This window comes from Bidens hawaiensis, unplaced genomic scaffold (genome assembly GCF_021521415.1).
Source record: "Bidens hawaiensis isolate Kalapana, Puna unplaced genomic scaffold, B.hawaiensis_p1.1 tig00004748_1, whole genome shotgun sequence".
In the NCBI taxonomy this organism is placed as follows: domain Eukaryota; kingdom Viridiplantae; phylum Streptophyta; class Magnoliopsida; order Asterales; family Asteraceae; genus Bidens; species Bidens hawaiensis.
Window position 1 is genome coordinate 246,744 of NW_027491294.1, and position 72,089 is coordinate 318,832.

Genomic DNA, 72,089 nt, shown 5'->3' on the forward strand with positions numbered 1-72,089 from the left:
GCTTGAATGGTGTTTACTTTTATAAAAGTCATGATTAATTATTCAAACATATCATTTATATATTCCATGCACACATAAATGGAAATGCAGACTCAAATGTTATATTTTAAATACGGAATTTGTTGGTGTATTTATTTGTTCCATCATCTTATTGACTTGGAAATTAAGCTTTTCTTTATACGAGTTTTTAATCTCATCTAATTGTAAAAATTGTATTTCATATCTGCTTAATATATGTTGGATAGTGGATACCCAATACTCATTGGGATTCCTATCACCTGAATGAATATCTCACATGGCCTTTTTTTAATATAAGTGAGTTATAGTCATATTTGGTTGAGCATTTATTTAGTTGTATTTATCATCATCATCGTCGTACTCAGTAAATCCCACAAATTACAAAGCTATAATAGGGTTTACGGAGGGTAAGATATAGACAGTCTTATCTCTACCCCCTAGAAATAGAGATGTTGCTTCTGGTAAGACCGTAAGACCCCGACTCGAATTTAGTTGTATTTATGTTTGTGTTAATTGCCTTCCATCTAAAGTCTAAACATAGCTAACAATACTAAATGTATGGAGTGTTCATTATGATAGTACAAAAATGTACTCAATGATATCTCACTAGTAAGGTCCAGGGAGGATGTCAGGTCAATGAGATTCCGACTCAACAAATCTTCTCGATGTGATAATAAAAACTAAATTACAATATGTTCAACAACAAACTTCATGTATACTTCAGGCGTTAAAAGGACTTCCTTTGGTTCGGTGGCATGTCTCTCGGTCCATACAGTCAAGCACTCGAGCCTCCATATCCACCACCCCCTCCCTTAAGTTGGCAATCATCAATCAAATCCAACGTTTCAGCCAGTTCTTTTTTCCTTTTTTTAGAACAGCCTCATATGTTTTAAATGCAACCAAGAACTGAAGTTGAGTAGCCTAGAAACATTTTCATGTTGTACCGAAAAAAAAACAATAATATTGGAATACTGAAAAACGTTTAACGCAATCCCATAAACTTTTTGATAATGAAAATCATTTATGAATGTAGAACCAAACAACCACAAGATACATGTAATAACACTATCAACTATCATCATTCCACAAATAATCAACCGAAGTCATTACAGAAACAACATTAAGACTCTTTGGTTGAAATGAGTCTGGAAATGTAAAATAAAACAACAAAACTACGTATTTGGCCTAAACTTAAGCGCGAAGATGGACGAAATACACATGATACATACTCGCTCATCATCCCTTTGGTTCTTTCTAGGCCACCCCCTTTCCACCTTCACAAAGAAGACGCATACAAACAAACAACCAGTAAATCGGTGAACCAGAAAATAAAAGCAAATTAGCAGACCACCGTATCAAAATTCACATCAGTAAATTACAAATCAGCAGTCTCTGCTGAATCAATTTCCATGACATTTGCTTCATATATACCCTCAAAAGCACCGGTTTACAATAAGAAACTTTCATAAACCATATAAACATGTTTCATTCAAAGTTTCAAACAACTCATTACTTGATCAAGAATCTACCAAAAATTTCAAAGATATGTTCTAGGAACAGTTTCATACTTGCTCAAGTATAAACCAGTCAAGTGCCTACCTGATCATTAAAGAATAATTCACAAGCATCAGCCTTTATCCTAATGTTAAACAATTCTATTCTATCTATTCTAAATTCTAACAATACAAAAAAGAAATAGCAAGGGGACTATTTTTTTAAGAATAAAGGCAGCAAAAAAAAAATATATATAAGATTAAGACTATATCATCTCAAAGATAGTTTAACAATTAAAACTTAGTAGTTCTTGTAAACTCAACACAAAGTATCAAACTTTAAAAAACAACAAACTTAACACAATGAGAAAGAAAGAAGTAACAGACCATCACTAGAGCCAATCCTGCTGCTGCAACTTCAACGGCAGATAAACCTCAGACAAATACTGAAACCCAAACGTACTCAACGCCTGAATTTCCGCCTTCTGCTTCGACTTCACCATCAAAGTCAACTCCTCAACCCACCCAGGATTCTTCTTCACAAAATCCTCCTCCAACAAATCCTTCCCAGTCTTAATATCCTGCTCCATCATCGGCAACCTACACTGTTCCGGTATCTTATACTTATCCAAATCACTCGGCCGAACTCCCAACCACTTAATATCCGGCGTTGTCAAATTCGCACTATCATACGACATATTCTTCGACCCACAACCGTAAACCAACAATATCTTCAACCCATACGGATAACTATCCACAAGCGCCAGCACCGGCAACTTCAACTCCATCTTCATCTTCCTCAAAACAACCTCGTCGCAACATCCGGCTGCTCTTTCGCCGTCACAATAATACACGGAAACCGATTGTAAAACCGATCCTCGGCCAACCGCATATACGCAGCATCCTTCTCAACCAACAAAATAAACAACGCGTCACTCGACATATCCCCGACTCGATCAATATTCGGCGGAATCGCCTTCCCGCCAATCCCCATTTTCGTGCAATCAATCATATCACCATTATCACTTAACATAAGCCTACCAACCACCACACCTTTCTCAGCAGCAACAACGTTTAACGAAGACCTAGTGCAGCCCAATATACACGACACGTCATCCAAAACGGCGTCGGATTGAGTTTGGTCCTGAAACAGCTTCACATCTGTATAAAACAAGTCACGTTTGGTGACGTGGATGTTTTTTAAAGACAACTGGTGAATAAGAGAGAGTATTCGCGTCGTGATTGTGGTTTTCCGGACGGTTGACACGGACGCGTACGGATGGGCGGTGGACTTGTCCTTGAGGACAATACGGTCGAGTTCTGGGACGTAGAGTTGGTTAGTGGCGGCGCGTGAGGGTACGTTGAATGAGAAGCCGTTGCCGTTGAGGATGGATTTGGTTAAGGAGAGTGCTAGGTGAAGAGGTATGCACCCGCCTTAACATCGAGCGGGGCGGGTCAACCCACAAGATATAGACAAGAGGCTCGAAATCAGGATGTCATGAAGACACAAAGCCAAAACCTATGCGCGTGGCGCATATCACATATGCTCACGCATATCACATATGCTCACGCATCACATATGCTCACGCGTATCACATATGCTCACGCATCATATATGCTCACGCATATCACATCTGCGCGTGGCGCATATCACATATGCTCACGCATATTACATATGCTTGCGCATATCACATCTGCGCATGAAACATCTGCGCGTGAGAATAAAGAGAAGACCTCGCGCATCCCCAGGATAGGCGCATATCACACATGCACATAATCAACCACGTCCTTATCCAAATCAGGATAAGGACAACCATGATTGTGCTCATCAGACCACCTTCCAGAAGGTATCCTTTAAGGAATAAAGAATATGCTGATGTTGACAGCTGCCAATGAAGGGTGGACAACTCAGCAAAACCCACGTGATTGCACATGGGTCAGGTGAAATACCTTGGTCAGAGAATAATCAATGAAAAAGCACCAGGTGTCCTAAGGACACGTGGCGCGAAGCAATAGGAGGAGGCCAAAAAGGCCCTAATTGGGTCTGAGCCCAATCATTGGAAACCCTAATACTATAAATACCACTCCACCTCCACAAGGGGAGGTAAGCAAGAAAATACATTCTAAGTCCTTACTCACTTTCAGATTATTATTATCTTCTCCTACAATATCTTATTCTCACACCGGAGGGTTACCCCAAAGAGGACCCCTCTGTCCCTTTCTGAGGGGTAAGTTCACGGTGCTGCTCGTTTTGTAGGTGGAAGAATTCATATTCCGGAAAACCATCGGTGATATAGCACACTCATACCCGAGGAAAGTTGATCGTATACTAGTAAGTCGATCCACGTTTCTTCATTGGCGCCATCACCTGTTACAACGGCAACAAAACCACTATCTCATCAGTTCTCTCTGAAAATCTTCACCATGGTTTCTGGTGTTCGAAGCAGCGATCAAGTTCTGGAGGATAATGAGCTTGAGGATGTTAATGAGGGACATCAGTTTCTGAGGGCGCCGCGTGATACTGCGCGCACCACCAGTAACCATCCCTTCATCACAACACCTCATAGCCAGACTGAAACTCCTCCAGACGATCTCACGTTCTAAAATCTGACTGGTGCAAAACAAAAGGGACCAATGGGTCTGGAAGTTGAAACCAATGACCCTAAAGAATGGCTCATAAACGAACAACGGCGTTTAATGGACAAATACAATGAGCTGGTCAAACACAAAAAGTTAGCCGACTTAACACAAAGGCTCGCATTTGATAAACAAACAATTAAGGGAACAACAAAAAGGGCTCGCGCGCCGGAAGATGGTCACTCTGTTCACACCGAACACGCTGATGTTAGTGATGAGGAAGAGGTGCACAGCATGAGGAAGACGCGAGATACTCATGCAGGAGGTTCACAGCTTCGCGCGCACATGAACATAGCGCCTGGAGCCAAAGTTGATATGGATCTATACACACCGTACAACCCACAATCGAAAGGGCAAGTGGACGTAATCACACCATATAGGCCAGCCATCTTGGTGAAGCATTCAAAATTCACTGAGCGCATTGCGAAGGCTCCCATTCAACACAAAACCAAGATGCCAAGTGGTCTAGGCAAGTACGATGGTACAACAGATCCAGATGATTTCTTACAAGGTTTTTACAACACTAGAAACCTAGAAAGCTGGACGATGCCAACATGGTGTCACATGTTTGCTCGCTGCCTCACGGGCGCAGCGCGTGTCTGGTTCGAAAGCTTGCCGACAGGACAAATCGATGGGTTCGAAGAGCTATTGGAGAAGTTCCAGGCTCACTTTGTACAGCAGCACAGACACACGCGCGACCCCGATGACATCATGCACTGCGTGCGCAGGAATGATGATACCATTGAAGACTACATAACTCGTTTCAATCAGGAATCTCTTGCAATTGGAGGTATCACTGAAAAACTCTTGCGCGTGGCCTTTATACAAGGTGCGCGCAGTGATCAACTCCGCAGAGCTCTCGTGAGCAGAGATGGCATGCCAACCACTTGGGCTACGCTTATGGAAGCATCGCGAGTCTTCGCGAGAAATGAAAAACAAATTGCCCAAGACAGAGCAAGAGATAGAGGGCATCAAACAGAAGCACCACGCAACAATGAAAGGAGGGGCAAACAAAACTCCGTATGGTCCAGGTTGCAACAAACCAGTTATTCTCCCGCAGAAAAGCAAGCGCAACAAAGTTCACCCCAGCCCCAAAAAGACATTCGTAATCGCGGAGAAGGTGACAAGAGGGAAGGCGGCAGAGAGCCTAACAGACCTCTACCAAGAATATGGACTCCCCTCACCAAAACGCCTTCGCAAGTGTTAAGCACAGAGAATGTCCAGTTTAAAAGCCCCAATCCATTACTCCATAAGGGACCACCAAACAGTGGCAAGTATTGTGAGTTTCACAAGTCCACAGGGCACAACACCGATGCATGCCACCATTTGAAGGATGCGATTGAAAGAGATGTGAAATCAGGCAAGTTGGCTCACCTGGTGAAAAACCCAAGACCAGAGAATGAACAACCAGACGGAGCCTCAGCCAGTAAAAAATTCAAAAGAATCTGTGTAGCTGAAGGAGGAAGGCAAGGGCAAAGATCGAGGAAGAGAAGCACGCAAGTCCAAGGGGATTGGCGCGAGCAACAAGTAATCTTCCCAAAAATCAGAGGAGGCCCGTCTATCAGCAGTCCTCTAGTCATCACTGCACACATCGCTCATTATGAGGTGTCAAAAGTCCTGGTGGACACCGGAAGTGAATCAGACATCATGTATGAGCAATGTTTCAGGAAGTTGGATCCAGCAGACCAAGCAAGGCTCGAAATTGTGAATGCACCAATCTCGGGTGTCTCAAACGAAATTATTCACCCCCTAGGTCAGATACAATTCGAACTAACTATGGGGGATGAGAAACACAAGCGAGCTGAAATTGTCAACTTCTTGGTCTTGCCCACCACTTCATGCCATAATATGATCTTGGGTAGAGGAACGATTGCCCAATTCAACGCCATACCGTCACCAGCGCACGGCGCGTTGGGGTTCCCAACACCAACAGGAGTAACATTTGTATACCGAGATCATTTGTGCGCAGTAACAAGTATACCGCGAGAAGGGAGAATGAAGCTTCCAATGGCAAACAACGCGCCAGAGGAATGGATTCTCAACCCAAAATTCCCAGAACAAACAATCACAATTGGAGCTACGATATCAGATGACACAAGGGTGAGAATGAAAAGATTGCTCACAACGTATATATCGGTCTTCGCGTGGCAACATTCTGATATGACTGGGGTTCCGCGAGACCTAGCGCAGCATTCTCTCAACACATTCAAGTCTGCAGAGCCAATTGCTCAAAAGAAAAGAGTCATGGGGGATGAGAAGGCAAAGGCCATGAATGAGCAGGTAGAAGATCTACTGCGCGCAAATATCATCCGCCCAATACGATACCAAACATGGGTAGCCAATCCTGTGATGGTAAAGAAGAGCAATGGGTCATGGAGAATGTGCATTGATTTCAAGGACCTCAAGAAAGCGTGTCCAAAAGATTGTTACCCCCTCCCAAACATTGACGCGAAGGTGGACTCTGTGGCGCCATTTAAGCTCAAATGTTTCCTGGATGCCTATAAGGGCTATCACCAAATTCAAATGGCACCACAAGATGAGGACAAGACTGCCTTCAGAACTGACAAGGGTGTTTTCTGTTACACAAAAATGCCCTTTGGTTTGAAGAATGCAGGAGCCACTTACCAAAGACTCATGGATGCGGTTTTCAACGAGCAAATTGGAAGAAACTTAGAAGTCTACGTGGATGATTTGGTGATTAAAAGCAGGGAGGAAAAACAAATGCTCAAAGACATCGAAGAAACCCTTTGGCGCCTAAAGGAAGTAAACATGAAGCTCAACCCGAGCAAATGCACATTCGGCGTAGAAGAAGGGAAATTTCTCGGTGTAATGGTCACCAAGGATGGTTTCAAGGTGAACCCAGAGAAGGTGGAGGCTATCCTTGACATGCCCTCACCATCCACCATGAAGGAAGTTCAAAAGTTGAATGGCAGATTGGTATCAATTAACAGGTTCCTAGCAAACCATGCAAGCAAATCTACCCCATTCGTTAACACATTGAGAAATTGCTTAAAGAAAAGCCAATTCAAGTGGACGCCTGAAGCCGAGCAAGCTTTCAATGAGATAAAAGAATGTCTGATAAATCTGCCTGCGCTCACAGCTCCACTTCCTGGTGAAACTTTAACGTTGTACCTGTCAGCAGGAAAGCGCGCCATTGGCGCAGTATTACTGGTGGATCGCAAAGGAATCCAAACACCAATTTATTATGTAAGCCGGGTGCTGACAGATCCTGAGACGCGCTACACCATCATAGAAAAGTTAGTTTTATCACTAACGCATGCGTCGCACAAGCTTCACAGATATTTCAATGGTCATCCTATTGAAGTCCTGACTGGTTACAACATCCAGCAAGTCTTGCGGCGTCCCGCGCTCTCAGGAAGGCTGACAAAATGGGCGCTGGAATTAGGAGAGCACACGATCGCCTATAAGCCTCGTCCAGCAATCAAGGGACAAGTCTTAGCTGATTTCATCGCAGAAATCCCTGAAGGAAAAGTTGAAGAGGCTCAGCACGAATTAGACCCTCCGCAAGCCAATAATGAAGAAAATGTTTGGAGATTATTCACTGATGGAGCTTCAAACAACGAAGGGTCCGGCGCAGGCCTCAAACTGGTGGATCCAGAAAATCATGAGTATACTTACGCAATCAGGTTGGATTTCAAGAGCACCAACAATGAAGCTGAGTATGAAGCCCTGCTGGCTGGTCTGCGCATCGCGCACAAGTTCGGAGTTAAAAAGCTAGAGGCCCATGTCGATTCATACTTGGTTGCAGCACAGGTCAATGGCCTTTATGATGCCAAGGAAAACACTATGCCTCTGTATCTAGAGCAGGCGAAAAAACTCATCGAACAATTTGAATCTTTCAGAATCATACACATTCCGCGCAGTGAAAATAAGTCTGCCGACGCGCTGAGCAAGATGGCATCAACCAGCTTCGATCACTTTGGCAAAGATGTCAGGGTGGAAGTAATGAGCAACCCGTCGGTGGGAGCGAAGCCTGTCCTTGTAATTCATACAACACCTTCATCATGGATAACTCCAATAATGGAATTCTTGAAGGAGGGAAAGGTACCGGATGATCGCGCACAGGCGAGGAAGATAAGACACAAGTCGCAGAACTACGAACTGCTTGATGGTACGTTATATCGACGCTCTTATCTTGGACCGCTCATGAAATGCCTGGATGCTGAGGAAGCAAGCTATGTGATCAGAGAGATACACGAAGGAATCTGTGGAATACATGCTGGCCCGCGCATGGTGGTTGCCAAGGCAATGAACGCAGGTTACTATTGGCCAGGCATGTACTTGGACGCGTTAAAAGAGATCCAAAAATGCAAAGCGTGTCAGAGCTATGCGCCAAACACCATGCGGCCAAAGAACAACTTGATTCCGGTGACCTCTGCATGGCCTTTCCACAAGTGGGCAATCGATATTGTGGGTCCCTTACCACAAGCGCTGGGGCGAGTAAAGTTTTTGGTAGTGGCAGTAGACTATTTCACAAAATGGGTTGAAGCCAAGCCACTAGCAAAAATCACAGCCGAGGTAATGAAGCAATTTATTTGGAGCCACATCATATGCCGTTTTGGCCTGCCAATGGAAATTGTGAGCGACAATGGCAAACAATTCACTGACAGAAAGATATCCAGTTGGCTCAAGGAATTGCGCATCAACCAAGTCTTCACTTCAGTATACCACCCTCAAGGGAATGGCCAAGTGGAGCGCGCGAACCAAAGCTTGCTGAATGGGCTGAAGAAAAGGTTGGAGGGAGAATCCCATGCATGGGTCGAGGAGTTACCTAATGTCCTGTGGGCGCATAGGACATTAAGTAAAACCAGCAATGGCGAGTCCCCGTTAAGCCTAACCTATGGAACGGAGGCTATGATTCCAACAGAGATTGGATGCCCATCCTATAGAGTGCTCATGATGAGTAAAAAAGACAACGAGCAAGAAAGGAGGTTGGATCTCAACTTACTTGAAGGGCGCAGAGAGGCGGCTATCATCAGTGAAGCCAAATACAAGAAAAAACTAGAAAAATATTACAATCAGCGCGTGAAAGAATGCCACTTCAAGAAGAATGATTTTGTCCTTCGGAACAATGAAGCTAGTCGCGCAATACCCCCGGGAAAGATGTCTCCCAACTGGGAGGGACCTTATCAAGTCTCGGAAGAATTGGGAAAAGGCGCATACGCTTTAAAAGATTTGAATGGAAAGAAGATCCCGCGCACATGGAACGCAGCACAGCTTAGAAAATGTTTCATGTAAAAGTTGTCAAGTTTGTAATCAAGGCCCTTTAAGCCATTATGAATAATGATGCGCGCTATTTCTCTTAATGTGTGTTCTATTACCTTTTGCATACATGTTTCACACTTCCCTTTATTAATTTTGAGCAATATGACAACATTGTATTGACATCAAACTAAAAATAAAACGAAGTAAAACATACATGCGCGAGCTTCAAGCTCAAACGCGTTAACGAGTTTTAACTCTAAAACGTCGGGGCCTTAGCCCAATAATATGAGCCTGAGCTCAAATCACTCACAACATCCATCCTACATGATGCGCAGCTAGACCATAAAAGTACCTAAGCACAACTAAGGCAAAGCACATGCCAAAACATAGTTGTTAAGGTCTCAGGTCGAGGTCGCGCATGGGATTATAATGGATATCAGAGTAACACATACTGACACGTAAAGGCTAAAAAACTCATTCATAATTCCCTATAATAAATGCGCGATAACGTCGCGCAAAGGAGGAATAATGAAGTGCCAAGGCACGTGTCAGCATATTCAGAATATTGCAAAATAACTTGAAATGTGACAACTGTTAAGGATTAAATAAAATAATTTCCTTACAGCCTTGTCCAAGTTTCAATGTGTAAGCATACCTTATATTCAACGAGCACAAACATGCAATATAAAGAGATGAATTGGGAATGCGCAAGATGCGAATAAGAGAAAAACAAAATTTCATTCCAAAACATAGAAGTTTACAAATTTACAAAATGATGAGATAAAAACTACAAACAAAAAAAAAAAAAAAAAAAAAACATGAAGGGCTTTTCAAGTCTCTATATCAATATCAGCCTCTTCATCGTCCTCATCATTACCTCCTCGTCATCTCCAAACTTACCATAATCAAGCTGTTCGTCTTGAATGGAGTCGTCTTCTATCACGATAGTGTCAGGAGTAGGTCCTTTGGCCACGCCAGAGCCGCTAGCAGAGGCAGCATTGCCCGCGCCTTCATCGCTGCCACCAGTCCCTTCACATTCGTCAAGTAATTTCTTTAGCGCGCCAAGATCGGGCTGGTCAGCAAGCGCGGCTATCTGCAAGTCACAAGGAAAAGTATAAGTACAAAAGATTAGGAAAATAAGTCAAGGTAAACTCATTAAGGTTAAAATACCTGCTCAAGGATGGGAATTGGAGTATTCAAGTACTTCTCCCCCACCTCGGCCATGTCAGCGCAGACAACGTCGAGCTGATAAGGGTAGTCGGATGGATTCTTCTTCAGCATGCCATATTCATAGCCATCCTTAAACCCTTCAGCTCGACCCACCAAGCGCGACGCAGCATTGCAATCCATCACAAGGGTCTGAAACTCGTCTGAGTATTTCATCGCATAAGCGCAACGAGTCACACCCTGTGAAACTAGCCATTGACGATCCTGCGCGAGGGAAGAAACAGACGTCTCAAGAGCAGGAATCTGAGAGTTTTAACAACTCAACAGTTTCCTTGGTTTGTTTTAGCTCTTCTCTGTCAGACGCTGCTGCCGCCAAGGCTTCATTCTTTTCTGCTCGCGCAGCATCGAGCTCTTCTCTGTCAGACGCCGCCGCCGCCAAGGCTTCATTCTTTTCTGCTCGCGCAGCATCGAGCTCTTTCTTCAGGCGCGCAACCTCACTCTCTAATAAAGATTTGTCAGTGTTAGCCTGCGCAAGAGTTTGATCACGCGCCTCTGCCTCCAACTCCAAGTCACGCGCTCGACGCGCGTACCTGGCCGCATCCGCTTCTGCCGCTTGCAGCTTCTCCCGCGCAGCCTGCAGCTCATGCCCGCGCTTCACAGAGGCAGCGTTGGCACTTGCTCGGTTCTCGCTAAGTTCTGCTTGGAGTTTCTCAGCTCTCTCTCGAGCGTCAGAAAGATTCCAAGCAGAAATCTTAGCCTCTTGCTTGGCCTCCACAAGGGCATCACGCACTTTTATATAATCATTGCGAAGCTCTTGGGAGGCAGCAAAAAACGCAGACCCAGCAAAAAGGTGGTCGTTGAGCAAGTCCACGCGAGCGCGGTCCTCCTGAAACCTCCTTTCAGCCGGAGGAACAGAGTGAACCCAGAAGTCTTCACACACGCCCATGGATTGAAATGAGCTATCTTCAGTAATATTCCAGCTCGGACGGTATATGTGATCGGCTTCCTGCAAACACAAAGCAACGCAAAAGAAACGTTTTAGTTATCTAGACACTAATTTGGAAGTCCGCACAGCGGAGAAAAACAAACTTATACCTGCGGAGAACCGGCAGAAAGGTCAGCGCCAGCTGGTGAGCTCCTGCCTGCCCCACGAGAAGAAGGCTACGCCACGAAATCTCGTGGCGCTATAGGGCTTGTGCGGCCACCATCGGAATCTTCAAAATTGACCTCCTCATTATCCTCTGTAACAGGTCTTTTCTCATGCGACTTGGAAAAATCAAAAACAGTCTCACGAGGCGGGCTGCGCGCAGAAGGAGGTGAGGGAGGTCTTGACGCCGTTAGATCAGCACGTAAAATAGTCTCCTGCTCCTTAGTAATCCCAATGAGAGGAGATTCAGTGCTTGTTGGAGCAGGAGCAGAACTAACGGCGCCGGCGCCGGCGCCAGCAGTGCCACCAGCAGCTTGTGTGCCAGCTATAATTCCTATGAAATAACCAACAAGGAGAAATGATTCATGACTTGATCTAAAGGAAAAAATCAGAAAATCAAAGCGCAATAAATACCTTGGCGCACTGCCGTCCGCGAATTGAGCATCGCCATGAAGTCCATTTTCCCCCTTTTCGAGGGTAAAACAGGGGACTTCAAAGCAACCTTCGGCGCAGCCTCGGTACCTTGCTGCGCCTGAGGTTGAGCCACCAAAGTCGCCGGCTCTACAAACATTTGAGTGAGCAAAGCTTCATTAATAACTCTATCGGAATCACGCTCATAAAACCACAAAATATAAACAAAGTATACCTGTTGGAGAAGATGAAACAGCAGGCGCAGCGCCGCTTCCCTGGTCCGCCGCGTGAAGAGATGAGGTGGCAGCACCATACCTCGTGTGGACGGGAGGATTGCCCACACCTCGAGGCAAAGAAGACGAGGAAAACTTGGAGGTAAATCCCTTGGTTTTCTCAAGTCCCTTCGCTTGGGTAGGAGGAAGATTCTGGGCAACAGGGGCATCATTTTTCTTCTGTTTTTTACTGGCCTCTGCGCCAGTTTTGCCTTTAGCTTTGCGCTTGAGTTGTGGCGCCTCAGCTGCTTCCTCCTCCACCTCCTCTTCCGCAAGCTCCAACTCATAATTCTCGAGCGCATCTACAATACGTGCAACAGAAATGTTAACCAAATTTGGTATTCTAAAGGCCTAAGCATAAGTACAAAGGCTTACCAGGCGCATCGCTGTCAAAGCAAAATTCTAAATCGACAGGGATGAACATATCATCGAAGCGATCGGGGAAAGCAACTTCCCCAGCGCTCAGCGCGACAGAGCCACCCTCCATATGCTCGTCATAGGCGGCGTGGACGTATTCCTTGCTTACTACATAATACAAGACAAATGATATCAGCAAAACGAATTATATTCGCGCAGATATAATGCAATGAGCAAATAACTCACCTAAGCCATCAACATGGATGACAGGCTCAGTCGCGCTGTCGGTCCACCTCTTGCTCATACCAACCCCCACCAGCGCCTCCTCGCAAATATTCTTGGCGGGGGATGGTTCAGCAGATAACTTGTTAACCCATGTGCCCGTTGGGTTCTTAAGAACATTCTCATCCGCGGGCGCTGAAGTGATCGCGCGCATGGTCATGCGGATGGGAATCACACCAGCCTTAATATAAAAAAAATTTTCAGACCAGTCATGAAGGCTTTTGAAGGAAACAGTCCAGCACTTAACCTTCTGATTGCGCAGTGTGAATGAGAACCAAAAATCTTGGATTTTTGGCTTGTAAAAATATTGAAAGCGCCGAGGGGTGGGCTCCTCGCGCTGAGCTTTGCACATGAACTCAAAATGAGTCATGCGCACTAGTCCACAAGGATGGACTTGGGATATGTGAATCCCATAAAACTGAAGGAGCGCACCTATAAACCTTGTCATCGGAAGACGAAGGTTAGAGTGAGTGAAAAAGTGAGAGTATAAAGAGATATAGCCGGTGGGCGGATCTGCCGCCGTTTGCCCGGTCGCCGGGAGCAGACAGCTGTACTCAGGGAGAAAACCCTGAGAGGCGACGAGATTATCGAAGTCAGACTGTTTCAATTTGCAGGGAATCTCATCCCATCTCTTCACCGTTTTGTTCTTCCCCACCTCCTCCGACGAGGCCTCGGCAGCCCGTTTACCCTTGCCGGTCTTCTTCAAAGTGGACATAACTAACGATTTTACACGGCGTTTGCTGGGGGAAATTGTGGTGTCTGGGTTATCAGACATACAATTGGGAATCAAACAGCGGTTACTTTAAGCGCGGAAATCCGGAAGCAAAAGATAAAGGCTCTTAATCGGAATGAAAATTGAAGGAGAAAGAGCTCTGAAAATAACAATGAAGATGAAGAAAAAACCACTCAAAAGGCTTGCTTTTATAGGCCTAGGAGAGAGAAAGAAACAGGTAATGATCAGAGTTACGCTCACGCGCCCCCACTCGTAGGTGCAGGCCAACATGAGAGCGGCACGTGTTCCTGACACTGTATGAGGAGACATGAAAGGTCACTGTAGCACCTCGAGCACACGAAAAGTCTGACACATAACGTCTCCATCTCTGACGCATGTCAGCACCAACCAACCACGTACATGGACGATTCATTTCAACCAAAAGGATAGAATTTCGCGCAACGCACATATGAGAAATAAAAAAGAAAAGACAAACCCTATTAAAAGAGCAAACTATTAAGTCTAATATCTATCTTACCTCGCTCGCGCGAGACAAGACACACATTAGACTGGGGGGGCTTGAAGAGGTATGCACCCGCCTTAACATCGAGCGGGGCGGGTCAACCCACAAGATATAGACAAGAGGCTCGAAATCAGGATGTCATGAAGACACAAAGCCAAAACCTATGCGCGTGGCGCATATCACATATGCTCACGCATATCACATATGTTCACGCATCACATATGCTCACGCGTATCACATATGCTCACGCATCATATATGCTCACGCATATCACATCTGCGCGTGGCGCATATCACATATGCTCACGCATATTACATATGCTTGCGCATATCACATCTGCGCATGAAACATCTGAGCGTGAGAATAAAGAGAAGACCTCGCGCATCCCCAGGATAGGCGCATATCACACATGCACATAATCAACCACGTCCTTATCCAAATCAGGATAAGGACAACCATGATTGTGCTCATCAGACCACCTTCCAGAAGGTATCCTTTAAGGAATAAAGAATATGCTGATGTTGACAGCTGCCAATGAAGGGTGGACAACTCAGCAAAACCCATGTGCTACCACGTGATTGCACATGGGTCAGGTGAAATACCCTGGTCAGAGAATAATCAATGAAAAAGCACCAGGTGTCCTAAGGACACGTGGCGCGAAGCAATAGGAGGAGGCCAAAAAGGCCCTAATTGGGTCTGAGCCCAATCATTGGAAACCCTAATACTATAAATACCACACCACCTCCACAAGGGGAGGTAAGCAAGAAAATACATTCTAAGTCCTTACTCACTTTCAGATTATTATTATCTTCTCCTACAATATCTTATTCTCACACCGGAGGGTTACCCCAAAGAGGACCCCTCTGTCCCTTTCTGAGGGGTAAGTTCACGGTGCTGCTCGTTTTGTAGGTGGAAGAATTCATATTCCGGAAAACCATCGGTGATATAGCACACTCATACCCGGGAAAGTTGATCGTATACTAGTAAGTCGATCCACGTTTCTTCACTAGGGTTAGGATTTTGTTTTGGACGGAGGATAATGGGAGATCGGAGACTTCACGGCAGGTGGAAGCGAGTGAGAGGTCGGCTAGGGTTAGGGTTTTGGAAGTGGAGGCTGAGTATTTGGTAGATTTGGTTAGGGTTTTGAGTGTGGAGAGGATGACGGAGTCTGGTTTCAGGCGGTTTTTGAAGGGGAGGTGGAGGGAGTCGTCGTCGGAGTCGGAATCGGCTCGCCGGCGTTTTCTCTTGTCCGCCATTTGAGAGTTTGGGGCGGGAAAGTGATTGGGGAAAGTGGTCAATAGGAGTTCGTTTCTGTGTCCGGAGTGACTCGGTAAGTGTGAGTCCATAATTTATGTTAATGTGTTGTTTATGATGATTTTTATATTTTTTTTACTGATTTTGTTTAACTAGACGGGTGTCCGCGCGATGCAGCGGATTTTTGGACCTGTTAATCACGTAACAAATATAAGTGTTTATGGTTCAGTTAAAACCTTGAAATCGTTTAAACTGGTAATTGGTTAGACTTCTTTTTTTTCTTTTTCTTCTTTTACTTTCGGTTTGTTGGCCGGTTTCAAAATTTTCAAAACGTAGTGAACGGTTGGTTCGCGGTTTATACTGGCAACCAGCCATAAGAAACCAGACCAGACTGTAAATGTTGAATGCATTTTTAATGTTTTTTGTTATTAATTATTAGATATGTTTTGTAATATATATTAGATATAGTTAAAATTTAATTAAACATAATCTTTTTATTACAAATAACTTGGCTATACATTACAAGAAATTCTTTCTAATATGACGAAATTTTCAAGCCCTACAGTGACGACTAGGCGTTGCCATACCCTTTAGCGACGATAGGTCGTCGCAACGCTGCCTAAGTGATGTCGCTATAGGTCTAGAAGTCGTCGTTATAGCGTCGTTGCTATAGGTTTTTGTCGGCAACATTTTTGAGGAATATAAATAAATATTTAATATAATTTATATTTACGTATTGCAACGACTTGTCGTCGCTATATGGTTTTTGAATTTGTATATTTTTTTATTTTATTAATTTTCCAGGTTTTCAACAAAATAAAAAACATGTTGTGAAATCGTAAGATCTTCAGATTTCTTAGCAAATAAATTCATTGACCGATAAACTACAACACGTTAAACAATCGTCAAATTACAAACATTAACCATCAAATGTTTAGATAGCTTTTATACACAAATCATCAAAAATTATTTATAACTAATCACTACCCACCTTCATCTGTATATTCATTTTCAACATCTTGACTCGACCCACCGTTGTTCTTATTAGAAAGAATCGCCAGTTTATTATGATTGCACCATAAAGTTGATCATTTAGTTAACATAGAGCATATGGATAGCAAAATCTGCCAATCACACACAAACACTACATCAAATCAAGGTTTTAAAGGTTAAAAGCAATGATAATAATAATAATAAAGATGAAAGACGCATCAAACCTTGGAGACTGTTAGTGTTGAATTCCATTGTTCCTTGAGGATGTCTAATCATTTTCTACCATTGTTGATGTTTGGATGAAACATTTTGGTCCTAGCTGCAACCTTAATATTCTCAACATTATAACTCAAATCATGCACAATTATTTGCCTACTGGCGGCTACAGTTCTGCAAACAATCACCAGAGTATGCCCTATTAGAAGGTCCCATGATGGTTGCTTGCCAATGAACATGTCCTCAACAACAGGACCTGTAATTTAAACACACACCTTGTCAGTAATATATCAAAAATTGAACTACTCAAAACAAGGAAAACACACCAACCAGAAGCTAATGGAAAAGGACAATCTTAAGATTCAATATTCAGATTAGGAACACCAAACAAGTCTACATGTGGTAGCAAAACTAAAACATATTTGTTCAACAAACACCACCTACAATCACATAAATATACCAATAAACGCCATCAAAAATCATGTGCAATTGAGCCAACCATATACAAAGAATCTAAATCAAGCATATCCTTATCATCTAGCAAATATTTACTCACTTACAAACCTATAGCATGTAATACCAAACAAAATTAGCTCATTCAACAAATCAAAATCCTAATGAGCATCATAGGGGCTCAAAACATAAACCAGTTACTTACTTACTTCAATGTTCATGCATTTACAAAATCCAGTCTAATCAGAACCTTAATTACTCACCACTATTCAATTTTATGCAAAAAGCACTAACCTGCAGAAACAAGCAAGAAACTTACAGAACTTGAAGTGTTATGATGCTTGCTAACAACACTGTTGTCCAATGTCCATGCACCTAATTAACCAACAAATATAAACTTAAATCTTAGTGATTGCATATGCGAATTTAAGGATGTAACCCTTAAAACGACAAGAATATATAACAAATGCACTAATTAAGCCACAAATTAAGTCAAACAATTAACAAATACATTAACCAGATCTACAAATTCTAAGATCAATTAAAAACAAATCATCATTACAAACATATAAAAAGGCAAATTACTTCCAAAGATATAATAATATACCTTGTAAGCAATCACATTATCAGCCTCCTTCCTAACAACATTATCAACATACAGAACCGAATCAATCAACTCGGTTTCCAATTTTGTACAGATTTCACCTAGGTCACCAATAATCGATATTTGCACGCTCAAAGAAATAGATTATCAAGTTAGGTTAGAATCTTACCGCAATTGGGGTCGAGATCTATAACGAGCGACAACAGTGGGGACAGCAACGATGGCAATCAGAGAAGGCACCTTCAAAATTACATACAAATCTATGATTCAATTCAAATAATATACTTATTCTTCAAATTTCTATAAAAATCACCTACAAAGAAACCTAAATGTCACTAATTTGAGGATAAAGGCTTAAAAAAGAACTTTACCCGGCAGAGGAGGTGGCTACGGTAGCAGACGGCGAAGGCAGCGGTGGAACTAGGCGGTGGCGGAGGAGGAAGGGTTTCAGAGAACGCTGGTGGAAGGGTTTGTGCAGCGATGTGTTTGTGAAAAGTGTTAAAAAGAAAATCAGTATTTACTTGTAACAACGATAATCGTGGCAATAGGGGTGACCAATTATTTCCCTAATTAAAAGAAAAGATAAACTAAAAGGGAAAATACCTATAGCGACGATATATCGTCACTATAAAATTTTCATTTGGCGCACACATTTTGGTTCTCCCTCTCAACTCTATGTTCACGATTTATCGTCGATATAGGATGTACGGCAGAAAATTTGTGTCAAGTCCTGTGGGAACGATAAGTCGTGGCTATATGTGCTCTATAGCAACAACAATTGTCGTCGCTATAGGGTTCGTTATATCAGATAAAAGTTCTTGTGGTGATACAACTTCAAATTAACCTAATTGTAGTATGATTCATTTTGTGATCTTTGTTTTTATTATTTCACGTCCTAGATCTTCCATTAATATTTACCATTTATGTGGCTAAAATTATCATTTTTTATTTATGATTCTCTCAAGTATCATATTATGTTAATGTTTAGTTAAAATTGATGGTCCATTTAAATTAATAATTATTTTAAACTAAATTTATAATTAAAGTTTAAACTATGAAACCAAACTGGAACCAGACCGTTAATAACGATTTGGTTTCAACTTTCAATGGTTGAGTTTGGTTTTGGACGACAAAAAATCAGTATTAACGGCTAGACTCACAAGTTAACTTAAAACCCATCAAAACCGACACTGAACACCCCTACGTAACATATTAATTTATTTCAAATGAAAAAAATTACAACAATATCATATTCAAATTAAAGAGAAAAAAAAATGCTCGTTTTTATGGTGCAATTTGTTTATAAAAATATTAACGGATGAAAAGACTATAGTCGTTTAAAAATCATGGGTGAGAAGTTAATTTACAAGTTAAATTAAAAACATAATATGCTTAAAGATGAGGGACCAAACTTGTAAGTTGAATGGATTGTGTTTAAAAGACTTGTTTACCCTTATTAACACATGTATCTTATGCTTTAAGTGTTGTAAATTACTTAAAAATGAGTGTCTTAATTTGCCCTTGTTTGGTGTATTATATATAGTATAGACTAGTATTTTTACTTGCGCACTTTTCGTGACGTGTGACGTTTTTTTGATCCGACATAGATGTTTTTTTATGTTTAGATCATATGAAATGTCAAGCCAAATCATGCTATTGAATCCCAAGTAAAAAAATGAAATCATAAGCAAAATTTAAATAAAATTCGACATGTCTTGTGAATAAAATACAACCATATTCAAGTTTACAGATAAATATAGTCATGTCTGTGAGGTGGTAATAAAGTTAAGTGTCAAAAGCTAGCTTGATGTTGTTCATGAATAGTATTTTATGTGTGACAATCACTAGGTGATTTTTAACATATATATAATTAGTTATGTGAGTTTAGAAAATTCAAAATTTGTTTGTATTTCAAACGAATACCTTCATTAGATGTAAACCTTATGGGTTTAGTGGTGGGTGTTAATACAAGCATGTGATGGGTATGGGCAAAAAGGTAAGTTGCTCGACAAACAAACATCTACGACTTTATATGTTCAGTCAAAGCTATGTAATTAGTTATTCTTAAAAACATGATAATTGTACGGTATGTTACCAGAAACAAAAATTCGATAAATACAGGTACTAATACTAATCCAGATTTTCTTAAATACTTAATACTGGTATTGAAAAAATTGTTTCGGTACCCGGTAACTGTACCGTTTACTAATCCCAATATTATTTTGTTTATTTAAGAATAAAAAAATGGTAAATAGTTTTATTTTTTATAATCTAATTGAAGAAAAGAAAGGCAAGGCATATATGCCTTCGGAATTGGGGATCTCATCTCCCTCTGTTCATTAATCATTCATTCATATTAATTAGGTCGCTGACTTTTCTCTCATCTCATCTCATCTCATCTCTGCAATTCTTTCCGCCGTAAACCAATGGCGGCCTTCACCCGCCTCCTGAAACCCTCATCGTCAACCTCTTCCTTATTATTCAAACGTTCGCTTTCCGCCACCTCCTCCTCCGCCGTTGCTTCCGACATCCCCAATTTCTCAGATCCCAAACCTTCTAGAAACTTCCAGTGGGTCTTTCTCGGCTGCCCCGGCGTCGGTAAAGGAACCTACGCTAGCCGCCTGTCAAACCTCCTCGGCGTCCCTCACATCGCCACCGGTGATCTCGTCCGTGAAGAGCTAGCTTCTTCCGGTGCTCTTTCTCGTCAGGTACCACATCTTATTTACATTTAATATCATTATTATTATTATTATTAATTGACCTTGTGATATGTGAATTGGGTTCTTGTAATTTGTAAATACTATCTACAAAAAGCTACCATTTTTTTATAAATAATAAATTTGGTTATGTTTTTTGCATATGGGGTACGAAAGTTATTCGCATTGTGATTGTAAACTAAATTATTTGGATGTTTAGAATAGTGGTTATATGTTGATTTAAGAGTTGTTTCATTGAGGCTTCAAAGAAAATTCATCATCATCATCGTACTCAGTATATCCCACCAATAGCAATGCTATGGTAGGGTCTGAGGAGGGTAAGATGTAGATGTTATGTTGTGGTCTCCGATCCATCATGGGTCGGGTCCGGTTTAGACGAATAGACAGAATTAGGAGATTAAGCTGTTTGAGTTTTGGCCAAGCCCAAAAGCTCTAATCAGGCCCAGTTTAGTTAAAGGGTTAAACCCTAATTGTCTAGTCTATATATTCTCTCCTGTACTTGTAAGTTTGTATCACTCAATAATAAGAAAACCCTAGTTATCGACAGTGGACGTAGGTCATACACCGTGACCGAACCACTTAAATCCTTGTGTCTCTTTCGTTTATTCTTTCGGTTTTACTATTGTATTCGTGTTTGTGTGTGACTCCGAACCTAACAATTGGCATCAGAGCCTGGTTCTCGATTATACACACAGTTCCGCCGCCGCTGCTCCGCTGCTACAGTTCCACCGCCGCTGCTACAGTACCGCTGCCGCTGCTACAGTACCGCCGCCGCTACAGTACCGCCGCCGCTGCTACAGTTCCGCCGCCGCTGATTAGGGTTCCGCAGCTGCTGGTTCGTTTTTTCTGATCAGTTTCCAGTCCTTTTATTCCTTGGGTAGTTTGGTTGTTTGCTGTAATCAAAACTCAGTTTGGATAATGGCTGAGGACGGAAAGATCAAGATTGAGAAGTTTGATGGTCAGGATTTTGGATGGTGGAAAATGCAAATTGAGGATTTGCTATGTCAGAAAGACTTAATGGAAGCACTAGAAGAGAGGAAACCGGAAAGTATGAAAGATGATGAGTGGAAGGTACTTGACAGAAAAGCCATAGCTGTTATTAGACTCTCACTAGCTAAGAATGTGGCATTCAATATTGTAAATGAAACTACCACGTATGGTCTTATGAAAGCCTTGTCAAATATGTATGAAAAGCCTTCTGCATCAAACAAGGTATTTCTGATTAGACAGCTAGTTAACACCAGAATGAAGGAAGGGGCATCTGTTACCTCTCATGTTAATGACTTCAACACTATTATTTCTCGTTTGTCTTCTGTTGATAACAAGTTTGATGATGAAGTTCAAGCGTTACTCTTGTTATCCTCGTTACCCGAAAGTTGGTCAGGGACTGTTACTGCAGTTAGTAGTTCTTCTGGGAATACTAAGCTTACTTTTGAAGGAGTCCGGGATTTGATTTTAGGGGAGGACATAAGAAGAAGGAATTCTGGTGAGACATCTAGTTATATATTGAGCACCGAAGGGAGAGGTAGGAGAAGAGAGAAAGGTAATGGCAGGGGTAGGTCAAAGTCTAGAAGAAGAAGTCAGTCAAAGCCCAGAAAAGACATTGAGTGTTGGAATTGCAAAGAAATGGGGCATTTCAGAAACCAATGCCCTAACCTCTCAATTTCAAAAGAAAAGAAAGAATCTAAGAAGGAAGTTAATCTGGCCATCGGTTCAGATGATTCAGAAGGTTCAGAAGAGACTCTTATTTGCTGTGTTGAAGAATCAACAGTTTCATGGATTATGGATTCTGGTGCATCTTTTCATGCCACTTATAGCACGAAGAAGATGAAGAATCTCCGAACAGGTAATTTTGGTAAAGTTCGTTTGGCTAATAATCATGGTGTTGATATCACGGGGATGGGGGATATTGAACTAAAAACTTCATTGGGCACCTCATGGACTCTAAAGGATGTTCGGGTCGTTCCTAGCCTTAGAAGAAAGCTAATTTCTGTTGGGCAGTTAGATGACCAAGTATATGATGTTATGTTTGGTGGGGGTCAATGGAAAGTTGTGAAAGGGAATCTTGTGATCGCCAGAGGTAAAAAGAAGGGCACTTTATACATGGTTGAAATTCCAGCTGATGGGGTAAATGCAGTGACCAGTGGACCGAGTCAGTCTAGTTTGTGGCACCAACGACTCGGCCACATGAGTGAAAAAGGGATGAAAATGCTCGTTGCTAGAGGAAAAATTCCAGAACTGAAGAAGGTTGAATCTGAATTTTGTGAACCATGTGTTTTCGGTAAAAAGAAGAAAGTATCTTTTGTGAAGACCGGAAAACAACCGAAAGCTCAGAAATTGGAGCTTATTCACTCTGATGTCTATGGACCAACTTCAGTCTCTTCTTTGGGAGGATCGCACTATTATGTCACCTTCATTGATGACTCGACACGCAAGGTATGGGTTTACTTTCTTAAAAATAAATCTGATGTTTTTGATACTTTTAAGAAATGGAAAACTGCTGTTGAATTGGAAACTGATTTGAAGGTGAAATGCTTGAAGTCGGATAACGGTGGTGAATACGTTAGCAAAGAATTCCGTGATTATTGTGAAGAGTACGGTATTCGGATGATCTTTACAGTCCCTGGCACTCCTCAACAAAATGGAGTGGCAGAACGAATGAACAGGACGTTAAATGAAAGGGCAAGAAGTATGAGACTTAATGCCGGGCTTCCAAAGACGTTCTGGGCAGATGCAGTTAACACTGCAGCTTATTTAATTAACCGGGGATTGTCAGTACCGTTGGGTTTCAAGACACCAGAAGAAGAGTGGAAAGGTAAAGCTGCAGATTATAAGCATTTGAAAGTCTTTGGGTGTAGCGCTTATGATCTAGTGAAAAATGACAAGCTTGATGATAAAGCTAAAAAATATGTTTTCATTGGATATGGGTCAAACGAAATGGGCTACAGGCTTTGGGATTTAGAAAGCAGAAAAGTAGTCAGAAGCAAGCATGCAACTTTTAATGAGGCTGAGTTATACAAAGATAGAAACACTTCAAAATCAAGGGTTCAGAAAGAGCAGGTTGAATATGAAATTGATGCTCAGAAAAAGACAGTTGAGTCAGCTACCGAACCCGAGACAGAAACTGAAGAAACCACAGTTCCTGAATTTGAAGATGATGATATTGGTGGAAATGAAGAGTCAGAGGGAGTCTCTGACAGTGGGAGTTCAGAGTCTGAGGATGAACAGTCTCCACAAGAACCTGACCCGCCTCAGCACTGGGTTAGGAGGTCCACCAGAGTTTCTAAACAGCCGGTACGTTACAAACCTTCAGTTAATTATCTCCTTTTAACTGAAAATGGTGAGCCAGAGAGTTATTATGAAGCACTTAAGTTGAAAGATTCGCTCCAGTGGGAGCATGCTATGAAGGAGGAGATGAACTCTTTGAGTAAAAACCAGACATGGGTTTTAACCAAGTTTCCACCAGGTAAAAGAGTTCTACAGAATAAATGGGTCTATAGAGTCAAGGAAGAACATGATGGGTCTAAACGATACAAAGCTCGTTTAGTGGTCAAGGGTTTCCAGCAAAAGAAGGGAATTGATTATAATGAAATATTCTCTCCAGTTGTGAAGATGACCACCATCAGATTGATCTTAAGTATTGTTGCTGCAGAAAATTTACATCTAGAGCAATTAGATGTTAAGACAGCATTTTTACATGGTGATCTTGACGAGGAGATCTATATGGCACAACCTGAGGGATTTCAGGTTGCCGGGAAAGAAAAATGGGTCTGCAAATTGAAGAAAAGCTTGTATGGTCTGAAGCAGACACCTAGGCAATGGTACCTAAAGTTTGATAATTTTATGGTGAGAACTGGGTACAAGAAATGCGTGGCCGACCATTGCTGCTACTTAAAGAAGTTTAAAGGCTCATATATCATTCTACTTCTTTATGTAGATGATATGTTAATTGCAGGATCTGATATGAAGGAGATTCGCAAGTTGAAGAAACAGTTGTCTGATGAATTTGAGATGAAAGATCTTGGTCCAGCCAAACAGATTTTGGGGATGAGTATATCCAGAAAGAAAGATGGCTCCATAACACTATCCCAAGAGAAATACATAGGGAAAGTGTTAGAAAGATTCAGGATGAATGATGAGAAGACTAAACCGTGAAACACACCTTTGGGAAGTCATTTCAAACTTACCAAAGACCAGTCTCCCAGAACAGAGGAAGAAAGAACAGAGATGGCTAAAGTTCCGTATGCATCTGCTGTTGGCAGTCTCATGTACGCCATGGTTTGTACACGGCCAGACATTGCTCATGCTGTCGGGGTAGTTAGTCGTTTTATGTCGGATCCGGGAAAGGAACATTGGGAAGCGGTGAAATGGTTACTCAGATACTTAAAGGGTACTTCCAGTTTGGGGTTATGTTTTAAGGGGAAGGATACAATTCTCAGGGGTTATTCAGATGCTGATCTGGGTGGATGTAAGAAGACGTTTAAAAGCACTACTGGTTATGTTTTCACAGTTGGGGGAACAGCAGTATGTTGGATGTCCAGACTTCAGAAAAGTGTTGCTTTATCAACCACTGAGGCAGAATATATGGCAGCAGCCGAAGCAAGTAAAGAATTAGTATGGTTGAGAACTTTTCTTGAAGAGTTGGTAAAGAAACAGGCAGAGTTCTTATTATATTGTGACAATGAGAGTGCAGTGAAACTTGCGAAGAATCCAGTCTATCATTCGAAGACTAAGCACATCGGGAGGAGATATCACTTTGTCAGAGATTTGATCAGTGATGGTGTTTTCAGTTTGAAAAATATCTCAGGTGCTAAGAATCCAGCAGATATGTTCACCAAGCCGGTGATGCTGGATAAGCTGAAACTGTGCAGAGCTTCAGCAGGCCTTCAGGAATAATGTTGAGAAGGCGAAGGGTAACTAGGAGGTGCAAAACCAGATGGGTTTTATTTTACATGTACAAGGCAATGCAGGTGAAGACATTTTACGTCTCCAAATGGGAGCAGGTTGAAATGTTTGACGCATCCAAGTGGTGGTTTAGAGAAGATGTCTCGAAGCCCAAGTGGGAGATTGTTATGTTGTGGTCTCCGATCCATCATGGGTCGGGTCCGGTTTAGACGAATAGACAGAATTAGGAGATTAAGCTGTTTGAGTTTTGGCCAAGCCCAAAAGCTCTAATCAGGCCCAGTTTAGTTAAAGGGTTAAACCCTAATTGTCTAGTCTATATATTCTCTCCTGTACTTGTAAGTTTGTATCACTCAATAATAAGAAAACCCTAGTTATCGACAGTGGACGTAGGTCATACACCGTGACCGAACCACTTAAATCCTTGTGTCTCTTTCGTTTATTCTTTCGGTTTTACTATTGTATTCGTGTTTGTGTGTGACTCCGAACCTAACAGTAGACAGCCTTACCTCTATCCCATAGGGATAGAGAGGCTGCTTCCGGTGAGACCCCCGGCTCGATAGTAGTTTTGAATCAAGCCTTGGACATAAGACACATAACACTCAATCATCGGGACACCGGCTGATTGGTGCATGTGCCCTTGTCTTTCGGCTATCAACGCCACCACATGATGCCTGATTAACCTTCCGCCACTTTTAACGTTATTTTCACGTGATTAGTAAAATAACGTCAAAATTAGTGCAATTTTACTTTTGCCCACCCAAGGGTTCACACATATATACATTATATGTGCGCACCGCAAGCAGGGCGTAGCTTCAAAGAAAATTGATTTATGAATTTTGATTGGGTGCCTAGTTGCCTACCGATTTTATGATGCTAACAACTTATCCATTTTTGGGTGAGAATTCGAGATTCCAATCAAATTATATTAGGCTATGGGGCTTGGCACACCTGGGGTGAGTGTGTTTGTGAGCATCACCATTGGTGTGACTGCAATTGGGTTTTGTAATTATAGACTCTATTTTTTATCACATTACATCATCATCGTACTCATACTCAGTAAATCCCACCAATAGCAAAGTTATGGTAGGGTTTGAGGAGGGTAAGATGTAGACAGCCTTACCTCTACCCCATAGGAATAAAGAGAGGCTGCTTTTGGTGAGACCCCCGACTTGATAGGAGTTTTGCGTCAAGCCTTGGACATAAGGCACATAACACTCAACCATCGGGACATCAGCTGATTGGTGCATGTACGTGTCTTTCAGCTATCAACGCCACCATGTGATGCCTGGTTAACCTTCTGCCACTTTTAACGTTATTTTCATGAGATTAGTAAAATAACGTCAAAAATTAGTGCAATTTCACTTTTGCCCACCCAAGGGTTCAAAAATTGTGCAATTTCACTTTTTTCACAGTACATATTATTTTTAAATAGTTAAATAAAAAAACACTTAAATCACATGAATAAAAGGGTAGCATTAACTTATTTTTTTAAACCCATACCATTACATAGTTGAAATGTATAGAATAACTAAGACAACTAAACAAGATAACTTAAGTCCAAATTTGTCCTTAATTTTCTGCCTCGCCATCTTGGCCGTTCCAGTCTTGTCAAATGGTCAATGTTATTCAGGAGTCTTGTTATATTGTGTTGTCCTTTCTGCTTGAGTGCTATCGCCGACCGTATCGTCTAAGTTAATTCACAATGAGGATTGATCGTCTGATGCACCCTAGCTGCAGTCATTTGTGGATGAAGTTTTGGACACTCTTGACTCATCAGGGGCATCAGGGCCCACTTGGAGAAATTTGTTCAATATTCCAAAACGGTGTCAGTAAACCCGACTATTTGATTCTCCTTGTATACGCGTGTGGCATATTGTTCATGTTGTTCACATCTTTTGTTGTGTTTCTTCGGTTGGTATATAAGTTGTTAAATATCCTGTTAAACTTGGAAACCTTTATCCGTATGTCCTGCCACTTAGATGTGGTACGGTCTCTATCCCATATCGCTGTGAAAAATTTCGGAGTCTCATGTTCACAGATTTCAATTGATCATTGCCTAAAATTAAATAAGAAACCAAAAAATATTTACAGTAAGAAATAAACAATAAACATAACGAAATATAAGATGAAACTGAATATGACAATACAAATTTTACCGACAAAGGGATCCTCGGATAGATCCATGCTGAACCTAGAACGATTTCTTCTTCGGAAGTTCGTTTTTGCTTTTGGTGCATGATTCCTTTGTTTTGTATTACATTCTTCTCGTGTTTTCTTTTACACGTCTATGGTTGTGTTTCGGGGATAAACTTGGGTTGTTCTTGGAAACCTTGTTGTTTGCCCCAACAGGGGAGAATGACTTTGTGATCAATTGACTCAACTTGTGGGATATAACAATTCAACAAAAAGTTGTGGTTCTTGGTGAGAGCGTGTTTTTTGGTATACGAATTGTGTAATTGTATAGTGGTGTATATACAGGATTTTTTGTTTAAAGTTTTAAATTAATTTTTTCTTTTTGTTTGGTATTCAGCTTGCTGAGATAGTGAACCAAGGGAAGTTAGTCTCTGATGAAATTATATTCAACTTATTATCAAAAAGACTCGAAGCTGGAGAATCGAAAGGTGAATCCGGCTTTATCCTGGATGGTTTTCCACGAACCCTAAGACAAGCTGTAAGTATTGTTTTAAACCGATTGAACTATATTAATTCATGGATGTTCCATAACTAACTTTATGTTTTTCTACGTTGTGTTTAAATGTACAGGAAATTCTGGATGAGGTAACAGAAATTGATCTGGTGGTGAATCTGAAGCTCAGGGAAGACGTGTTAGTTGAGAAGTGTTTGGGACGAAGAATATGCAGTCAATGTGGAAAAGGTTTTAACGTTGCATCAATCAATGCAAAGCCCGAAAATGGGAGACCGGGAATGAGCATGGCGCCACTTCTTCCACCTCAACATTGTGCTTCAAAGCTCATTACTCGTGCTGATGACACTGAACTTGTTGTCAAAGAACGACTTCGTGTGTACTATGAGATGGTATTATTATCATTGTTGTTACTCTTATATTTTGCTATATTAAGTGAAACATATTAAATATGATATATGGTTGTGCAGAGTCAACCTGTTGAAGGTTTCTACAAAAGTCAAGGTAAGTTAATGGAGTTTGATTTGCCTGGAGGGATCCCGGAATCATGGCCAAAGTTGTTGGAGGCGCTTAACCTTGATGAGACCGAGGTCAAACAGTCAGCTGTCGCGTAAACAAGCAGCTTTTCTTTATAATTAATATTATTTACACGCGTAATTGGCGCACACCAAATTTTGGAAGAAAAAATAATGGAAAGACACTTGTTTTTTGTTCTGGTTTTCGTTGTTTAATAACCAAAACATAAGGGACTACTGTAAGCTGTCAAGTATGATGGCTGCTCCCTTTTTTGAGTATATTTGTTAGTTGTAACGTTGTCATGAAAACTAACTTTGGGAGAGGCTGCTTTATAAAGAATGAATGATTCTTTTAGTAGGGTGATATTATTGCGGTTCAAGTTTGCATTGGTCAATATTAATGGATTAAACACGAGTTTTCATATTGTGAAAAGTGAAAACCCACAAAAGCATCATGATATCGACTTCACAACTCTTTTTTCCTACATTGTGCCACAACACTTACCTTGAATGAACCTTGAATTCATTACATGTAGTACAATTAACTTAAAGCTAAGTGAATACTTGAGCGGTTTGTGACCCAAAAACTGTGATTAGACTTGGCCAAAACAAACCTGAGTGTCAAACCTTGGTATAAACAGCAAAAGAGCTCGCTAGCCCATTTGAACATATCTCAAAAACTCTTAAAGAAGGCAAACAAGAAGTATCGAAGTTCGAGACTATCAAGTCTTATATAAAAGAAATGAAGAAGAATTAAAGAGGCATTTCTCTACAACAAGTTCCTCAAAAATTATCTATTTCATCTAATAGCCAATGAATCCTCATGTTTAGCAGGAGAAGCCCAAAATACAGAAGATATCATGTCTAGATGTGGATTTGGACAAATATTTAGAGAAACTCTAGGAAGAATTCATAAATAAACCAGGAGAATCTTTCTAAAGCAAACCCGACAAAGAAAAGGGAAACAAACAAAGGTGATAAAGGCCATTCCCTATTCATATAGTGAGAATATCTGACAAAGCTTCATAACACAAGCATAGGATGCCAACATGAAGAATAATAATTGTGGCCGCACTACTCTTTTATAGGGTTTTTCGTATAACCACTAAGTAATGTTTGTATTTTCCGCTTTCTTTTTACTTGTGTATCATTTTTGTGTAAGTAAGAAATTCTGATTCTATTATATTTGAATTGCATATTTATATACATCATGATGGGCTAAGCCAATAAAGTATTGAATCATGGCATAATGACACCCCTTTAAGAAATGGTTATAATATTATTTAAGTAATGTTAAGTAAAGGTTAAAACAATTTATTGGCTAAGTTAAAACTATAAATTGGCGGTTAGCACGTAAGAAAACTTTGTCCATATGTTTATTTTGTTAGAACACCATTTTATTACTTACAAGCTACATTGACTGTTTATTATTTTGTAAAAGAACTATATTCTTATTGACGGACTTTGCTCTGTAAAATTAACAATCTATCCATGTTTTACTCTGTTACTAAATGGTATGCTGGTTGTATAGAAAAAAACTGAATATTTTAGTGGGCAAGAATGAGCAAAGACAAATAGCTTAGATTTGAAATGGTTATTTGATCTTCACATTCTGCATGTAAACATAAGATGCATACTTACAATACCTTAACATTATAAAAACCCATCATTATCACACAACTTCAAAGTTTAAAGTATTTCAAAATGTAAACATGGTTAATAATGTGTTTTTCTAAAACAACCCAATAATAATAAAAGCAAAGTCTACCAACATAAAGTTCTCACCTTTTTAACAACCATCATACAAATCAACGAAGCAAAATCCTATTTATAACATCAACTGGCAATGCATAAGCCGGATCAATCGCCTTTAACCCTGGATATTCAAGAAGCGAAAGACCCGCAACTCCAAAATAAGTATGAAACACATCAACTGCATCATCCGGTCTATCAGAAATCCCACCATTTTCCTTATCTTGACAGTCCAGAATAAACTTAACAAGCTTATCTTTATCAATCCAATGAACCCTATCAATCATTATCAAACTTGATAAAACCCACCACGAGTAACAAACATCGGGAAGCTTCTCGGGTCGCCCGTTTAACCCACCCGATTTCACCTGTCTTTCACATAACCACCATCCCAAAAGATCCTTATCAACATAATGTAAAGAACCCGTTATTGCAAGCGCACCAATGCAACAAAAGATTTGACCCGCGTGCGATTCTGCACCTGGGGTGCACCCGAACCCGCCATCAAGATTCTTGCAACTTATAATGTACCTAACCGCCTTTTCAACGTTTATCTTATCCAACTGCTTTAATAATGCGAGAGAACATATAGCAACATAGGAAAACCTAGTATCGATTTCGCCCCATTTGTCTCCTGAAAATGAACCGTCTTCGTTTTGAAGGGCAGTTATGTAATTTGTCACCTTTTGAATATCGAGTGTGTCGATTTTGTTAAAAAGGGCCAATATTTGGATGGCACTAAGGGTGTAGAGTAAATGCGGGTCATGACCTTCGTTACCACCAAAACCACCAGACTCGTGTTGGCAACTCATGACCCATGAAATAACTGTTTCTTGATCAACGGCTGTGAGTTTACCTAAGATGTCGAGCGTGGTTAAACCCCAATATGCACCGTTGATTCTTAGATGCTCCATCAAGACAGATTCAATATCATCTTTCTTCTTTTCGACTGTTAAGATGTATTTGGCGTGATTTTCAGCTGCTAAATCTCCCATTCTGTGAAATGTTATTCTATATAATATTAGATTCATCAATCAAGATTCAATTATACAATCACAGCAGTTTAGTTGAGATGGGATTTCAGTAATCTAATGGGCTGGCAGCTGATCATTAGATAATTTAAATCAAAAGCAATAATCTTACAGTTTGACTAGTAAAATTTCACAATCTTATATTCTGTTTGGATGATAACTTTATGCAATTATGTGATATGAAAACAATATGAACAAAAGCAATCCATCTAAATAGCACACATATAAGTGGCAAATAAGAGTCATTTAAAGTTTAAATAAGGGCCTCTTAAACGATAAGTGACAATTTACCCCATCGATATGCTTTGGACAACAAATTTGCCTTTTTTAACCTTTAGAAATGTTAAGGGGTTATAATAAAGAAACACAGCAAATGGATCTGCGTCAATATAATCAGTGTATTAAAAGAGAACTCTATAGCTTTATCAATTATATCTGCCAGTAATAATAACAATAATATGTTGTAGCGCCAAAGTAACAAACTACTTATCGCATCTAAAGGTCAGAAATTATGCTATCTGTGTAAGATCCGACCAAACTTGGTTAAGCTTTATTTCCAATGGGTCAAATGTGTAAACTTCAAAAACTTGAAAACGTAATCGGTCAAATGGGTTCGACAGACTGCGTACAAGAAGAACACAATGCAAACAAATACGAAAAATCTCAACTTCTCAACATTCAATCCTAGACATGTTAAAGTAGCGAAAACATATATTTGCAAAAATTTCTCAAACCATACAAACTAATCGCGTTTCTTTCACAAATCCAAGATCCAAAGACATAAATGCAAATCTTATCTTGTGGCTATCGGTCTCGTTTATCAGTAACTGATGGAGGAATAAATTGTAAATCAAGCTAGAAAAATACAAATAGAACCTAAAAGGGCTTCACTATTCTAGAAATCAAGAGCGTAATGTTACTAGGTACCGATAACTCAATCAAACAAAACCTTCAATTAAACAGATTCTATATCATATCTCAATAAAACCAAAAGGGCAAACAAAGTTTGTTTGTGTAAATTGAAGTGAATCTGTTAACAACAATTTGAATCACATAAGAGTTAATAATAATAATAATAATAATAATAATAATAGAGTTAATGTTAACAAGGTGCGAATTGGAAGTGAATCACGATTTGTTGATAACCTAGAAATCTGATAAATCAAAGAGAGTTCAGATATGATGCAACTAACTACTGAAGCAATGAATATAGCAAACTTACGGGATCAAATCGACGAGAAAATCAGGCACGTGGAGTCGCCGGTAGCAGATCGCCGAAACTGGAATCCAGAGAAGAGACTGACAGCAACCAAAATAAGGTTCCCAGTCGAAGAAGATCTTTTTAATAAGAAAATAGTATAACTAAACTAAACTGACCCTGGTTAAGTTTTTATTGGATAAACGGACGGTTTACGAAAATTTGTGTTCGAGTTCGTTGCATCAAGAAATTGAGCTTGTTCATGTTTGTTCGCGTCCATTCGTTAGTATGGTAAACTAATGCAAACGAACACTATCGGACGAACAACCCTAACGGGCAAACGAACATAAATAACATTAACGGACAAACGATTACATAATTTATTAGAGAATTAATGAATAATAATCGTAATTCCACACAAATTCGGAATTACACCCAATATATATATATATATATATATATATATATATATATATATATATATATGTGATGGTTCAAGAGAGAAATGATATTATTGCAAGAAATGAATATGGATCACTAGTTTTGTTTTATGTTTTAAATGTTTAAAGCTAAATAAAGAAAGTATTAATCATTCTCTTCTTCAATTAATATAAATAATAAACCATAATACTTATCTACTTGATTAATATAACTAATTAAATTATTATAATTAGAAAATATTAAGAACACATTTATTTTTATAACATATTTTTTGTGTCTTTATTTTTATCCTACACAAGTATAATTTATTTATACATTAAAATTTCTATCTATCCAAAACTAATTTCTCACAACTCAATATATTAATATCCATCAAAACATACTTACATTATAATTAATAATACCAAAAAACTATTTTACATGTGTTTGCATTAAAAATCAACAAAAAACATACAACCTACACAAAAACGTATAATCTACACTTGTTATAAGAATTAGGCAACATATAACCTACACACGAAAAACATATAACTTACACACAAAATTTATCATCAATGAAATATACACGCACACGAAAACATATAACCTACACACGAAAAACATATAACCTACACACGAAAATTTTATCTTACACAAATACAATTTATTCATACATTAATTTATTTTTATTCAAAACCAATTTCTTCAAACTCAACATATCAATGTCCATCAACACGTAGTTACATTGTGATGAATAATACAAAAAACTATCTTACACATGTTTGCATTAAATGTCAATAAAAAATATACAATATACACAAAAAAATATAACTTACACTTGTTTTAAGAATAAAAAAACATATAACCTACATACGAAAAACATATAACCTACGCATGTGTAGGATATGTGTATCTTTGTGTAGTTTATATAATTGTTGATGTCGAATTACATATGTAAGTTGTATGCTTTTTGTATGTTGTACGTTTTTATCGCTCAAAACAAGTGTATGTTATATAAGTTTGTGTAGGTTGTATATTTATTGTTTACATTTATTGGACACATTTGTATGATATTTTTGTATTATTATTTATGACAATAGTTTTTATAGGCATACCAATTGAAAAAAAATATATATTATGTTTTGATATTTAGTGTTAAAAACATGCTAATATATTGAGTGGAAATTATTATTTTTTAATATAAAGAACAATATTATATAAATAAATTGTATTTATGTTGAATAAAATGAAGAATGTGTAAATAAAAAATAAAACTAAAGTAGTGTCTTTATCTTTTTAATTATTATAGCTAAATTAGTTAGATATATTAATTATTGAGAGATTTATTATGGTTATATTAGTTGTATTAATTGGAGAGAGAGAGAGTGTGTGCATTTATTGTTGCATTTACATCTTTTTTTTATTTTTAAATATTTAAAACCTAAAATAAAACTAGTGGTTCATATTCATTTATCTCATTTCTTGCAATAATTTGATTTCTTTCTTGAACTTAAACATATATATATATATATTACAAAACAAATGAATAAAAACATTAACAGTGAAATATTAATATATGAACCTAACCAGACACACGTAAACGAACATATTATCAACGTTCATGAACACTATTGAACAAACATGACCTTTGATCATTTGTGTGATTTTCTATTTTGAAACTGCAACTTACAACTTTATCGTCGTAAGTTGGCATATACATTCTTTTTGAACGACAAAGTTACAATACTTCTAATATATTTCCAAAACTCCTATATTACTACATTTATTATTGTATTGGTTGTATACCAGAACCTCCCACTAAGAGACAAGAACACCACAAAGTGAGCTAGCCTCGCATTGATAGCTAACAACCAATAGCCACCCACTGGAAACCCAATCCACGGCCAATAACTCACACTTACTCAGCCACCCACCGGAACCCGATACCATCAGCGGAACATCACCCAGAATCCGCTGCTCTCTCTCTCTCTCCCACCACCACAGCGGAACATCTTCGGGTTCTATCAACCCTTAGGGGGGGGGGAGGTACCCGAGCCCACTACCCACAGGCCGCAGTGAAATAAGAGTAGTACAGACTTAGCTTGCCACTACCCTTTGCACTTTTTATGTATTTCATTATTCTCCTTTATATTACAAACTATAAATGTACGAGACTATACATAAGTAAATATCAAATGTTCATATATACAAGATTAAAACCTCAGGTTTCCTTTCTTCGCGATAATAAAAAGTAACATTTTCGATTCTAACTATGGTTAACAACCTCGTACGCACAAGTTAAGATACATGCTCTTAATTTACACACATTCACTCAACAAAAACCGCGTTTTGGGCTACAACTTGTTGGTACGAGGTAATCCTCGGGTTCCTTTTATTGATGAAGCCGGAGCACGAGCAGATGTTCGGTTTGCCAATGTCGGGTCTAAAAACACGACAATTACAGTGATGTCATCATGGAAATGTCTTCTAATCCCTCTATCAATTTTCTTCAAATCCGAATATCTCATTTCTCTTTTCTTGGCTGCTATTTGAAGTGCAGCCTTCACTAGTCTTCTTGCAATTCCCTGCACACACACAAAAAAAACAAACAAGATTTTAATATATATAATACTGCAACTTACGGGACCCACCAATAATACGATCAAGTAAAAAGTAGCTTGCACCGGCATACGACCTAAAAAGAGGTTACTGGTATTTGACACCGGTACAGGATGAAAAGACAACAAAAATACGAATCCCTAATCGAAACAAGCCCAACGGGTGTTTTGGACTTACGTTTTAGAACTTGTCTGATAATCGGTTTTTAATGTTTGAATTATAAGATAAATTATAGGTTTTGGAAAATGGGCAGATTAGGATATTTACCGTTTCTTTCAACCTATTTTGTGCATGAGTCGGTTTTAGGCTCAAACCGAACCAAAAAACGCTAATTCAGTTTTGAAACTGTTGGTTTCTGGTTTAGGTTCTGTTCTGGTTTTTCGGTTTCGCCACTGGGCTTGAAATTTGTGGGTCAAAAAGAATATGGGCCCAAATATTTTTGCTAATTAAGGATGAAACTGATTATTATATGTTTGGACTGAAATACTTGGATTACAGTATTTATTAAATTCTTATTAATCACTTAGCATTCAAAATTACAAATAATGATCCATAAATTTGGTTGTTTTTTTTTTTTTTTTTTTTGGTTTCATGCACAAAATCGAGCAGGAAATATTGAGAATAAAAAAATATTATAACACTTACGTTCCGAGGATAATTATGAACGATATCAACTGCTTCTCCATTGCTAAGATGCTCCCATAGACCATCGGATGCAAATATGAGAAATTGATCCTTTGGTGTTAGTTTGTGTATATATATTGACGGTTCGGGATTAAGAATCGGCTTTGAAAAGGGCCCCGGAAGCCTAAACTTTGCTAATAAAGGTTCTCTGTTGAACTCTGCTTTCTTTAAATATGCATCACCGATGGATCTTGAAACCTGAAAATCAAAATTGTTGTATTAGTTTTAGACTTTTATTAGTTTATCTTGTTTAGTGATAGCTAAAAGGTAAAAGGTTCATGGTTGACTTTTGGGAGTTGAACGAGTTACACTTATGTGAAATTGATGAGAAATGTTATGATTTTAGAGAAAATAATGCATCGTTATTGAACTATTAAGAAAAGTGATGCAACTAAGAAACAATTGGAGAAAAATAAACAAAATATAAAATGTAGATTATTGTTTGAAAAGTAGTAGATTTGACTTTCTAAAATTCAAATAGCTTTTTAAATCAAATGAATATATTTTGTTTTTAAGAATATTAAGTAAGACTTGTACTACATTGTGTAAGAAGGTTAAGTCTGCAACTTTTCATAGAGCAATAGGGCAAAGAAAGAAAAGATAGTTGACTTTAAGGAGCCAAACGAATAACAATTTGAAAGGTAATAAAATAAAGAATTGAAAAAAAATAAAATCATAGAGAATAACAAAATATTTATTTAACTTGCAAACAAAAGTAATAAAATAAAGAATTGAAAAAAAATAAAAAAAAATCATCAACCAGATTTTGATTTGAAAGGTCCCAGGTTTGACTTTCCAAAACTCAAACAACTCCCTCTAAATAATGAAAACCTTAGTTTTCAGGATATAAAAACATTTGACCAGAAGTTTAAGTCTGCAACTTTTCAATATTTCATAATAGAGCAAAGAAATAGCACACGATTGACTTTAGTGAGTCACACAAGTTACAATCATCTTCAAAATCGACACGAACCATTATGATCATACACAAAACAACAGTCTTCATTAAACTTGCAAACAAAGGTAACAAAAATGAACCAAAAAAATACACCAACCAGATTTTAATTTCAAAGGTACCAAATTTGACTTCTTATAATTCAAACTAACCTGTATGATCCCCTTAACGCGCCAAACATTATGTTTCAAAACAACAATCTTAGGATCGTCAGGATGCATCGAGTGAAGCTCGTCTCTAACCGAAGCAAAGCTCGCATTATGCTCGGTTGATAGTTGTACAGCCGAGATGCCTCTAACACCCCTATCTGCCCGCCCCAACACAGCCCTCGAATCGCCAGCATTCGCGACATACAATAACCCGTCACAAATAATACCCACCAAGCAACATGTCCCGACCGTCGCGATTTGTGGGCAAACACGCCATTGTTGTCTTACAAGTGCCAGAAACTCATCTTCTGTCGCTAAAAATGCTTTCTTGATTACATTTGCAGACATTTCTTGATCTTCAGATGCAATTTCTGAACCAAAAAACAGTTTTTCTTTATTATAAAAAAAATAAAAGCATCCAGTATGATTCCAATGTGTCAGTGGGGTGTGCCGTGTGCATGGGTCGGTTTGGCCAGTTTTGGGCTCAAACCAAACCAAAAATTCGGTTTTTGAGTTTTTGAAAACCGTTCAGTATTTTTGGTTGGGGTTTTCGGTTTTTTTCATTTTTCCTTTTGGGCTTAAAATATTTGAACGAAACAACAAAAAATTGATCAAAATAAATTAATAATAAATTTGTATCTAAAAGTTTTTGTTAATTTATAAGTAACTGATTATTTCACATTTTAGCCAAATTCTTATAATACACTTGAGATTCAAAACTGAAAATGAAAATCCATACATTCAGTTAAGTCCGGTTTTTTTTCGGATTTAATCACACGCAAACTGAAACCGAACCAGAAATTCGGTTTTTACATAAAAGTAAAGTCAAATCATCGGCTTTTGTTTGGGTTCGTTTATTTTGGATCGGTTTGGTTATTTCGGTATCACTGCAAGGGTAAAATAACAACAAACCTTTCCTATATTCCAATAAAGACCAAAACTTTCTTGATTCTACAGTTTCATAATCAAATTCAATTCTTGAAATTAACTAAACTTACTTTTAAGATTATCAAACAGATTCTCATTAACAAATCTTGACGTCTCGGGTCCACCGTGTCCATCATAGACGCCGATAAACGTTCCGTACGGCCCTGAATTCGAACAACTTAACGGTCCTGATTCAACCTGGCTCTGATCTTCCAACAAATTGTTTGCTTGGACTGCCGCCATTGAAAACTCACCATTTATATGAAACCCTAAATCTTTATACCATAATAATCCATCTGTTCTTCCAATCTGATCACCACCTTCAATTGATGGCTTCCAACAGGGTTTCACCATGTTCATGTAATTATTCCCAGATACCATATTATTTTCAACAAAACCCTAAACCCCAATTCAACTTTTAGGGTTCTTGAAATTATTATGTAATTAAAGGGATTAAGATCAAGTGGGTATGCGTCAAGATTGCTTAAAAACTGATAATTGTCTTCAGGAGGAAAAAAAGATTGTTTTTTTATGGGTTTGAAAGAATATGGATGTGTGTGTGTGTGTACCTTGAAGTTGAACCCAGCCTCTTAATTTATGTGGACCTTACCCTTGTGTCACCTTCCACGCACAGCCTTAGCTGTAATAGCCCATGTAGAATTTGATTGTGACACAGTTTGTTCATAGATCAATGGAAGATGACAATGGATAATAATAATATTAAGAAAATAATAAGGGGAATATTAAAGGGGAGCTTTGGATTTATTATTATGTTTTTGTTTATGAGATTTTAAGTTTTAATTATACATGGTAAATGTAACGTATAAATGAAATTAACTTGTTAATTGTGTAATTGTATTTTCATACAATATTATTAAAGTAATATAATGTTTCACATAACATTCAACTAGGGTGTCCACATCATTATCAAGTCACGTATTTCCTTTCATGTTATTGTCAAAGCATCTCATACATCTTATTTAAACTTCAAGATTTTCCAACCATAATCGTTTTAATCTCTCTCTCTCTCTCTCTCTCGGCTTATTACCTTCATCTTCTATATTTTGGTAACGTAGATGGGGATTAATCATTTTCCGGTAAGGTTATATTTTATACTATAATGGCCAACAATGTTATATGATTTTCCGGTAAGGTTATATATTTTGGCGGTAAGATTTTATATTTATTTTAATTGTTATATGTTTTGTTATAAGAACTTGAGGTTGCATATCAAATTCTAAGATTGAAATGATACATTGAAGTTATTACGATTTTCCGGTAAGGTTTTTATATTTATTTTCATTGTTATATGATTTTGTTATAATTTCTTTAGGTTGTATATCAAAATCCAATATTGAATTGATATTTTGAAGTTATTACGGTTTTCTGGTAAGGTTTTATTTAATACTCTAATGTCCGATATCATATTATTCCTTATTTCATTTACAGTTGTTTTTGTTTTCCCTTTTTGTTTGTATTAATTATTATATGATTTTCTTATAATATCTTTAGGTTCTATATCAAAATCGAAAACACAATGGAGATTTCCCCTATTTCATTTTTCCGCTAACGCGATTCAAATATTCCGATTATCAATTAAAACATCATTTTTACATTTATTTACATAATTTAAATATTCCATAATTGGTAATTTATTTATTATGATATTAATATTAATATTTAATTTTATCATTTCAGGTTATGCCCTCAACTTGATATAGCTAATTTCATGAATTGATGATATGTTGATAAGATTTCTTAGTTATTGTTTAATATTGATTTATATTTTTGTTATTATTCATGTATTTTTCACAATTCATGTAATTTATTTGATTTTTATATAATCAATTATATATTTTTGTTGGTCAAAGTCCATTTAATATATTTCAATCATTTTGATATATTTGAAATTCAATAACATGGCCAATTAAATCAACAATGTCAATGCAATTTAAAACATTATTATACATTCTAATATTATCGTACTTTACATGTTAAAACAATACACATTTAATATAACATTTAGAAACCGATTTTCACCATTCAAATTCGGATTCTCACCATTTATATGAAGTTTACAAAAATATGTTATATAGTTTGACTTTCATCAGCTATTCAAAAACCGAATTTTAATGAATTTGACAATTTCATAATTTTTCAATATTCGTGCCTTAAATAAAAAAAATATTTCTAATAACTATTTCTAAATATTTTAAGTTATTATGATTTTAATGTCACCTTTAACTAAATTCATTAATATATTTATTCCTAGATGTCAAAAATAATATATATATATGTATATATATATATATAGGTATTTGATCATTTTAGAAGTTTTTTTACAGCGAGAAGTGCGAGAAGCGAATGTGTAACTCCATTAATCTCTAATTTCACTCCCTTTCTTATTGTGTAGGTGCGTATGTACGTGTGTAGGTATGTATTTTTGTATATGTGTATGTATGCTTGTATGTGTGTAGGTATGTAGGTTTGAATGTGGCTTGGTACGTTTGTATGTGTGTAGGTAGGTTTGAATGTGTGTATGTACGCATGTATATGTGTGTAGGTAGGTTTGAATGTGTGTAGCTAAGACATAAATACAACCAACCTACATACATGTAAGTAACATCATAAGAAATGGAGTGAAATTAGGGATTAATAAAGTTACACCTTCACTTCTCACACTTCTCGCTGTAATATCACTTCTCGCAAGATCCATCACACACACACACACATATATATATGTGTGTGTGTATATATATATATATGTGTGTGTGTGTGTGTATATCTAACTGAATATCAAATTCGGATTATCAAAATAACAAAAATTTAAACTTTAAACCATAAAGTTCATAAACTACTAAATATTTCCTTATAAATCATATTTGATTATTTTTTATTTTGTGAAATATTTCCTTACGAAATTATTCAACATGAGCATATTCCAAAACATAATAAAAGGAAAAATATTTTAAAAAAACACAACAATTTCGTCATAAATAAATAATCCTTTTTCTTACCTTCGATTACTTTATCCATATATCAATCATTTATCAAAACAAACTATTATAAGTATATACAGAATAATGCTCCATGGCAATAGGTAAGAAAACATACCTTATCAACCACAAATGATTTATCAATCCTTTTGTTAACTGTGTTAGTAACTGCATACACTTTCATCTCATTTTCTGCATACACAAGAGGTAAGTTAATATTAAAAGTTATTTTTTAGTTGATATATTAAAAATAAGCTGACCATTTAATTATACCATAAAATTATGCTTTCATAAAAAAAGTTGACCGTTCTATTATAGGCAAAACTCCATGTATTTTTACTAATAAGTTGACCATTTATTTATGGCCGAAAATGAAGGTTTTATTTAAAATAAGTTGACAATTCAATTATAAAAAAAATTACGTATTTGATAAATCTGCTTTAAATTTTAAGTCACATATTTTACACAATTCCTAAAATAAAGTTTTATGTAATAATTATATATGAATGATATTGAAAATAACATTTTTAAATTAATAAGAATGCTTAATCAATTGATATTGAAATGTAGTTGACTAATAATTGATTTTTATTTGTTACTACTAATTATAATTATTAATAAATAATAATTAGTATTTACTAATAATAGAATTTACAACTGTGTGCAAATAAAAAATTTATGTAAAAGTATCTTGTTTATATAAATATGACATTTGTATTTTACTTAATTTATAGTATATACATGTTAACATGTTTTAAATTTCATAAATATGGTGTTTTAAATATGTTCTATCCGTGTGTACAATGGACACTATCCTAGTACTGTAATTATGTTTTCTCCACAGGCAAAAGAGTTTAGGCGGGCGGATAACCATATAGCATCAGTTCTTCAAAATTTGCTTCAAGCGTTCATCCCAAATTGGTATAGTTGACATAGTTTTAATGCTAAAGTTTCAATATAATGCCTCGACTGCTTTAGTATTTTGTGAGGCAGAAACCTTCTCAAACTTAACTTATTATAGATTGAAAATAAAAAAAAACTAAAATGCATTCCCATGTTGCCAAAACAACATTATCTTGAAATCAAGTTTCAATGAGCACAAATTTTGTAAAGTTAGATCAAGGTTTACATGGCTCAACAAAAAGTGATGTACTTGTTGGTTGTGAGTTTGTACTTTAGAAAGTCATGAGTTTTTAAGATAAAAGTCTCTGATCTAATTCATAATTGTTCTACTTGTATATATATAAATACCTTATTTGATTCTCAAAATTAACAAGTTAATTTAATTTGTATTTGATCTAAACCTTAATTATATATATTATATAATTACACTAAAAATAATTGTTTTTTTTGTTTAATTAAATAACACTTTTTATACATTTATCATTATTTTTTCTCTCTCCCTTATTCACAACCTCTTTTAGAAAATATTAAAAAATTATATGGTATGAGTAGTGAAACCCTAAATTTAATTTTCTCAAAAAACATTTGTTCTGTTCTCTACCCACACCCACTCATAACCATACAATATAATTTACAAATCTTCCTAACATATTTTTAGGGAACAGGTTGAAAATGTTGTGTTTAGGATTCCTTATTTTTACCTCCTTATAACTTATTTAAGTTATAAGTTATAAGTCATAAGTTACAATATCTATAACTTATCAATTTATCGCTTCACATATCAAACACCTTTTTCAACTTTTCAATAAGTTATAACTTATAAGTCATAAGTTGGCTAAAATAAGCAATTCCAAACACTCCCTTAGTCTATGTGTTATAGTGGTTGTTGCAAGCGAGACCGCGTGAGTGCACTACCATGGAAGATGTGCCCACATGAACATCATTTCCTCGGGTGAGAGATGGGTGTGAGGGTGCGAACGTGCATGGTTGCCATCAGCCAAAAACATTTACACATTAAAATTTTTAACAATCAATCTTTAGGGGTGTTTAGGGTGAGCTTTTAAAAATGCATTTTTGCTTATATGCTTTTTGAAAAGCAAAAGTAACTTTTGAAAAGCTCTAATTGCTTTTGGATGAGCTTTGCCAAACACATTTTGCTTTTCAACAACCAAAGAAGCATATAAGCAAGTTTTAAAAGCTCACCTAAACACTCCCTTAATCTTTCATCACATCACTTCTTTTATTAGAAGAACAAAAGATCACTCAATTATTATGTTCCCTTGATCATAACACATGTCTAGTGAGTATGGAAGCACCACTAATTGACGTGTTATTTTTCAACATTAGAGCATCTACAACAGGGTGCATTGCCCAATGTTTGGATGGGGTGGCAAGAGAGGTAGGTAATGTGTAAGGCCCCGTTACCGGTGCCTCACATCGGACGTTGGATTTACTCATAAACACAGTTCTAAATATCAGAGTTAATTAAAACTTTCGCGGAATAACATAAATATCAACAGTTATTACAACATTCATAACTTGTCTTTAAAACATAGCTTAAAACATGTCTTTTAGTTAAACATAAACAAGTAAATCTTCAGATGCCAGCTTCTTTATTCATCCGCCATGTGTCTCCCTTCAAGCCAGCTGCCTCATCCTACTCACATGCGTGCATACTAAAAGTCAGCTACGCTGAGTGAGTTCTAGTTAATCACATAACTTACTTTTCATACACATATACGTGCCCGAAGGTACGCATTACTTACATATCCTGTTCATCATTCGTCCATACACATTCATAGCTAACAATACATTATAAAGGGCATTTTACCCTACATACCTCGGATATTATTAGGGTCCGGTACCCTCCATCCTCGGATATTATTTGGGTCCGGTCTCCCTTCATCCTCGGATATTATTAGGGTCCGATCTCCCTTCATTCTCGGATATTATTAGGGTCCGGTACCCTCCATCCTCGGATATTATTAGGGTCCGGTCTCCCTTTCTTACATACCTTCCTACCATACATGTTCTTACATACTTTTCTTGACAATACGTGCAATCTCCGAAGAGCGTTCACGTACCATCAACATATCATACATACATTATGCATACATCATATATATTCATACATACATCTTATCTTACATCATACATATCAATCACATCTTTAGCTACCACCTGACGGTACATGCAATATCCGAAGATTGTTCACGCATCGTCAAGCAATCATCATACATAAATCATACAAGGCATACACTTACCACTTAAGGTATGTGTATTAACTATCACATCGAGTATGCACACAGCCCCGAAAACATAACAAGGAAGTGGGGCTAGAAACTCACCTGAACGCGATTACGTTCACCGTTTATAGTTAATTCCTTCCTGAGCTGGGCACGACTAACTGTATAATAATTACATTCATCAATTAACTATCACTACTCATCTCGCGTTTCTAGTCTAATTATAACCCTCAACGAACGGGGGTCCAGGGGCAGCGCCCCTGTTAGCGGGGTCTAGGGGCGGCAGCCCCTAGCAGGGTCTAAGGGGCAGAGCCCCTGGCTGGGGTCGAGCTGCCAGGTCAGCTTGAAAAATTTTTATTTCTATTAACTGTCTTATCACATTTTTTATTAACATTTTGAATCGTTAATTAATTTGCTACTTAAAAGTTCAAGGGCTTCTTTGTCATTAAATCATTCTTTTTCTAAGTCCAGAGACTATTCTGTCATTCTATCAAACTTCTAGTTTGTTATCGGGTACATAACGAATGACCCATTCGTTACTTTTATAACGAATCAAACCGGCCCATGTAGCGAATTGGGCCCCTTAGCGAACTGGTTCTTTGACGAATTGAACCCTATAGCGAATGACCCCCCAGTAATGAATTGAACCGTCTAGTTCGTTATCTGTTACCATGAGCGAAGTTATGATAACATGTAATGCGCAGGCGAAGTTAAGTATATGGCGAAGTTGAATACAACTTCGCCCTAAATTCTAACTTCGTCTGAGAACAGACCAGAACACCTGATTAAAAAAAATGATTTTGAACAGGCGAAGTTAAACCTAAGGCGAAGTTGAGAACAACTTCGCCTAACCTTAACTTCGCCTGTAACTGAAACGGCGTAATACTGTGATCCGATCAAGGTTTTGTTTGACGTATTTGAGCGTCAAAACATGAAAAGATAGTTCTATTGAGATCTAGAAGACTAAATGGGTTACAAACACATTAGAAACAGATAGTTTATCGGGTGTTTAAAGGGTTGCATGAACTAAGTCACGAATCGGACCACAAAGTCTTCTGATTAACACCATTAACATGAATTACAGGTTAAACCGATCCTACACACCTTTAACACGGACAAGAAACAGATAATAATGAGGTTCGATTCAAGGTTTAAGTTCGCCGAGGGTTAGAAGTGGGTATAAGTTCGCCGAGTGTTTGATAGTTTGGAAAGTGTTTGACCAAGTTGACCCCTTATATAGGTTTGAAAATACATGGGCGAAGTTAAGGTTAACTTCGCTTACCATTAACTTCGCCCCTAAACCTTACCAGTAAGTTCGCCTATCTTAATTTACAAAACAGGACCTTATAAATTTGATCAAAATTCAACTGGCTTATAAAATCCTTCGTTAAAGATTTAAACTTTACGATTAAAGAACCAAGTAACCAAGTTTTAAACTATAAAACAAAATATGCAGTGAAAATTTTAGTAATTAAATAAACGGGATAAAATTTCAGTCTTGACGAGGACCTGCATGCTTTAGGAAAGATCCGAATAGGAATCATACTAATTAAGTGGCTGTCACATAGATCCATGTCCAGTGATATTATGACATAAAGAAACAGGTTGTAAGCAGGTATAAAACTTAGTATGGTTTTCATCGTTTATGTGATACGGATTAGGTTCAATTAAGCTCAAACTTTAGATGGACATCACATGAGAGTTTGTGATGCCTCCTATCTATTCTCAAAGCATATTTGGCTTTCCCCAAGTCACCCCGAGTTGACTTCGACCCGTAGTGTCAGATTAAACAGTAAGCACACATCAATCTTTAGAGTCTTCTTCCCGTTCTCTTTCTTGCCTCTTTATTGATATTTGAAACAACCTAAGCTTCCGAAGGCTTAACAACACACACACACATATATATATATATATATATATATATATATATATATATATATATTTTAATAAAGACATTAGTACAGCTTCAAATTATAGACAACTGCAAGTCCTGAATCTGGATCACTGCAGGTACTTGACACTATCTTTTCGGGAATCAGAACACTTACGGGCTCGTGTATGACTGGGTAATCACTTTTCTGCCTATCATTCGGAAAGATGTATATGGAGACATGCACAACTCAGAATGATTCTCCACATTAAATCGAGAAGATTTGGTTTGTATCACTTCTACTTTTACGCACCATAGAAAGCTACCCTAACATACAATGGCTGTTCTAGAGTCTTTTAGGCCTAATAACTTCACCAGTTAGGCACACAGAATTAGTTTTTCTATCACTTTCCATGGTTGGATCAATTTTCTTTTAAACATTGTATTGAAACTTCTTACGAAGTTATAGACTTGAAAAATCATATCATCTCCCTAAAAAAATTTTAAGTTCTATCGCCCCGATCAAGTCAAAGTCTTCAGGTAAACGGCTATCCTGAAGATCTAATGGATCAGCTGGACGACCATATACGAGTATGTGTCCTTCTAACTAAGTATGAACGACTATTTTTCAGCGAAAGAATAAAAACCCATCATAAACCGCCCCGGTCACTTTCAGTCATCTGGTTAATGGCTATCCTCATAATCTACTAGTAGAAGTAAGGACCAAACATATTCGAAGATGTGTCCTTCAAACTGAAGCAACCGACATAATTCTAAGCGATAGTGATGTTTTTTTTTTAAACGAAAAACAAGGTTACTCGGGATTGATCAACCCATTAAGCTCAACAAGATTTTGAAAACGGGATCGGTCAAACGCTTTAGTAAAAAGATCGGCGAAATTATCCAAAGAATCAACCTTTTCAAGCACAATTAATTTCTTCTCAGCACAATCCCGTATAAAATGATGACGAATGTCAATATGTTTAGTTTTGCTGTGTTTGACGGGATTATTAGTTACTGAGATTGCAGCAGTGTTATCAATGCAAATAGGAGTTTGAGTGAAATTTAGACCATAATCGCGTAATTGCTGTTGTATCCATAGAACCTGGGAGCAGCAGTTTGATGCTGCCATGTACTCTGCTTTGCAGGTGGAAATGACTACTGAGGTCTGCTTCTTGCACTGCCACGACACCAATCTACCTCCCAGAAACTGACATCCACCGGTTGTTGACTTCCTGTTCTGATTGCAACCTCCATAGTCAGAATCTGTGTAAGCTACCAAATCCAGTTCTCCCCCTTTCGTGTACCACAATCCCAACTTAGGCTTGCCTTTGAGATAACGCAATATTCTCTTCACTCCCTTCATGTGAGATTCCTTCGGGCATGCCTGAAAACGAGCACAAAGACAAACTACAAACATAATATCAGGTCTAGATGCAGTTAGATACATTAAAGAACCTATGATTGCTCGATATTGGGTGGGATCAACGTCTTCATCACTGTCAGAATCAGCACCCAGTTTGTGGTTGATGCAAACTGGAGTATCAAATGGGGTGCTATCGTCCATCTTGAAGCGTTTGAGTACATCGTGGACATATTTTGTTTGATGAATAAACATCCCATCTTTCTTCTGATCTACCTGCAATCTCAAAAAGAAAGTTAATTCGCCCATGGCGCTCATTTCAAACCTCTTTTTCATGACTGCTTCAAATTCCTGACACATGGCGACTTTTGATGCAGCAAAAATGATGTCGTCCACATAGACTTGAACTAGTAGAAAATCTCCCCCCTTTCTCTTGACAAACAGCGTGCTATCGATCTTTCGTCTTTCGAACCCATTCTCAAGCAAGTAATCGGACAAGGTTGCGCACCAGGCACGAGGTGCCTAATGTAGTCCATATAAAGCTTTACTCAGTTTGTACAAATGATCAGGAAAATCTGGGTCAGGGAATCCCGGAGGTTGTTCAACATACACCACCTCATCGACTTTACCATTAAGAAAGACACTTTTCACATCTAACTGGAACACTTTCATCTCTTTGTGTGCAGCAAATGCCAAAAATAGTCGAATTGCCTCCAATCTTGCCACAGGAGCAAACACTTCGGTGTAGTCGATTCCTTCTTGCTGATTAAACCCTTTTACTACCAGCCTTGCCTTGTTCCGTATGATTATTGCTTTCTCATCTCTCTTACATTTAAAAACCCACTTTGTACCGATAGCAATTACATTCTGTGGTTTTTCAACTAATTTCCATACTTCCATCTTCTCAAACTGTGCTAATTATTCTTGCATGGCTTCGACCCACGAGTTATCCTTTAGAGCCATTTGATAATTCTTCGGTTCAATCTGGCTGATGAAGCAGGTGTACAAGCATTCATTTATGATACCCTTGTCTTTAATGCTTGCGTAAACACATGTGTGTTCATCCAAACTTCTTCTTGTTTGAACACCGTCAGACAGATTACCTATCACGTTCTCCAAAGGGTGATTTTTGTGAATTCCAGTAGTCTGAACCGGACCGACTTCCAGATTGTTTCTAAATTCGAAGAGAGTTCATCAGTGGGTGATTGATGTTGAGAGTGAAATGGATTGTAGAATTCTTCTTCAGTAAAGGCAGCAGGAGTATCAACGGAACTTGACGAGGAAGGTTGACTTTCATCGTATCGCGGAAGTTGCACAATATTTTCCTCCTCGTCATACAGAATCTGTGAAGCAATTTTCTCATCAACTTCTACAAAATCCAAGTAAGGCATATTAAAAGATTTGAATAGTTTATCATAGTCGAAAGCTTCAGCGGGTCCCATGCTAGGCCTTGGTGATTTGTAACTCGTAATGTCAGTGTTACAAACCACCTCAACCTTGTTGTTCGATAAATTATAAACTCTTCTGTTGGGAGTCCCAACAACATATCCGACTAAAATACCTTCGTCGGCTTTCTCTCCAAATTTAGAGTTTGTTTTTAATATCGAACATGGGGACCCGAAAGGTTCGAGACCATTCAAGTTTGGCTTTCTACCATGCATCAGTTCATAACAAGTTTTATTTAATCTTTTAACAGTTAAAACACGATTAAGGATATAACAGGCTGTGGCAACAGCTTCAGCCCAGAACACCACGGGAAGTTTAGCATCTGCCAGCATGGCTCTGGCACCTTCGATTAGCGTTCTATTCTTCCTCTCAGCTACCCCATTTTGTTGCGGAGTATACGGGGCGCTGTACTGATGTTCTATCCCTTTCTGTAAGCAGAACATCTCCATCTGATAGTTCTTGAACTCTGTACCATTATCACTCCTGATGTACTTAACCTTTCTCCCAACAATATTTTCAACCTTGGTAATCAAGTTAATTACCAACTGAACTATCTCATCTTTTGCCTTCAGAAAGTATACCCAAGAGTATCGAGAGTAATCATCGGTTACAACCAAGCAGTATGACGTTCCACCTAGACTCTTTACATTCACGGGACCAAAGAGATCCATGTGAAGTAGGTCTAGGGTACTGACAATTGAGTTAACCTTCTTGGAGTGATGAGGTTTTTTGTGTTGCTTTCCTTTCTTGCACGACAAGCATTGATCTTCAAAGTTAAAATTCTTCAAGGGAACTCCAAGCACCAGCCCATTCTTGACAATGTAATTCATTTTGCGAAGATGTATATGTCCCATTCTTCGATGCCATAGCTCTGACTCCGACTCAGTTGCCTTTGACAGAAGACATGACTCTTCTGTGGTCATCTCAATTGACCTCATATCCATCACATACGTGTTTTTTTCTCTTGGAGCTTTCATCACCACCTAGGCCTCTGGTATCTTGAAACCAGGATAAAGAACGATTGCCTCATTTTTAGTAAAATGCACTGTGTATTCTTTGTCACAAATCTGAGACACACTCAACAAGTTATGCTTCAACTCTTCCACAAAATTCACCTTCTCTAACTTCATTCTTCCATTTGTCACAGTTCCAATACCACTGATTCTACCTCCACTCTCTCCAGCGAAACTAACCCTTCCTCCTTGAACAGATTTCCAGTCACGTAACAAATTCTTGTTACCAGTCATGTGCCGGGAACAGCCATTGTCAACAACCAACAGATTGTTTACAGCCCTGTTTGACTGTTCCTGTACAATTAAAGAAATAGATTAAAATCTGGGGACCCAAGACCTACTGGTCTTGGGTCGATTAAATCTGTTGACCGGCATCCAGTACTTTGGTTGCCCAAAGTCAGTTTGAGGATAATTTCTGTAAGTTCTGTAAGGAAACCTTCTAGAGGATTGGCCATGAGGCCATCCAAACCTTAGTGAATTAACTGAATTATAATTGTTGGTTTGGTAGTTAACTGGGAGAAAATGAGACCGATTTCTTTGAAATCTTGGATTAGTCCAATGTCTGAAATTTGGTGTGTTCGCATTCTTACCAGTATCATAATTAATATTCGTTTTATTCTCAGTTTTCGGAGGCCTCATATCTCTAAATTTTCTCTGGTTTAGAGGACAATCAGCAATAAGGTGTCCTACTTGATTGCATCTGAAACAACTTCTGTTTTCAACTTTCGTCTCAACAGTTGTTGTAGATGTCGAGGTTGCATTACTACCCTTTTGTCTAACATATGGTGGGACAAACGGATTTAGGGAAGAATTCTTTTCATCAGGCTTATATTCCTCCCCACGTTTTAGTAACACTACCTCTTCTTTTACCTCACCCAATTCGGATGACTTGTCTGAATTTGATGAGACAGAGCTAGGGACAGAGATCGCAACGTTAGAACTTGACTTGCTCGTCTCGCTCTTATTAACTTCAGGTTCTTTAGTAGAAATTTTGATTGGATCTGTCTGACTAATCTCAACATTCGCAGATTGCTGATTACTAGGATTATAAGTATAGTTATTGTTATACGGTGGTGGAACTTCAGAAAATCCAATTCCCCCTTTGTCAACCGGGGAACGTTGAACACTTATGATGTGATCTAGCATTGCTGATGAATTTCTAAATTGTTCAATTTTTCTGTTTAGTTCCACCACTTTTACCTGGTAATCAGCTATCTGTTTATCTTTTTCAGCAATTAGTTTGGTTTTTTCTTCTAACACTTCATAACTAAGATCAATTACTTGTATTTTTTCAGCTAGACTGGCTTTAAGACTTCTGATATCCTTTTCACTAGCTTTTATTTTTACCGAGTAACTGTTTTCTCTAGTTTTAGTATAGTGATGATCTTCTTTTAAGGTTTTAAATTGCGTGTCCAAACTAACAAACTGATCAGTTATGGTTTTCAATTGTTCAGACAGATTTTCACATTGTATACAATGAAGTTCAGAACTTACCTCAGAGAGCTGATCGTTCACTTCTGCCATATATGCTTGATTTTCTCCCGTCTCCTTTTCACTTCCTCCAGTTTCGATGTTTACCAAATTAGCCTGTTCGAACACTTCCTCAACTTGTATATTCCAGTTGTATCCACCATTCTGTCTAGATACCATAGCCCTATTCTAATTACCTCCCCCATTCTATTGTGCAGGCCTGTTCTGACTTCGTTCGACTCTCTCATTTGTACATTCCTTAGCAAAGTGACCATTTTGTTGACAGTTGTAACATCGAACCTTTGATTTATCAAACCCTGGTCTTTCTCCAACGAACTTTCTACCCGTTTTCTTCATGAATCTCTTTACCCTTCTTACTATCATAGCCATTTGCCACTGCAGGTCCATCTCTTCTAAATCATCAGCATCGATCTGATCATAGTCTTCATCCAAAGTTGCAGGGTCGACTATTTTACCTTTGATGTAGTTCTCATAAGATGCAATGAAGGATGCATATAGAGCAAACTGCTGTTAGCTGATTTAACACTCATGGGCATCTGTGAGTAGTTGTAGCTTGGAACATTTGACGAGAAATTTCCAGTTGTGGCTTGAGGTTTTGAAGGATTACTACCTTCAGCTACGAAACATACGTCGCCATCCATATTGAGAATCACATGACCATCTCGAGTTGAGTTTGAGTTTGATTCTCCCTTTGAGTAGTAGGCAGAGGATTCTGATTTTGAACTTGAGCTTGGAGAGACTTTCGCACCATACATTCCCGGATCCTGAACCTGATCAGTTGGTGTCTCCTCCGAACCATGTTAAGTTCAAAATTTCGTAACTTATTGACCGCTGTTTCCAAATCAATCTTGGCAAAGTCTTTATTCTCTCTCATCAGAACTGTGTACATTTCCCATTTCGGTGGAAGAGCATCAAGAAGTTTCTCTACTATCTCTTCTTCCTTGTATTCAATGGAGTAATTACTAAGTTCGGTCATCAAGTGATAATATCTTGTGATGATATCGTCAAGTGATTCATTTTTCAAATACTTGAATACAGAGAATTGGGTTTTTAGCAGCTTTGTCTTGGAAGCACGTATCCCTACATTACCTTCATATCTATTTTCTAGTGCTTCCCATAGCTCTCTAGAAGTTTTGTACATCTTGAAGGTATGAAGAATCTCTTGTGAAAGAGCCATTGTTATTGCTGCATGAGCTTTACTCTCTGCCTCATACATTTTCTTTTCCTCCTCTTCCATCTTACTGTACTTCTTAATTTGTTCACGACCTTCAAACAAGGATGTTGGTGGAATGTATCCGTCTTGAAAGCAAACCCACATCTTAGCATCTTGATACTTCACATACTGTTCAAACCGATCTTTCCATGCAACGAAATCGGTACCCTTAAGCATTTTTGGAGCTTTAGTTGCCGAACCGGCTTCAACCTCCATTTTTACCAGTTCTGTAATGTTTATTGAAGTCATAGTTGAAAGAAACACGACTCGAAATACAAAGAAAGTATTTTATTTTTTTATTTAATTTTTTTTAAACAGTGTTCAGATAGCGAAGTTATCAGAACTTCGCTTGTGCTTAACTTCGCTTGCGCTTATCTTCGCTTGGACTTAACTTCGCTTACTTAACTTCGCTTACTTAACTTCGCTTGTTCTTAACTTCGCCTTCACTATAACTTCGCTTAAACCCTACGAAAGATGACGGCAACTTCGCCTGATGAACACGAGTTTTTGCAGGTTTTAATTGGATGTATTGCAAGGTATGCGAAGGTGTATTGGGTTATATTTGATGGTGGGAGATGGGCAAGACACAAAAACTAGGTATTTCAACGTAAACTCATTCCGCGAATAGTCAAACGGAACGATCTTTACACTCGTGTGATAATCCTGAACCACACAATCAAGAGCAAATGCTCTGATACCAATTGTAGGTTCCCAGCCGGATCTACACAGGAGTATCTCGTAACACGAGGGTGCGGAATCCCCCCGTAATACGATACGAGCGTAAGATAGATAATACGTTGAACCGATAAACAAACACACGTCACAATACTAATAAACACGATTGTATTGCAACACTTCAACACGTGATATCAATAATCACCAACCCGTTCGTCTGAAAGATACTTTTTGAGATAAGCCGAAGTGAGGTTTATATAACCTCGACAACTTCGCCTAACATACTAGGCGAAGTTGTCATAACTTCGCTTATCTCCAAGTTCGCCTACATCCCAGGCGAACTTATGCTAAACAATATTCAAAACCAAAACAAACAATCTAACACGATTACAGACACATACAAAATACAAGATACTGAACTACTGACACTATGCACCAACAGTATAGAATGTGTGTAGAATGAATTAAATGGGTGATTAATGGTTTATATAATTATGGATCATGGGCTTAAGCCCATGGTCCTTTCCTCTTTCTTTCATAACCCAAGTCCATAACCCATATCCATTTAACCCAACACTAGCCCGACTCATAATAACTCGTATTTCCATTTATTAACCGAAACTAGAAAAACGGGATGTTACATAATGATAGACTAAATTCATTATTCTAGGACTAAAGTTTGAATGGTGGGGGTTGCTTATGTGAACCTTCAACAAACAAAGGGTGGTGGGTTCATTTTCCTATCTTCTCTCACACGTATATTTTATATATATATATATATATATATATATATATATAGGGTTTGGATCAAATTCAAATGAAATTAACGTGCTAAACGTGAGAATCAAGTAGAGTAATTATATATACAAGTAGAGTAATTATGTAATTACTCTATGATGTAATTACATAATTACTCTATTTGTATATATAATTACTCTACTTGATTCTCACGTTTAGCATGTTAATTTCATTTGTATGTTAACCTTCCCAGATATATATATATATATATATATATATATAAATATATATATAGTTTTAATAATATTTTAATGAAGTTTATAAAGGTTTGTTTTTTGTGGTAAAAAGTTGGTTTTTTGAGAAAAGTTTGGAATCTGAAGTGACGATGGGTCGGTTTTGAATGTCTGTTGTTGTAGATGCTCTTATACAAACAACGCACGCTAAAAACTCTGTATGCATTTTCAGTTCTAATAAATAAATTTACATAAATAATAGAAGTCATATAAATAAAAATTTAAAATTACATAAGCGGTAAATAAAACAACCGCACACAAACATAAACTAAATAGGTTACATAAGCTAATGTTAAAAACCCTATCTCACTCAAACCGACTATTGTTTAAAGTGGTGGTTGAATTGATTTTAAAATTTAAATGAAAATTAATTACGTTGGGCCCACTTATAATGTTTAGTTTCATCCAGTTTTGTGAATATGGTCTAAACTGAACATCACCTCCAATGTGCAGTTATCCAATTCAAAATTCTGAACAATGTCACGTTAGAATTGAACACCCCACTAAAAATGCTCTTAGTAGTTTCAATTATCAAGATGTATGAATAAACTAAAGGTTTTGTTTATGCAGTTTAACTTTTTTATTATATGGAATGGAGTAAGAACCTTTTTTTTTTCTTTATTAAAAAGTCATTATATATCTGGAACTTATTTTCTCTATTCTTACAACTAAAGAATTAAACTCGTTTTCTTAATAAAAACTTAAAAATTTTATAACAAAAGTATTATGACAGAGTTCCAGTCAATGGATTCCTTGACACCGTTGAAAGTTGATCTATAAACAGGTTATCGAGAGATTAAAGCGACTACGTGAAAGAGTTTAATTAATTATTTAATTAATAGTTTGGATGTTTAAATTTATCGGTTTAGTAGTATATTTGTTTGCATGTTTGTTTTATTAGCTTGAAATTGAAAATTAGGAGTTTGAGTCATATTATGTTTGAGAAGTTATATAATATAAATTGATGGCTAAGGCTATGTACTGATATGCAAGTGTCAAGAATTATAATAAACAATAAACATAAAATAGTCGATCTCGAGATCAATTTTATGTTCATATTCTTAAGTATGATTTCCAACACACACCCTTTGTTCTCAATAAATTATCCTGTTAGAAGCTAAAAACGTAATTTTCATATTTGTATTTTGTATCAATATAGAAATATTAAAAAGTTGTTTTAGCTTTTCTTTTTTGAATTTAAAAGAATACATGAATTAAAAACATATGTTATGTGATTGTTGTACAACTATAAAACGCGTCTTGATCAACGTCATTAGCTTTGTTTTTAACATTCGGTATACAATCCAACAAAATAAATGGCATTTTTATATTATTCGTATTTAATTATTTTGTTATGTTATGGAAATCACATTAGCATATTCGTTATGAATATGTTTTTTTCATTGTTTTCTAATTTGATAAAATCATATCATATGGTGTCAAGGTTTCATATGACACATTAATTTGATGTTTTTTCTTATGAAATACTAGTCTTTTGATTCGTGTTTTTTTTCCACTGTTTTTTAATTAGATAAAATCATATCATAATATTTCAAATTTGAAAGTAAACTTTCCTATTTAAAAAATACTTTTTAATTACAAATACTTATGATATATAACGAATTAAAAACATCAAAAAGAATCGATAAAACATCATGATACAACAAAAATGTATTTGCTTGATTTCATTTGAGACTTTTTGAGCTTAAAGATAAACAATTAAATTTTTATTATCCAATAAACAATTAAGATTAGGTAAAAGAAATACAAGTTTTTAAGAAATTACTCATTTTAGTAAATACTTTTAAAATCACCCATTTTGATAAATAGTTTTCCCTCCCACCCTATTTTGGTAAAAAAAATTAAAAGTGCTGGAAAACAAGTCTTCATGATACGCGAAGGAAAGACTCCAAGACCTAGCGATACACGAGGTGGCTAGATTTGAGAAACACGGGGGGTCGACTGTTTTCTCCTCCGTGACACGCGAGCGACATGAAGAAATCCTCCACGACACGTGAAGGAGTGTAAAATCGGGAAAAAAAAATTAAGTTGACTATACATTCAGATTTGGACCCTAATCTGACACCATTCCTCCCACAACCGTTTCCAGAGTTCCCAAGGTTGATTTTCGATTCCAAATCATGTTTCTGTTTGTGCGGTTCATGCTGGCTCGATTGAAGACCAAGGCTAACGATCCGATGACAACTATGCGTGGCTAGACATCTAGTGATCTTCTCTAGGTGAAATGTTTATGTATTATGTAACAACAATAGAATGATTTGAAAAAGATGATAAACAACCACAATATCAGAAGAGTATAATCAAACACATTTTGTCTTACAATAAGACACACACGCACACACATAAGCTTAAGTTCAAGAGAAAAATTATCTTAGTGTGAGAAATCATTCTAACCAATCACAAATTTTCTTTTCTTTTTTCTTTTAAAAAAATCAAGGGATACAATGATAAAAAATAAAACTATTATATCTAGTAACTATTAAGTATTTGTAAGTTTCATTTTATTTCTCCTAGTTTGTTTATTTAATTGTCAACTAATTTAGGTTTATAATTGTATGTAATTCTCAAGTCTTTTTTTCTTCTAAATCTTTATTATTAATTAATTTTAAAAACACTACGATTATTTTGAAGTCCTCATCCTACATTCACCTACACCGTGTCTACACAGTTCCTACATCAAGATTCTTTTTTTATCTCATTATCCTACATTGTTTATTTTTTATTATGTTATGTTACTTGTGTAGGTGAATTTATTACAATTTACCTGCACAGTACAATATTCCATACATAATGAAACAATCTCTACAAAATTCAATATCAAACCTCATCCTACATTCACCTACGCCGTGTAATAATCCCTACACAGTTCCTACACCAAGATTATTCTTTATCTTCTCATCCTATATTCTTTATTTTTTGTTATATTATGTTACTTGTGTAGGTAAATTTGTTACGATTTACCTACACAGTACAATAATCCTTACAAAATCCATTATTAATATTATTCATTGAGTTATAAAAATTCTTACACTATCCAATAATATTAGTATTAATATTACACACTATAGTATAATAATCCATACACAAAAAGTAAACACTTTATGTAAAATTTGGATAAAAAATAACTCGGAGATTGTTCCAATCCATCCGGATAACTTTGCTATTGTTTAAGGTGAGAGAATTTTGCTAAAAAATAGGAATTCATTTAATGTGATTATTGAAAACAGACTTTTTTTAATATTCAAAGTGATTATTGTCAAAGGAAACTTGTCCATAATGCACTTCTTTTTTAAAACTTCCATACTTATTCTTTTTATTTATTGCAAGTTTGCCATCACAATTATATGTCATTAATTTCTGGCAATAAAATGACTAATGTTCTGAATCATCCCCTACACACATATATATATATGGGAAAATTAACGTGCTAATTGTGAGAATCAAATAGAGTAATTATATATACAAGTAAAGTAATTATGTAATTACATCATAGCACTATGATCCAATTACATAATTACTCTACTTGCATACATAATTTACTCTACATTATTCTCACAATTAGCACGTTAATTTCATTTGTATTTGATCCAAACCATACACACACACACACACAAGAATTGAAAGCTAAATCTATGAATACATTAAATTACAATTATATGCGAGACATAAATTATAGAAAGAATATATCCATTTTTGACTAGTCATGATTCGTGTGATTGTATTGATTATTTATGATTGTTCTATAAGAGTAACTCACATTGCTGGAGACGATCAACTTGCAGATGCTCTAACTGAACCGCTATGACGGTCAAGATTCCATTTACTTATTTCCAAGATCGGACTTGTCACACGACCGTCCATATTGAAGGAGCATATTAAAGTTAAAAAATAATTCAAAATATTTGAATTGTGATTAACCTTGGTCAAAGATCTCCTCATCTATAGCAAGTGCTCAATTCTAACTCATTTATTTCAAGATTGTAACCATCTTTTATATTTATTGTATTCCTTGATTTATGGCTTTGACCATTGTATGCATATGTAATATTTGTAGTTGTGTAATCACGCAATAAACAATAATATTCAATTCTTATCACAATGAACATGGTGATAGATGGGTTCTCCTGGTATAACTAAGCGCATCCTAGAAGTACCATCCGGCATGAGGCCGTTTATTCCAAGTTGGGAAGTATGACAGATGTTGGTCCTTCCGGATTTGCAGTTCAAGCAATGTCCACATTCACCCATAAGGAACAGTACTACTATTCCCCTGGCTTCAAGTCCGTTTGCACGTCTTCCCCAATGCTCTCAACCATCCCACACAATGTTTTTATCCATGAACGTATAAACTAGAAAAGTCGTTAAGTGCCAATGAAATTCGGTCACAATAGGCAGGGCCAGTCCGTAGATTTTAGAGGCCCTATCTATACCAAAGAAACAAGAAAAGTTAATTTTGGGCCATGAATAATAGCGGAATATTTTTATATATATATGTTAATTATAGTACAAGACGTACAAAGTCTTCTCCAACACCTTGAAACAACTTATAAGCCAAAGGCCCTTTGGTATCAATTCACATATATGTAATGTACTTACCCAACAACTTCATGCCCTACCACGCGAGGAATACAGCTTTATGTATACCATTAGTTCAAAAGTTAGATCAAAGATAGCCATCCAGTATTGGTAAGATGAGTCTCAATAGTTTCGGAAAATAGCTCGAAAAAAGGAACTACAACCGGAGAGTCGCTGCAGCCTAAAATGTCAGTGTGGCAAATGCTAGCACACAACATCGTAATCCTAACTTCTGATGATTTTGGTGGATCCACCTCTATCTCTTCAAGGACTACGGGACCACCAAGCTCCTGTACTAGCTACCACAGCTGCACCGAATTTGATCCATAGCTATATATTACAATCTTGTTAAAAGTTATAAGTATGTGTACATACCTTTACAAATAAGAACACCGGAGCATCTGGCTTCATCTTAAGGCAAGTGATAGTTTTGTGAAATTCGAGTACTGAAGTTCAGCTTATAACATATTAACATGCCATCTAATATTCCAAGACATTTTCTTTTTAGTAATATATCAAGTGGCCAACATTGGATCTCACAATTGTAGTCTGGCTTCCGTTGAATTGATCTGGAATTCAAAACATTAGGTGTTATTTTATTTATTTAACGAAACTATAGAATAAAATTCCTAATATTATTATTTCTCCATAATTATTGTTCATTCATCATTAGCTTTTTTTGTATTATGAAAACGATGTTCTTGATTGAATAAGAGACACAGAAAAATAACAGTAATCAGTTTATTACCAATGGAACAATATGTTGCTCAATGGTAACAACAAAACAAAACAACTAACGAACTAAAAGAAAATTTACACAAGTCTTTTCATAATGAAGATTTTTATATCCTCAACCACCTTAGAAATCATTCTCTTTGTCGGAGAAAGTTACCTCGTTTCCCGCCTTCCAAATACCTTGTAACACCTTCTTCTTTTTATAGCAAAGCGGGGTTGTTTTGCGAAGAGAAAGCAAGTCCCGTACCAAAAATGCATAAACTGGAGGGACGTGAGTATGTGACACTAAGCACCAATTGCCTGCCACACACCATCAGCCATAGTCAGTAGGGATGGCAATGAGCTGGGTTTGGGCCGGACATTGCCAATCCCATACCTATACCCCGGTTGCAAAATTCAGTTTCATACTCGACTCATTACCCATCGGGTAATTACCCGCCGGGTATCGGGTATACTCGTTAGTTTGTTAAAAAAAATTTCGTTAGAATTTCCAAATTTATTTTCTTTACCATTATAATTATCATAGACATTTTTTATTTATATATGAACTATTACAAATTAAAATATGACAAATTACATACATATAAACGTTATCATAAACAAATAATATCACTATAATAATTTGTATATAACTTTACGTATACATTTGATAACATATAAAATGTAAATATATAATATATTTAAATGCAAATCTTAAATAAAACGAAATATTTTTTGTATGCAATGAATATGCAAAAATGAAGCGTTATTAGACAAAAGTTACGGATAATAAAATTAATAGTTAAGATGTTTCGGGTATCAGTTGGGGTCACGGGTATGTGTTTTTAAGTAATCGGATCGGGTATCATCAAATTCCAAACTCGGCCCGTACCCCGGAACTGATGATAACTAGTAGGCGAAGTGATTTGTTGGGATTCAACGGTGGTTCGGAACGAAAACGGTCAAGAATTTTAAACCCGTTTGAGTTAATAATTCGTTTAATAGTTATTAATCAATATTAATAATCAAATATATAAACGAGTTATAAAACGCAGCGGAACGATTATACGATTAACCCGAACCAAAACCGAAAAACCCAAAACCCGGATCCGATTACAAATCTTATACGAGTACGATAAAACGAATAAATAATAAACAACCATAGTTAAGTATTCGATATACCTCGGTTATACACAAACCGGGAAGACACCGAAGGCTAACGAGCACGAGCTAGAGAATGTGACACAATCAACAACCCGCAAAAGGTCCGGCGGCGGCGGCGGCGGCGGCGGAGCTCCGGCAAGTGATACGGCAGCACTATACGGCGTCGGGCAGTGATGAACGGCGGCGGATAGTAGCTCGGACAACAGACAACAACACAACAGTAACAGCTGGTCACCGGAAAACCGCGTTTGGCCGGAATCTTGGTTTTGCCGGAGTTGCAGGTCTGCCGGAAAAACGCGAGAAGGGTTTTAGCAGCACCGGAGGTCGTATAGGACAGCGGTGGTGCTCGTGGTGACCAAAGGATGCAAGATGGTGGCTGTGTGGTGTTTATGGTGGCCGGATATTGTTCGCCGGAAAACCGGCTGGCCGGAATTTGGCGCCGGATATTATCTTATAGTATATATAGTATTATTATAAGGGTTTAATCTAGTTAAATCAATTTAGGCTTGAGCCCAATTAACAAACAAAGCCTAGTCCATAATCCTGTCCATCTGATTAATTGTGTCGGGCCTAATTAACATTTAAATAGGCCTTTATCTCGTCACTCACGGTGTAACTCAGTCCGGGTCACATTCGGGTCGGTCGCGTTGACTTGACCCAAAACGACCATTAAATCCAACATGATTAACTTTTAAGATTTACCTATGGGACAAAACTAAAAAGTTAATACAAACTGACTTTATGGGTTCGTATTTAAAAAACTCTGGGTTTGATCACTTTTTTGGTATTATATTCCTACACGAAAATCAAAATTCACTGGGTTCGTTTAAGCCCACCATTAATATGTAGATCCACTCCTATAAAGAAAGTACTATTGGAGTAAGTGAGTAACTGAACTAAAAAATATATAATATGTTAGTAAAGAGGTAGGTCCCCGCAAAACCCAGTTGGACCCGCAAGACTCACCTTGAAGAGGTATGTCTGCGCAAAGACCAACTGGATCCGCAGGACCCACCATGCTCAGAGAGAGGAAGACCTTACACGCAGTAAGCCAGCTGTTCCCGCAGGAAAGCCTCCCTTGGTACAGTACCCTGCCTGTCCCCGCAGCTGTGGGTACAAGCCAAGAAGGAAGGCTACCCGCACTAACAGTAAGGCTATACGCATAAGGCACTAACTCTTATACTTCAGTAATGTCACCTGAAGAAGGAATGAGCAGGGCGGGAATATTCCCGCCCAAAAGAGCCAGTCCGTACGCTTCTAGAAGACCTTTTGTACTATACCTACCAAGGTATGGACAAATGGACAAGATCTGACAAAAGCGACCCTGAACCAATCACAGGGTGACAGCTCACCGACAATAGTACGAGGAGGAGCACGCTCCAGTACAAAATGTCACTATCAAGCCGCTGCCTACCCACCAACTCCCATCGTGGCACGAACGTAGCCCATAGTTGGTGGAAAAGGAATATTATATACAGTTGGCCGTACCTGCTTGGAAACCTACCTTCGGCTATAAATACTCCAACGCCTTGGAACGGTATCGATATATTATCTTATCTAATCTTTCTCTAGCTATTTCTCTCTATATACACTTATATTCAGAGCAACCTAGTCTGATTCTCACGCCGGAGGGTGGTCACAAGGAGGAACCCCCCCTCCCCCCCCCCCCCCCCCCCCGTTCTCAGTGACGAGCTTACGGTGTCTGTTTTGCAGGTTGAGAAGAATAACCATCTTTGCCGGACCTAACCCTCGTGGGAAACATCTACTTAACCCTAAGATTATCCTTAACCTGTCGGGGTCACTTAGTGTTTCTTCAGTTAGTTATTTAATATTTTAAAAGCACAGTATGTTTTTTAATCACAAACCACATGATGGTGCAGGAATCTTGCCGATTAAAGTAGATCATCAGCCAATTATCCAGTTGTTTAATCACAAACCGTTGATGCATACTTTATTGTTTTATCGTTAATAGTAGTTGCTACCGATGCCTAGACCCTATTTGCAAATAATAGACCACGTTAGTACGTTACTATTGATCATAGTCACAACTAACAACCTGATGACCAACGATGCCACCACAAGGGTGCTACGGCTGCTGCCTCTTGGAACTCAATGTTTTAAAACCTAAATATTATACCGTACTGGGTTGGGTTAAAACGGTACAATTGGTAATACTAGATGGTTTGAACCGTTTTTTTTAAACATAACTTCAGCTCAAAAAAGAATCAAAACTACATAATTCTATAATCGCAAATCAATTTCCAGCAAAGGCTTTTTTTCCTTTTAAATAAAAGTATACAATAAGTTTATTATGACATTTGAGTGTTAAATGCATCACCACACCATCCTCATCAGTAACAGCCTAACTATTTTCATTTCCTACAAGGTTACAATATAAAATAAGAATATGAGATATGGAACAAAGGGCAAAATGAGAATTCTTTTTTACTGGCCGATATAAAAAGTCAAAGGCTAACAGGTAAAAAAAAAAAGCGATGTTGTGGCTTTCCTTAGGGGGTGTTTGGGTAAAAAGCCTACTTTTTGCCTTTTTAACTTTTAAAAAAGAGTAAAAAGAGGTTATAAGGTGTTTGATAGTGAAAAGTTAAGTAAAGAAAACTATATTTTAGTAGTGAAAATTGTAAAAGTTTCAAAAGTCACAACATTATAATTTTTCCAACTTTGCCCCCCCCCCCCCACCCAAAAAAAAATATTAGTAAGGAAAATTGTTAAAGTTTCAAAAGTCACAACATTATGACTTTTCCAACTTTTGCCTAAGAAGTAAAAGGAGCTTTAAAAAGGAATCTCAAACACCCCTTAGGGGTTGTTTGTTTCATTTAGATCTAAATGAGCCTGTAAGGCCCCGGTCCCGGTGTCCTATGTTAGCGTTTGATTTACTTATAAACACAATTCTAAATATCAGAGTGAATTAAAACTTTCGCGGAATATTATAAAAGTCAACCATTCATTACAAACATCCTTAACTTATCTTTTAAAACATAACATAAATTATAGCATTCAAAACATCATCACAAATCTTCAGATGTCAGCCTCTTTAATCCTGTCATGTGTCCCACTCAAACCAACTGTCTCAGTTTGTTAACCTGCGTGCATACTAAAAGTCAGCTACGCCTGAGTGAGTTCTAGTTAATCAGATGACATGCAATACATTCACATACTTACATATGCACCCAATGGTACATACCTTCATATTTACTTACATACTTACATACATACATACGTACTTTCATTCTTTCATTCATACCTACACACATACTTTCATTCATACATATACGTTTTAAAGAGCATTCCGCCCTATAACCTTCGCCGATATTATTAGGGTCAGTTCCTTACATTCGCCGATATCATTAGGGTTGGTTCCCTACATTCGCCGACATTATTAGGGTCGGTTCCCTACATTCGCCGATACTATTACGGTTGGTTCCATACATTCGCCGATATTATTAGGGTCGGTTCCTTAAATTCGCCGGTATTATTAAGGTCGGTTCCCTACATTCTAACTATACCTTTCGTTCGTCATATAACCATACATACCTTTCTTTATATAATCGTCTTTTCGTACATACTCATTTCATTACGTACCTTCATACATACATATTTCATACTAGGTGTTCTACATATTACTTTCCTTGCCGATACGTGTAATATTCGAAGATTGTTCACGCACCGACAAGCATTCATTCATAAATACTATCACATCAATCATCATGGCATACACTTACCATTTAAGGTAAGTGTATTAACGTTCACATTGAGTCTGCACACAGCCCCCATTCGGTAAGTGTATTATGGTATTCCTTTCTTTAGCTGTGCGCGACTAACTGTATAACAATTACACGTATCAATTATCTATCGCTACCCATATCGTGTTTCTAGTTTAATTATAACCCTTAACGAACGGGGGTCCGGGGGCAGCACCCCTGGCAGCGGGGTTCTAGGGGCGGCAGCCCCTAGCAGGGTCCAAGGGGCAGAGCCCCTGGCTGGGGTCGCTTGAAAATTTTTATTTCCATTGACAGTCTTAACACATTTTTCATTAGAATTCTAATTTATTATTTTATTTGCTAACTCATAAAGTTCGAGGGTTTCTTTGTAATTAATCCATTTTATCATAAGTCCAGGGACCTTTCTGTCATTCTTTCAAACTTTAGTTCGTTATTCAGTTCTTTAACGAATGGGGGTTCATAACGAATTGACTGATTCGTTATCTCTTAACGAATGGACCTTTATAACGAAACTGGTTTTTATAGCGAACTGGGCTTTATAACGAGCTGAACTTTATAACATAATGGCTTTTATAACGAACTGGGGGTTCATTCGTCAGTTCTCCGTTAATGAATTACTTAGCGAATGGCTTAACGAACTGCTTCTAATTCGTTATCTCTTCTTAACGAATGAGCATAACGAATTGCTTGTTAACTCGTCATGTCTCCGCCAACGAACTAGGGTTAGGTCAGAGAATGTCAGAAACATTCTCTGACATCTTATTCCTCGTACGTCGCCTTTCCAGCGCCATCTTTCCGGCGCCGCCGTGCCGGAAAACCGGGCGGTGGTCGGAAAAGCGTATTTTACCCCATTTTACACCGTTTTCACCGTTTTTCGTCCCGTTCGATCCATATTTGAGTTTGGGTGACCCCTAAGCTCATCTTTTGATCGGTTTATACCCGATCCCATCCGGATCTCGTGACTTTAACGGTTTAGGGTGTCGGCTCGTCGTTTCGCGACTAGATTTAGCGGGTTTTGATCCATACAATATCATACTATCATTACCTCGGGTCGGGATCGGTTCTTCTTCTTGGTTTCGGTTAGAGAAAGAGAGAATAAGAGAGAGCTTAAGTGTGTGTCTTGGGTGGTGTATGGAATGAATGAGAATGAGGGAATTAATAGAAAATAATGGTACTTATACCATGGGTCATGGGCTTATGCCCATGTTCTTTCTCCTTTTCTTATTAACCCAAGTCCATTACCCATATTACTTAACCCAACACAATCTTGACTCAGAATAACTCATATTTTATTTTATTAACCGAAACGAGAAACGGGATGTTACAGAGTCAGATCTGAATGAGCCTCTGTCTCTTTCAGCAATAACAATAAGTCTGAATGATTCAGACCTAATTTTAACCATTCAGATGTAAACAAACAACCCCTTAGTCATACTCCAATTAAATAAAACCAGTCTTGTCTAGTGGAAAACGATATATTCATAGAATAATAATTTTGAATTTATACTCTATATTGTTGGTCTCCAAGAAGCGGATGTAAACATAGAACGAACGGATTTGTTCTTGATAAACGATCGAGACGGGTGTGTGAAATCAAACAACTAAACGAATAATTTAAATACAATATAAATATTGAACAATCTTGTAATCATTATGAAATTGATTAATATTCTAGAAGCTTTTTCTTCGTTGATGGTGTACTCGTATATTGAAACTCTAGTCTCGGATCCGGATTTCTCGCTAACTTTAAGAAATCGCTTGACCAAAATTTTTTTTACGTGTTTCACCTTTTTGACATCGTAAGTCACATTATGGTCCTTATAATCACCCTCTCGACTTATGATATCAAAAATTTGTTTAACCACGCCATATATCTTCACGAATCACCCGATAAAACGAAACCTTTTCTTTTTTGTTCACCTCCCTCAAGGTATGACCCAACTATATTTAATCTTGAAGTAGTTTTCGTTAATTATCCATTCTCTTGGTTCTTAAGTTGTATATGCATGAAATGAACTCGAATATCCACAAATATAACTCGAATTACCGCCTTCATCGATCAAACAAAACTTTTAATTCTTCATCAAATAAAATTTGTTTTACTTTTACTTTAATATATAAGCATGATAAATCATGAATCCAACTTTTCGAACGTCTTGAAAATAATAAAGAAATAACACGCGTTGAACTCTGTCAAACAATGACAAAACCCGATTAATTTTGATCAAAGTAACAATCCTTTCTCGCCCAAAAAAAATTCCAACTAACCGGCCCAAAAAATCAGGTTACACACACACACACACACACACACACACACATATATATATATAGGGGAGGGTTATCCTAAAAACAAGTAGTTTCCTAGGAAGACTAGGAATAAATCATAGCCATCAGATCATGTTAATCAATGGTTGAGATTTAAAATTATCAAAAACCGTAATAGTTTCCTAGAATTACTCTTTTATCATTATAACCTTCACCATATGTTGTAATACCACATGTTAAAAATCTATTGGTTCTTACCATTTCTAGGAAACTCTTTCTTTTTATTTGAACCATTTTCTATATATATATATATATATATAAAGGATTCAATACAATAATCTCTTATCATACATTACATGCGCGCCACCTTAAACCCTTGATTTCAAAAAACACGCGGTGGCAAATTTGTAAATCATTTCAATTTGTTTCCATCCTGATTAACCGTTACGCCAATTCAACCATCGTCATCGATGCCATTTGAAGACACCACTTCAATTGAATTGAATTAAAATACACCATTGCAGACATCTATTTACAGAACTTCAGATACGTTCCAGATTTGTTCATATGATGAAATCGATGGTCGATTGATGATTTCTTGATGATTACGAGATTATATGAAGTTTTTTCAGCGTTCAATTTCATGTTACAGATAGTTTAATTTCATAGCTGAGATTTTGAACCTTTAAAGGTTTGTTTAGAGTGTTTAAAGTTTTTCATCTAAGTGTTCAAATTTTCATCTGAACTTCTAAACATTTTGTTCTGACTTCTAAACCTTTTGTTTTGAACTTCTAAACTTTTTTTTTTCTAAACTTCTTAACCTTTTGTTCTGATGTTCTTGGATTTTTGTTTTGAACTTCTAAACTTTTTGTTATAAAGTTCTTGGATTTTTATTTTTAACTTCTAAACTTTTTACTCTGAACTTCTTAACTTTTTGTTATAAAGTTCTTGAATTTTTGTTTGGTTTGGATTTTTTGTTCTGAACTTCTAAACTTGAACGCTTAAAGGTGTTCTTTAGGTCAAAACGTTTAAATGTACATAGTGTCTCCAGTTTTGTTAAGAACGTTTAAACGTAATATTTTGAAACCTAATCACTTAATCAGTGCTCAACTGAGTGTATTATTATGCAATTTCATAATCGATTGATGAATATGGATCCTTCTACACATCAATTCGATTGATTAAATCATCATTTTTTGATCAAAATTGAAAATTATTGATGTTCAACGACGCTTTGTTTTGATTTTGGTTTTTGACTTTAGAGATTTCATACTTTAAACTATGATTAGGGTTTAGAAATTGGATTAGATAAAGTGAGGATTTCAGAATGTGGATCAGAATGGATTTGTAATCGATGAATTTGATCATAAACTAGTTTGGGTTATTTACGAATCTGTCACCGATGTTTTGTAATCCAACGCTTTGGGAGGCCGGGTGCGTAATGTACGATAAGCCATTATTGTACAATAACCCACCCTTATATATATACTAGAAGGGTACCCGCACGATGTTGCGGGATTCAAATAACCTAGTAATCATGTAATAATTACCGATGTTCATGGTTCGTTTGAAACCTTGAAAATGTTTAATCCAATCACCACTTTTGGTTAGCTAGTTTCTAAATGTTCAAACCATAGCAAACAGTTCGGTTTACGGTTTATACCAAAAATGGGCCTTATAAACCGGACCAGACTGTAAACTTATTATTGAAGCTCAATGCGTGAAACCAAACCCTTGGTAATGATTCAGTTTAAATTTTCGACGGTTCAATTTTGGTTTTTAATGACGAAAAACAAATCAACGGTTTGGACACGATTAAACTTAGAAACCGTTAAAACCGAATTGTGAACGCCCATATGTAGCATGTTTATTTTTTTATTTGAAAAAACTATAGCAATATTATACCCAAATTAAAGACAATAAAATTCTCATTTTTATGGTGCAAATTTAAAAAAAATATATTAAAGTATGAAAAAGTTACGACCGTTGAAAAATCGTTGGTGGAAAGTTGGTTACAATTAAAATCAAAAGGAATACATGGGTAAAGATGAATGTTCAAAGCAGTGTTTTCACGCTCGGATCATACCGGTCGGCCGAACCGGTTGCACCGGAGATCGGTGTGGACAACAGTCCGATTAAGCATAATTGGACTGCTTTACAAAAAATCGGCCGGTTATTAGTGACCGACGATCAAACCGGCGAACCGTATCGGAGGTCGACCAGAATTAGTGATTCCAGGCTTCCATTTAACGCATATCTACAACAATGAAGCATTGAATTACACGAATCCTGTTCAGACTTCAGTTTACAATCTTTGATTTGAACCAACAAAGGAGACAAGTCGTGTATTGCATGTTTTGAGAAGGGTGATGGATGACGACAGTAATGTGAACTTTAACCTATTATAAAAGGTGGTTCATATATTATTATGGGTTATGGGCTTTTTAAAAGTTTGATGACAACTGAAGTGGGCTTCTTTTTTTTTAATTAGCTGACTGGTTAATGAAATCTCACGTCACGAATCCAAATGTGTTGACGTAGATGAATTTCTAAGGACTACAATGAGAATTTTGAAAATTTTGAACTATTTTGGATTTCTGTCTCCTCTTTTGGACTATTTTAGGAATTTTCTCATTTTGCTCGCGTATCGCAGGAACTTAACATTTTATATTTTTTATTTCAACTTCATGAAGTGTGCATATCCACTCTGATTTTTCCGAGACTTCATTCCATGCCTGTATAAGCCTCCAATTTGTATATTTAACGTTCAGTAATCTGCAAAACAAAAACATATTTGAAGTATCAAAATTCTAACTAAAAACTAAATAAAACTAATAAACTAATACATATAATAAATGGTTTTTACCCGACAATCAAAACTCGAGACGGACTTCAAGCACTTTTATTTAGAAAAACCTTTAAACTTTATTTCCAAACCTCATAAAAATACAAACTCTTCATCAGATCATCAAAAACTTCAAGAAATTAACGTCTCGGTTAGGATAATCGCTAATTAGAACTCGAATATCAAGAACAAAGTTGAATCAGTTGATTGAACCCGACGTGATACTAAGTACAGGTTCGTGAGTGGATCTCATAACTTTTATAGGATCAATCTGTGCTAATGGTGAGTGGAAGTCACCACTAACACTGGATCGAGTGTAGCAAAACTGAAAGAAAAACCGATAAGAAAAGACAAAGTTTGAAAGATATACAAAAGAGGTCCTGGGGAGTATATGTCTAAAATGACCTGTATACTGGGAACCCGTGCTCCATAGGGTATTTCATTAATGTGCCCAAATGGACATACCCATTGGGCTTGTTACATAAAAATGGTCTCGGGTTCATGGAATGATTAAATGAAAGCTAAATAGGAAGATTAATTGAACGGAAATGATATATGATACATAAGCCTAACAAAATAACGCGTACCATATATAATTGCCTACTGAAAAATCATATGTATCGCTTTCTAGTCAACCCCCCCGGTTGTCTCTATGGCACTACTAGATTTCTTCATTGTTGAATGGTGGAATTTTATGCGTTTGGCCTATTTAAGCTAAAAAAAATAACCGGGTCATGGGTCTCACCTAGGGACGATAATGGGTCGAGTTTGGGATGGATTTAGGCAATCCCAAACCCATACCCGATTAGTAAAACTCATCCCAAACCCGTCCCAAACCCCTCGAGTTTTTGTCGGGTAATTACCTGTCGGGTTTCGGGTACCCGTTGGGTATGCCCAATCAAAAACCCATCAGGTATCTATCGGGTTTTAACCAATTATAACTAACTGATTATAACAAATGAATAATGATATTTATCATAAAATATCTCTAATAGCTAGCTAAAAACAAGTTTCAAATAAATTTATGTATGTTGTTTGATTTTTTATTGCTACCGAGGTATACACTTAGCAATAATAATAATAATAATAATAATAATAATAATAATAATAATAATAATAATATGAGTTATGCCGGGTATATAATCGGGTAAATGGGTTAATGTTATCGGGTAATACGGGTCGGGTAACCGGGTAATTTAGAAATCCCAAACCCGTCCCAAACCTATGAAAAATTTCAAAACCAAACCCAAACCCTAATGGGACGGGTAAAACCCGTCCCATTTATGTTGGGTTTCGGGTATTCCCATCGGGTTCGGGTTTCATTGCCATCCCTAGTCTCACCAAACCCGGATAGCTTTTAAAAGGGTTATAACATCAAATTTAGTTGTGAAACTCTTTCATCATCAAAGAATAATTTCCACTGGTCATGGGTCTCACCAAACACGAATAGCCCTTAAACGGGTTATAACATCTTATTTATTGTGAAACTCTTTCATCATTAAACCCTAATTTAATTAGCTCCACTACGTATTCTTCGTCGCGGTCCATCCTTTCCATCACCAGTTAGCTTCCGATTACCACCCACCATCGTCAACCTGACCTCTCATGCATCAACCACCATCGTAACCTATGTCAACCATACCTTCGTTGATGGATTTCTCTTGAATTTCCGAATGAACGCCGATTAATCGACCACTGGTGTAACAACTCGGATTCTCCAAACTAATACTTATTAATTTAACCCGACTCGTTTTTATTCGGGAAATTTGTTCGTAAAATATCTCGTTTATCAAGAAGATTAATCATTAATATATTATTTCTTAATTATTTATGTAATATATATTATTAACTTTCAAATTATAACAATTTCTACCTAAGTTAAACTTATACCCAAAAATGTTTCCACCTCCTAACTTTGGGGATTTACTTGCAAATTTTGCAATATTATATTATTTTATCCCTTTTACCCATTTACCCAACTCATATATAATATCCAAACCCGACCCTTATAGCAAACCCGTGACCCGTATAATTGCTTGAGCCTAAATCTTCGCGTTAATCTTGGAATTAATCTAGGATTATTATTCTCCTTCCTATTATCGGCCTAACAAACGTTTTAATTATGTTAATTACATAAAACTCAATTCGTCTTACCTAATATAATAAGCCGAACTAAACCCGATCTTAATATACATGTAAATGACCATTATAATGAAATTAAACTTCGTCTGGACCCT

General features: G+C 37.2%; 4 protein-coding genes across 4 annotated transcripts; 1 reads left to right on the plus strand and 3 right to left on the minus strand.

Moving 5' to 3' along the window:
* Positions 1–1,090: 1,090 nt before the first annotated feature.
* LOC143627884 (DNA topoisomerase 6 subunit A-like) lies at positions 1,091–15,571 on the minus strand. Its single transcript, XM_077097601.1, has 3 exons — positions 15,256–15,571; positions 1,899–2,925; positions 1,091–1,292 (listed from the first exon to the last, which is right to left on the minus strand). Exons 1-2 carry the CDS (start codon positions 15,499–15,501, stop codon positions 2,311–2,313), a joined length of 861 nt encoding a protein of 286 aa, XP_076953716.1. The 5' UTR covers positions 15,502–15,571; the 3' UTR covers positions 1,091–1,292; positions 1,899–2,310.
* A 4,563-nt stretch (positions 15,572–20,134) lies between these two features.
* On the plus strand, positions 20,135–28,952 carry LOC143627964 (adenylate kinase 1, chloroplastic-like). Its single transcript, XM_077097666.1, has 4 exons — positions 20,135–20,473; positions 27,918–28,058; positions 28,151–28,423; positions 28,502–28,952. Exons 1-4 carry the CDS (start codon positions 20,192–20,194, stop codon positions 28,643–28,645), a joined length of 840 nt encoding a protein of 279 aa, XP_076953781.1. The 5' UTR covers positions 20,135–20,191; the 3' UTR covers positions 28,646–28,952.
* A 1,281-nt stretch (positions 28,953–30,233) lies between these two features.
* LOC143627962 (geranylgeranyl transferase type-2 subunit beta 1-like) lies at positions 30,234–32,587 on the minus strand. Its single transcript, XM_077097663.1, has 2 exons — positions 32,552–32,587; positions 30,234–31,294 (listed from the first exon to the last, which is right to left on the minus strand). Exon 2 carries the CDS (start codon positions 31,291–31,293, stop codon positions 30,355–30,357), a length of 939 nt encoding a protein of 312 aa, XP_076953778.1. The 5' UTR covers position 31,294; positions 32,552–32,587; the 3' UTR covers positions 30,234–30,354.
* Positions 32,588–35,100: 2,513 nt separating this feature from the next.
* On the minus strand, positions 35,101–38,959 carry LOC143627963 (putative protein phosphatase 2C 38). The gene is made up of 4 exons (XM_077097665.1): positions 38,353–38,959; positions 37,358–37,725; positions 36,212–36,448; positions 35,101–35,532 (listed from the first exon to the last, which is right to left on the minus strand). The coding sequence occupies exons 1-4, from the start codon at positions 38,660–38,662 to the stop codon at positions 35,302–35,304; spliced, it is 1,146 nt and encodes a 381-aa protein (XP_076953780.1). The 5' UTR covers positions 38,663–38,959; the 3' UTR covers positions 35,101–35,301.
* Positions 38,960–72,089: the final 33,130 nt, after the last annotated feature.

What these genes read in the sequence shown, in the direction of transcription:
- LOC143627964 (XM_077097666.1), top strand. Translation starts at nt 20,192, where the DNA reads ATGGCGGCCTTCACCCGCCTCCTGAAACCCTCATCGTCAACCTCTTCC. An exon ending in CACGAACCCTAAGACAAGCT is followed by an intron (nt 28,059 to 28,150) that starts GTAAGTATTGTT and finishes TTAAATGTACAG; the next exon opens with GAAATTCTGGATGAGGTAAC. An exon ending in TTCGTGTGTACTATGAGATG is followed by an intron (nt 28,424 to 28,501) that starts GTATTATTATCA and finishes ATGGTTGTGCAG; the next exon opens with AGTCAACCTGTTGAAGGTTT.
- LOC143627962 (XM_077097663.1), bottom strand. Translation starts at nt 31,293, where the DNA reads ATGGGAGATTTAGCAGCTGAAAATCACGCCAAATACATCTTAACAGTC.
- LOC143627963 (XM_077097665.1), bottom strand. Translation starts at nt 38,662, where the DNA reads ATGGTATCTGGGAATAATTACATGAACATGGTGAAACCCTGTTGGAAG. An exon ending in TCTGTTTGATAATCTTAAAA is followed by an intron (nt 37,726 to 38,352) that starts GTAAGTTTAGTT and finishes TTTTTGGTTCAG; the next exon opens with AAATTGCATCTGAAGATCAA. An exon ending in GCGTTAAGGGGATCATACAG is followed by an intron (nt 36,449 to 37,357) that starts GTTAGTTTGAAT and finishes TTTGATTTTCAG; the next exon opens with GTTTCAAGATCCATCGGTGA.
- LOC143627884 (XM_077097601.1), bottom strand. Translation starts at nt 15,501, where the DNA reads ATGGCGGACAAGAGAAAACGCCGGCGAGCCGATTCCGACTCCGACGAC. An exon ending in TCCAAAACAAAATCCTAACC is followed by an intron (nt 2,926 to 15,255) that starts CTAGTGAAGAAA and finishes ATACCTCTTCAC; the next exon opens with CTAGCACTCTCCTTAACCAA.